At 37.5% G+C, this 72,089-nt stretch overlaps 1 protein-coding gene across 1 annotated transcript; it reads right to left on the reverse strand.

The window, feature by feature from the left end:
* Positions 1 to 21,855: 21,855 nt before the first annotated feature.
* LOC149253362 (2-oxoglutarate (2OG) and Fe(II)-dependent oxygenase superfamily protein) lies at positions 21,856 to 49,656 on the reverse strand. The gene is made up of 3 exons (XM_089459892.1): positions 49,034 to 49,656; positions 30,884 to 31,205; positions 21,856 to 22,333 (listed from the first exon to the last, which is right to left on the reverse strand). The coding sequence occupies exons 1-3, from the start codon at positions 49,531 to 49,533 to the stop codon at positions 22,085 to 22,087; spliced, it is 1,071 nt and encodes a 356-aa protein (XP_089316018.1). The 5' UTR covers positions 49,534 to 49,656; the 3' UTR covers positions 21,856 to 22,084.
* Between the last annotated feature and the right edge of the window lie 22,433 nt (positions 49,657 to 72,089).

Below are 72,089 nucleotides of genomic sequence, written 5' to 3' on the forward strand. Positions count from 1 at the left end.
GCCTACAAAATGTGTAAAAGAGCTAGAAAGGCTATCAGCCTGCATGGTGCTCATGATAGCATGAGACCTCTCTAATCAGTCAGCCTAACAGCTGACGCGGTCTCGAAAATACTCCCACTGTGTGTCTTTGCCAACACAGTGGAACATCATCAATAGTGGCATACTTTGTGACTTCTCGAGATATCGCCTCCAAGTTGCGCTCCATCTCAGCTAAGGGGTCTTCCGCTTGTTCATAGTTTGTGCCCACTATTTTTTGAACAACTTTCCATGCTATTTGTGACATGCCAGATGGCCTCTCTAGTCCCACATCTGCACATTTATCACAAGGTGCGTCTCAGTTTACACTTATAGAAAAAAATCATAAAACTTGAAAAATCCAAAAACAAGTTTTTACCTGCATCAGTCCATTGTTCTCCTGGTGGCAAAGGCAGATCTAGATCCCACCTGAAATCCATGCCAGCATAAGCACAGTTGTCTACCACAAGTAGTTGTAATTCTAGCCAAGCAAAAAAAATTGGTGGGTAATACATATGTTGACTTGTTCCTCCTCAAGGCATGAGTTGACTCCATCTCACTAGTCTTGGATCTTGGGGGCCAAGATCTGGTACCTCTACCCACTAATACCAGAATAAGGGCACTCGCTCTAAAAAGAAGGTCACCAAACCTATATTACTTCAGATGTCCATGCTTCCCCTTTGTCAGTTTTCTTTTCATATTTTTCAAAAGGCCTCCACACCAGTTAAATATGGTTGGAGTCAAACATGCAATAGCATACTGGAATTGGGATTTTGAAGCCTCATGCAAGGCTTGTGTGCTGGATACACACACCATAATGAACAAGATTGTTCTCAAAACTAGGTTATTGGTGATTGTTGTTATCTTCACCTTCCCTCCATTGGTCATTTCAGCCCCTGGACAATGCCTCTGGACTAGAGTTATCATACTTTCACCCCCTGGGAGAGATCCAAAGAGTTGGATCGCTTCCCCTCATCAGGACAATCCCGTGATGAAGTAGATATCCATGTCCTCAAGTTCCAGTTCTTAACCCTTTATTATGAAGATCTTTTGATCTACATCCCAGAGACTGATCAAATAGGGAAATAATTCCATCTCAGCCCTTAACCCTGTGGTCCTGAAGAACTTTAGCAGTCCGCAATTCCTTAGAGTGTTTATACATTCAGGATTTTGATCTGCTTGGTAGTCTTTGGCCTCATGGCCTCTTTATTTCCAGTCCAGAACCATGATCTCCTTCAAAACATCATTTAACGCCAATTAATGCTTTTTTCATGGATTACAATCATAAATTTTTGCTTGAAAAGAGGGTTTTCTTTCCAAAAAATCTGCCTCAATGCCATCGCACCTGTTCTTACAAATATAGTGATGTCATCATGCGAGCCTTTGAGCCCGAACACGATCATCGCAGGTCCGCTGACCATACCTACAATGATCGTCGACGCCCTATAAAATAAAAATCCTCCCTTATAGCATATAAATTACTGCTTAAAATGCATAAAAAGGAGATAAAATGTAAGAGTAGGAATGGGCATATTACCTGTTTCGAGCAGTTCGTGAAATGGTACTCTGGATCTCCCATAATAGCCGCTTTAAAATTGAGAGAATTAGGGAACAAATGCACTTTCAGATCTTACTATGGTAAAATAGTAAAAAATAAAATTACTTTTAGTTATTTATAAGTTTTTCAAGTCATTTTGTCAATATTTTCATAATATTTCAATATATTTTCTCGATATCAGTGATGGGTGCATTTCTCTGTGCAGTTACAGGTACCTTTGAGTGAACGGTGATCATTATTGACTGATTCTAGCGAGTTTTATTTTATCTCTTTTTCGGACTCATTAAATAAACAAAAAAGGAACCCCCTCAAAGTCATATTTGACCTCTTTTTTGACTCTCGAAAACTGAAAAGATTGTCGAGTACTTGTCGTTTTGAACTCGTTAAGGTAAATGAATCAATGTCACCTTAGTATACGTTTACCCCTTTTTCGGGCTGAGATTGACTATTTATGAAAAAGGAACACCTTAGACAAACATGGCTAGGAGGTTCTCTCGAATATTTTTTTCTACCTTTTCGGATTCGAGAAACAAATTACGAAAAGGGACATGATGGAGCTTTCTTTTTCGTTTCTTCTTCAAACTCTCTAAATATGAAAAGGACATCGAGTTATTCTTACGTCAGTTGCATTAAAATTTTCTGACGAAAGACTTGTCACCATGACAAGATTGAATTTCTCCTTCCTAGTACTCGTAAAACCTAAACCCTACTAGGATGGATTCATCTGAAGGGTGGACTTATACCACAAGCAAATAGTATCCTCTTCAAGATTGTGTAAAAATAAAGAGGTATTTGATAGAAATAGCGTGGAAAAATGAAGATGAAACATCCTTTGTATAGGCAGCGTGTCACTCTTGAACATGATACTCTTTTTCTCTCGTGTCGAGTTTGGGATATCCTTTCTCAATCACTTGTCCTTTTGGGTTTGAGTCATCCATTTTTGCCTCTCATCTGAATTTTTTGCCTCGTCATTATGACTCTTAGTCCTATGTTGAGTCTAAATGTTGCCACACTCCAAATTCATGTCGCCAGTGTTCAAGAGAAGTCCAATCTGCAGTTTTTTACATATACACTATTTGAGTCATTATTACAGCCTTGAAAATTATTCCACAGTATTCCTTGTTTTGTGTCGATGATGGGGGATTCATCGTTTCCCTCCTTTGACTGGTCACTTCATGTCGACTTCAGCTCATTATCTAGGAAGATGACTTAGAAACTCCCTTTCAGTACCTTAGAGCTTGCATGCCTTAATGGAAAGTCCTTTGCATCCGACAACAAGTCTTCATCAATAGCTTTCGATCGGGTGATTTCACGAGTGTTCGACTTCAACTTCATTATCACATTCACAGATTGTATTGTTGTACCTTGAGATCCATTTTCATTATTGATGGTTTTTCTCATACCTATTAACGGTCCACATCATTGGCCATAATTAGGTAGTTTTCTAGAATGTTCGACTTCAACACTTTCATTGGCATGTTAGAATTCATACTTTGATTGGGTCGGGATGGAGCGCAAGACCCTAGGTCTTGTCTGATATGACTCACATTATGTGGAGTTATATGTTGTTCATGATTGTACACATGTTTCTACTATATGGATGGTTGTGACCATACCGTGGGACTTTATATTTATGATGATCCTCATTATCTGGATGGTTGTGCCCATACCATGGATCTTATCATATCATCTTCATCATCTGGATGGTTGCATCCATGTCATAGATTCATGTCTTGATCTCATATATGTATATGTATATGCGTCCTTGATTTCCAGGTCTCCTGACAGTGCGTGTCCTCGTCCTTGCAAGAGCTCGTAAATCATCTCAATCATCACTCCTCGTTCTACCTTCATGCTTTAGGGGGCATCTATTACATAGTATTTTGTCATGCGTCCTACACTTCCCTATGACATACCCCAAAGTGCCCGAAACATGACCAATATAAAATATACTCATCCATTTATACATCTCAGATCCCTCCTAAGACTTTGATAAGAAAATGCCTTGAGATTTCCCTTAAGAAATTGCTCTTAAAACCCTAAAATCAGTGTCATCGCTCTTATGAGGCTTAAAGAAGTGATGGTTGCTTGTTGCATTGTGTTTGACCAGCAATGGCATCGCTTTGTTCCCTTTCATATAAAAGGTAATTTTCCTAAAGAGGATGAGAAGCATCATGATCTAGAATCTTCCAGAGCGACGAGCTAGAGGTTATTTCAGATAGATGAGGTCGAATCCGCTCAACTTGGCCTCTTTGTCTTATCCCTATGAGCTACCTCCTTGAGATGAGGGCCTAATCCTATCTTTGGAGAGGTCCTAACTCCCTTTTCCATCCTATATATTCATCCTCTCCCATTCCCAAATGGTTGGTCTATGTCTATTTGCACCCTTATGCTAAGCTTATGCCTAGAGGCTATTTATTTGACTTGGAGAAGGAGTGCTTGGAGAGTTCTTGGCTTGGACTTGGATTACCACTCAAGGACAGCCTTTCAACATCAAGGCTTTGGTTGCAATCTTCCCTTTATTTCTTAATAATATACAATTGTTGATTCATCTTCTCAAAATGAATATGTTAATGTATCATTTAGCTTGACACTCCTTGATCAGTTAAGTAAGGTGTTATTGGATTTGCTATTGGTTTTGGCATGCTTTGTTGTCTCTTGATCACTTGTGCAGGTACATTAAACTTTGAGAGGAGCAGGAACAATTCCATGACACAAGTGGTTTGAGGCCCTCAACAAAGGAAATCAAAATAGCATCAGAACGAGGTAGGCCATCTCCTTCGTTCTTCTTTTCAATTATAACCTAGGAATATGTCTAGTTGATTGTCACTTCAATTGCTAGACCCACTCATTGGGCTAGAGGGATTGTCTCTATCCGCAAAGAGGATTAATTTTGTCAACAACGAGATGTGTCCATTGGGATTCACCTTTCGCATGAGTGATGAATTTTCCCCCTTTTCCCATGTGCTTATGCCTGAAGGGTTTTGATCATTTCCCTTTGAATTTTCTCTAATCTATCTTCTTCCAGTCCACCTGGTTCTCAATCTTTTGTTTGGATTATTCCTAGCAATAACCGAATTTATGGATAGTATCCTCCAATGTTTTGAGTTCATTGAACTCAATTTAGTCTCTAAATGACTGAGGCTACCCAATTAGGTATATTTGAATTTTTTATTTTTCGTCCTTAATATAAGGTATATACCTCAGTAACTTTAAATATTTATTTGTATACTCATCTGGAGTAAGTTAACCCAACTTGTGTTCATGGAACTCTTTGACCTTAGTGTTATAACACCTCACTGACATATAATTCTCCAGGAAATATTTTTCAAATTCACCCCATGACAACTCCCTTTCTCGAATGGCTTTAATGTTGCTTAAGTATTCCCACCATATATTCACCTTTCCTTTTAAGTTTAATATTGCTACCCTGGAATTCATGTTTTTAGAGTAGTCATGTACCCTGAAATACTTCTTCATCCATAGTAACAAGGTTTTTGTCTCTTGGGATTTCTTATTCTCTCCATCAAAGGTGGGGGATTTTCTTTGCTAAATTCCTCTAATATTTAGCTCGTCAATCCTTCCATGTAGGTAATGTCTTTGATTTTCCATTCTTAATGATTGATCAGGGTTGTATGCTCTTCTCTCTGGGGTGTTTTGTGGAGTCACTCCTCCTACAATATATTTTCTAGCTTGCTTGTGCCTTTTTTATTTATTGTCTTCTACTCCATCATCTCCAATTTCATGCCTCTCTATTTCATTGGGTATTTGCCTAGATTTTTGTTTGCCCAGGTAGTTAGCACCACGCTCGTATTGTTTTTGTCTTTGTAAGTTTGATGGCCTTTGCAAAAATATTGTGTTTACCTCTACTTGTTTCTCCTTATCCCTAATGATCCTTTAGTTATCATCCTTGCAACTTCTTAATTCATCCTTCAGACTTTTTAGGGTGTCCATCAAGTCAGGAGAATCTTTCTTCCCCTATTTCCAATAGATTCCTCCTCTTGTTCACACAGGTCTCTATCTGTATTATATTGCACCATCTTATTTTTCATCTCTTGCTTCATTGATAGAATGTGTTGCTTGTTTTGTGTCGTTATACACATGTAATTGTCAGTCAAATATGACATAACCTATCCACAGGGTAACAAAGTATTCATTCAGAATAATCATGGGTGTATTTGTTATAATATATTTAAATTTTATCTATGAATCTTTATTTTCAAGGCCCATTCAATCCAAGTGTTGAACATGGGCTCTAATACCACTTTGTAACACTACTTACCATACCACTCATATTTTCATGGGTTATGGGAGGCATTACTAACATTTAACTCAATTTTCTCAATGATGATCAATATACCAAGTTATAAAAATGCCAATATATATATCTAAACCTTTACGGAAATAGTTATGAATGTATTTCCCAAAGCTAGCTCAATGAGATTTCCTCCAAAGATTTAGATACTTCATCAATCAAAAATCCAAATATAATATAGCTTTGAAGGAGGATCGATATTAATATGATTGATCTGACTAACACCAACGCACCACATGGCTCTTAGTTGTTTATATATATAACAATTCTTCAAATGTGGAAAATATATATACAAGAGTCACAACATTTAAATTTCATGGCTTAAACATAATCCACATCTGGTTGTACATACATATATTAGTGTGTCGGCGAGACCTGCCCGAACAATACATATTACTATTCAATTCAAATCAAATCAATTATATACATCAACAAATGTGAAATTTGAATCGAACTTATATATAAAAACACACAAACATATATCAATTTGAGTCACATATGACATTGTGATATTTCCAGAATGCATGAGCTGCATACATGTTAAACTTGGTCTCATATATATATATATATATATATATATATATATATATATATATATATACAGATCACTTTGATTCACATATATGACAGTGTGATATTTCTGAAGTGTGTATGGTTAAAACAACCCTCGGCCTCATGAGGTTATATGAATACACCAAGTATCCAAGAGTCATTTTTATTAACATATCAAATGTTTTGAGAAGGGCTCATGCCTCAGACTCTCGATGGACAATTGGGTGGGCAATTTTCAATTTACCTCTGACATTATATATGGGTGCTATTAGGTGGATGGAAAGTGTAACAGTGCACACACCAATGGATTAAATATGTATGTGTGAGGGCATATATTTAATACACATCACGATATAATAATATAACAATAAAACTCTAATATTATGCACACATCAACAAAATAACTCTCAAAACCCCTCCATACATATGGAAACCAGCTACAAGAAATATGCAAATGAGGATCTGATGAAAACTAATCAAATATCCAAGCAACAAGCAGCCTGCTATATCGAGTGCATATTATTAATACCAATCCAAGACACTTTTGCATCTTGGAGTTGTTTTAATTCCACGACTCATATTTACTCAAATGTATGCATCAAGTTTACCATATTTTTGGCAACCATCGTTTTCATATGTAGAGATATCATTATTCTTTAAAGCCATATCCAATTATGGAGAGAAAGGCTACTAGGGGTGTGGTGGAGATGTTGATTGTTTCTCTATGCTACATTCTATTTCCAAAAAGAAATATTTTGTTCACGTGATTATGTTATCTTCAATTTGTTTGGATCTTTATAATAGATTTTTTGTTTTTGTCTTTTGCATTGGAAATTGTGAAAATGGAACTAATATATACACAAATAGAAATACACACTAAATAGATTATAGTTGATCTATATTTATAACGAGTTACTATCAAAACCATTCACTATCAGACAAATCCATGTGTATGGAAACAAGTCACTAAAATGCTTCCAGCACGGTTTTTCTCACTAGTATTTCAACATGGTATGGGGTAGCTAGTTAACATTATGTTTTTTAATTGTTATAACATTCTTTATAAATACAAAAACTTGAAAAACATGACATGATTTTGAGCTTAACCACTTTTGGTTTTCTAGCAAGTTATGTATCCATTTCTAAGGAAAACACTTGGGGTTCTAAATCACTATACATTTATTTGATCTCCAAAATTATAGTCTCCAATTTTGTAATTGGAATTCAACAATTTCTCTTCTCAACGCTATTGGAATCACTAGAACTAACCAACCCAAACCAATGCACACCCTATCAATCCCAAACAAGTGGATGACCAAACTCTATGAATAAATCAAATCCATTTTGAACCAGTATGTGGGAGTAGTGCACAAATTGGGGGAAAGGGAATTCCAAGGAAGGCAAAGATAAAAATACATGAAAAGTAAAAGCCTTGCCTCCGCTCCCATCCCCCCACCCCCGACAAAAAAGAAAAGCCTTAAATACTTGTTATAAAATGATCCCCAACACATATCCTCCCTCCTCTCAAACCTTAATCGTTGGTATAAAATGACCTTTGATGCCCACCTTGGATCCTCCCATACCTTTATACAATGATCCCCAATGCCAACCACCCCTCCCCTCCCCCGCGCCCCACCCCCCTCCAAGAAAAAACCTCTATATGATAATCAATAGCTATTGTATATGCAACCTTCAATTGAGGCGCAACTAATTATTGAACAAAACAATTGATGTAGATCTCGTCTTGGAGGATACTCAATTCCTCCATAGAATGGGTAGTGAATACATAATAGATAAAAAATTGAGGATAGTGACTTGGGGTGAGTGGAATTAGATCTAAATTAGCACCAATCACTAACATTGGTGTCCTTGGAAGATTGAGGTGGAGGTATATATATATTATTTTTGCATTTTTTTAGTAGACTAGTTCTTAAACTTGAGTCTCTAGCGAGTTTTGTTACAACCCTCTAATGGTTCTAATTATGATCATATTAGCTTTATTGGAATCCCTTCATGAAAGCTTCACTGCATGTGAACAATGCTCTATCTTTATCAACACTACGTGCTTTGATCCTTGAGCCATGATCAAGTGTCTCACCTTGTTTTTGACACTCTTGAACTCCTCTAAAAATAAAACTTCAAATCTAATTCATTCGCAACAACACTCGATAACGCATTTCCAATGTTGGATTCATTGTTCCTTTAACAAAGCCAAAAATATTCAAATGTTATGGGCACACCAAAAAGGATGGATTGCTACTACTCACTTAATAGTATTAGATCACATTCATCAATAACAACACCTATTGTGTGTACTCATGTCATGCCATCAATACCATATCCATAACTGGATCAAATTGCTTTAGATCCAACCAAATGAGTAATTGAAACTCAAACATATAGTACCTATTTTTTTACACTCATCATTGTAATGAAAACATATGTTTTTTAGAGATTTATTGTTCAAATATGACATCAAATATGTTTTATAAAAAACAAAATTGAAATATTGAAATGCCTAATGCTAATCTAAATTCATCGTTGTAATAGTGAACCAAACTTAAATGAAAAAATAATGATTTCATTTCTTCAACCAAAACTTATGATATCTGACTCTATGAACATAATTCATAACTTCAATATAACAAGAATTTATAGCATAACTTTAATGTCAAAACATCATAACATGAATTTGTGATTCTAATATTAAGATGATTAATCATCTTAAAATTTTGACAATTGTGACTATTTCATAATGTTGCAAACAATCATTAATATTTGGCTAATATAAAAAATATTGTATAAAATAAATTTTGAATATATATTATTGTTATAGTTTTTTTATCATTTAATTTAGTTGACTCTAATGAATAAGAACATGTATTTCCTTATAAGAAATCATTGTATCATATACCTTTATCAGACTCCACAGGGCATTGATGGAATGAGACATTTACGAAGATTGGCATCGGCTAAGGAACTAGGTCTATTAGGAGACTTGGCAATTGAGTTGAGTGAATATATCGTGGACCTCTTACAGACGCATTTTGTTGACACAATGAGCAAACCAACTAGTATGGAAACCAATTAATGCATAGGGGAATGTTACAACATTTGTGGCTTATCCTTATATTACAAATAAATTATTCTCACATGACATAGATTGGTGGTTTCAGAGATTATGGAAGTGGAAGACACCTTTAAAATTAGAATATTCTGTTGGTTGCTCTTAAAGAATTGTGTCTTCACATGGTACAACTTGAAAAGGAGAGGTTTTGTGGACCTGGACTATGTTCTTTATGTAGAGATGAAAACGAATTAGTAACGCATCTTTTTTTGCAGTGTTATTTTGCCAAAGGTATTTGGGAAGGAGTTTTGGGAGACAGGAGAAAACATTTTATTTAGTCAGTGGTCTCTATTTCAGGATGCTTACATGATTGGAACCAAAGGAATAACAAGCATAATGCATTACCATTATTCATATTTGGGTGGATTTGGAAAAATAAGAATATTTTTATCTTTGAAGGGAAGGAACCTTCCATTCAAAGATGCATTATATAGATAGTTGCTTTCTATCTGGAATTGAGGCATAAGGAGAAGATCTAAACAGAGAGTTATCTAGCAACATGAATTATCGGGTAATTTTCCTAAAGCATATTTTGACGGGGCTAATGTTAACCTGAGATGTGGTAGCGGTGGAATCATATATATGACATAATCACATTTTATTTAGTTGTGCATGAATAGTGGACAGACGACTAATCAAGGGCGGAATAGATTTCTTTATGGTGTATTTATATGTTGCATATCTCCGACAGGGAAATACTTTGAGAGATTTTGGGCTCCTGAGTCATCATTAACTAGGTTATGAACGGGGCTAGACTTGAAGCCACACCCTTGTACTTTTGGAAACAGAATCAGATTGATAAAGAAGTCCTTCATCAAGATTTCAAATCATCACATCTATCAAGAATTGAACACAACTACATATATCCTCTCAAACGATCGTATTGGTAAGGTGAAAGGATTTTTATATTTTGAAGAAATCAAAGATGGGGCTCTCATAGAAGAAGGGCAGATGCCAATATTTACTTTACAATAGCAATATTAGCTTTTGCATTTTGGCCTTGTAAAAATCTGCAGATATGTCCATTTTGGTGCTAGTTAGAGGATATAATATATGGGATCAGAACTTAGTGCAAAAACACATAGATTATATTTTGAGGATATATATGTAAAGATGATATGTGAAAATAGTATGTACTATTTGGATCTGATGTAAACATTTACATACATAATGCAAAATGTTCGTTTTTTTCTTCTCTGTGAAAAAATAAAAGGAGAGAAAAGAGAAGAGGAAACAAAAAAAGAAAATGAAATATAAGATAAAGTATACACACCTCCATAAACTTTAGCAATGAAATAGAGAAAAATCCTTAATAACATAAACAAAAAAATCTCATACACCAATGTCATATCTAACTTCATTATAACTTTAAAATAAATTATTATTATTATTATTATTATAACTGAACCATCATAATAATAACATTATATTATTTTATAATACATTTTTATTTCAAGGATCCCTAATCCTATAAACAAAATATCTCACATATCAATGTAATATCTAACTTCGATATAGCTTTAAAATAAATTATAATAATAACAATAACCGACCATAATGTACCATGATGTGTGCTTTAGCGGTAAGTGTCTTGGGTGATGCCTGGGAGACCGAAGTTCAAATCTCATTGAGTACACTGACCTGCTGTGGTGGAAGCTAAAGGGGCGGATTCCCCAATCCCTTCTTGGCGGCACGTGAGTCTGCTCTTGCTAAAATCATAGGATCTTAGTATACCCGACTTGCAAGGGGTTGGATGTACTCCTGGTGTTATAGAGGCAGCGACGAGGATTGATCATGGGTCTCCCTGATGTGACCCAGCCCACACTTCCACGTAACCTTGATTGTCCACCTGTCCGGGATTAATGATGTTGGTGGATTCGGTTTGTTGTTTTGGCGGTTGATTGCAAATACGAGTATCAGATATTTTTATTGGAGTTGGTAAACATTAATGGGGCTCGTAAATGCCAACCTACCGGTACCCAGCCTTGGGCTTTGTCCTCCCGTTTGATCTTTTACACAAAATCTTTATGCTTCCCGGTCTTTGTGTGGGTTCTACTCTGTTATGGAAACTCTGCGAGGGTTCCTGTCAAAGTGTTTGGTCTCATTCCTGCGCTTATGGCAAACTCTGGCTTTGGGCGTGGTTGCAAATGAATGTTGGTCTTCTAAGCTTGTTTGTGCTATTTGTAAGGATTTTCCCTGTTGCATGAACTTGGCTCAGCTCTGGAGGTTAGTCTGCTCGAATTCTTTTACACAGTGAGTTTTTTTTTGTTTAATCTGATGTTTCTTGGACTCAATGTCTGGTCTCTCAAGCCACCAATTATTCTTTACTGTTGTTGTTGGTACTCTTTACTTCTGCTATAGTACGAAAGTCGTTTTGAGCTCCGGTTCCGATGTGCATAGGTGACGGGACAATGGTTCTCTCGGCTACAAATCAGGTAACTTGTCCCTCCGTGCTTTATATCCGCCCTCTTCTGGTATGGTAACTGACCAGCCCCTGCTCCTCTTATCTCAGGCTTCTTTTGGTTGTCTGTGGCTCTGTTCCATGAGATTCTTGGTCCAGTCGTGCCCAGGTATGCTACGCTTTCCCTTTGCTTTTGTTATGTCTCGGTTCAGGTAACATTGTGCAATGTATGCTAACTGTGACTCGTTTGGTTTGTGCAGGTCGAGGGTTCGACCTGGGGTGCGAAGACTTAACACAATTCGGTCTCCAAGCTAGACAACCCTCTGCGGTAGGCTCTGTCTTCCATAATTTGTCAACTTGCAGTTAGGGTTTCTTTTTGTTTCTGTGGTATTTGCCCCTCGCTATCCGGTTGCTGTGTACAAATTGGGTCGTTCTCATGACTTAGGCTTGAGTCTGGTTTTAGTTATGGTTCTGGTCTAGCTCTACGGTTGAGGTTGAGGGTTTCCTTGACATCAAACCCTGGACTAGGGTTTGCCCGTTCTATCAGACGTTGTGTACTTGATTTGTTTTGGACAATATAATACTTAATTTGCATGGAATAGCAGCAATGTAAATATAATTTATTTGTCTCTGTTTGTTTACGAAAAGGTGTGAAAGTTTGTCCAAAATTACCTTTGTTGCAATTCGCTTCTCCGGTGCTTTGATTATGTATTCTCCTTTCGATCGATTCGTTGTATGTCACTCTTCTGGTTATGAATTCAATTTGCTTGCCTGTTCGCTCTGGTTGTGGGATTTATATGCGTGTTACAATGTTGCTTTCTGTTAAGAGAGGAAAAAAACACAACCTACAATAATAGGCCCGTACTCTGTCTATTATCACTGAGTTCAACTAGTTAATAGATAAAACATAATGGCACAACACATAGGCAATGATACAGATGGACGATAGGAAAAATTTGCATTCTGTCTCTTTTTATTTCTCGTATCTGGAAATGTTGAACCTTTTACATGTTTTCCATTGTTACATTTATACATCTTCGTTTACAGTTAATGAAACTGTAGTTACTTTCGGTTATAGGTAGTATAGTTGTATAGCTAAGTTGACAAAACAATTTCTAATCTGTTGTTTATTAAGGTCAGACACGTAACAAACCTAACCGACCAACTAACTTTTGACTAATACAGCGATTAAGAGGAAAAACGAAATCCTACCTCCTGCTCTGATAAACTAAACATGAAAGACAATCCAAATGCTAAATCAACTTTCCAACCTGGCAGAGACATCACCCGGTCATGGCGCCCTAGCTGGATGCTCTTACATCAGGCTCCCGGGGCAAAAAGAAATCATGGCTCTGGTCCATGAGCTTCTCGATTGAAGAACATGTCTGCTCAATCTGCCTAGCATCAAGCCACGAACTGTCCTCAGTAGGACGGTTCTTCCACATGACCAGGTATTGCAGATACTCCTCCCGCCGAGTTTGTTTGGCCACCTGAGTGTCGAGAATGCTCTCGATCTCGGGAGGTTGAACATAAGGCATCTGTCTCTTCCAAGCTTCTCCTCCATCCTGGGTATTCCGTGTGGGCCGTGTAGTTCTGTCTTCGTCTCCTTCTTCTAGGTCAGGGGTGTAAGGGAACAGGTTTGCTACATTGAAGATGGGTGAAATGCCTATCCCTGGTGGCAGCAGTAACTCATAAGCATTCACTGAAAATTTCCGAAGGATTTTGCAGGGTCCTATCTTCTTGTACTTTAACTTATTGTATGTACCCTTAGGGAAGCGTTCTTTGCGCAAATGCGCGAGGACTTCGTCCCCCACGTTAAACTGTACTTCCCTTCTCTTCAAATCTGCTTGTTGTTTATACTTTAGGTTGTTGTCCTGCAATTTAATTTTTACCTATTCTTGCAAATCTCTCATCGCGTTAGCGAAATCTTCTCCATTTGCGCTTCGCCTTTCTTGCAGTCCAAGATCCCGCAACTCATGCACTCTGCGAGGATGCATGTCGTACAGGATCTGAAATGGGCTAAAGCCTGTGCTATAGTTAGGCGAGTCATTATAAGCGAACTCTGCCTGTGCAAGCACTCGATCCCACATCCGCGAATTCTCTCCAACCAAGCTTCGTAGCAGGTTTCCCAGACTCCTGTTTACAACCTCTGTTTGTCCGTCGGTTTGCGGGTGATAAGCAGAACTGTAACTCAGCTGTGTGTCCATTTTCTTCCACAGGGTAGGCCAAAAGTGTCTCGTGAACTTCACATCCCTATCCGAAAGGATAGACTTAGGAAACACATGTAACCTGACAATTTCTGTGAAAAACAAGTGGGTCACGTGAGTGGCATCACTGGTTTTTCTGCAAGGGATAAAATGTGCCATTTTCGAGAATCTGTCCACTACTACCATCACCGAGTCGCAACCGCAATGTGTCTTAGGTAGACCTAAGACAAAGTCCAAGCTAACTAAGTCCTACGGTCTGCCTAGAACAGGTAACGGTGTGTACAGTCTCGTGTTTTGACTGTGACCCTTCGCCAACTAGCACACTTTACATCTGGCCACAAATCGTTGTACATCCCTCCACATCTTTGGCCAAAAGTAGAAATGACTGAGTTGCTCGAGTGTCTTGTCCATGCCGAAATGTCCGGCCAAACCTCCACTATGCTTCTCCTGAATAATATTCTCACTCATCGAGTAGTCAGGTATGCATAGTTGTCCTCCCTTAAACAGTGGTTTCTCTTGTAGGTTGTAGTCCAACCATGGGTTGTTATCTCTCACCAAGGGATTCTCACATGCCTCATAGGCCTCCTTAAAGTCTGTATCAGTCTGGTATAAATCTTTTAAGTGCTCAAAACCCAGCACTTGCACAGTACTTTCTTGCAAAATTAAAGCTCTCCTACTTAGTGCATCCGCCACCTTATTGGCCTGCCCGCTGATATGTTTCAACACAAAGTTGAAACTCTGCAAATACTCCACCCATTTGGTGTGTTTTTGGTTCAACTTGTGATGTTGCATAACATACTGTAGTGCAGAATTATCTGAAAACAGCACAAATTTGTTTCCCAGCAGATAATGCCTCCAGTGTTTTAATGCCTATATAACAGCATAGAACTCCTTGTCATAAGACGAATATTTCTGTCTGCTTTCATTTAGCTTCTCGCTGAAGAATGCTACAGGCTTATCCTCCTAGTTGAGTACAGCTCCAATAGCCGTACTGCTAGCATCATAGCGAACCTGAAAAAGCTTCTTGAAATCTGGCAATCTCAGGATCGACCTCTCAGTGATCTTTCTCCTTAATAACTAGAAACTTCTCTCCACTGCCTCTGTCCATCGAAAAGGTTGACTGGCCTTTTTAATGGTGTCCAACATAGGTGCACAAATTTCGCTAAAATTCCTTATGAATTTTCGGTAAAAACTCGCTAGTCCATGAAAGCTACGTACCTCAAATAAATTTTTTGGAGATGGCCAATTAACTATCACCGCAACCTTCTCTGGATCCATCTTTAGTTCGTTTTCTGCTATTACAAAGCCCAAATAAATAAATTCCTTCTGCAGAAAGGTACATTTCTTCAAATTTATTAGTAGTTTATTCTGCTGTAATTTTTCCAACACTTTCCATACATGTTGAAGGTGTTCTTCCCTTGTCCTGTTGAAAATTAGTATGTCGTCCAAGTACACTATCACAAATTTCTCGATGTACTCCTTCAGCATCTCATTCATTAACCTCATAAATGTATTGGGTGCATTGCTCAGTCCAAATGGCATGACCAGCCATTCGTACAGTCCCTCATTCGTCTTAAAGGTTGTCTTCCATTCATCCCCCTCTCGTATCTGGATCTGATGATACCCCTCTTCAAGTCTATCTTAGAGAAATACGCTGCCCCGCTTAAACAATCCATCATGTCATCCATCCGTGGCAGTGGAAACCTGTACCGGATGGTGATTTTGTTTTATGGCCCTTGAGTCTGTGCACATTCGCCACTCTCCTCCCTTCTTGGGAGCGAGAACCGTTGGGACTGTGCAAGGGCTCAAACTTTCCCTTATCAATCCCTTGTCTAATAGTTCTTGCACCTGTTTCCTAATCTCTTCATTGTCCTTGGGGCTCATTCGGTATGCCGTTTTGTTCGGCAAACTGGCTCCGGGTATGAAGTCAATATGATGACTTATGCTTCTTTTGGGGGGTAGTTTTTCTGGCAAATCATCCACCACTATATCTGTAAATTCCTGCAACATTTACTGGATTCCTGTAGGTAAATCTGATACCTCTATATGCAACAACATTGTTTTTTCTTTCTTTACAACTACATAACCCATCTCACTGTCCTCAACTTGTTTCAGGCACTGTTTTCCGCTAACCAACAATGCTCTTGGTTCACTTGTCCCTACGGTCCCTTCCTCTTTGATGGGCACAAGCGTATGCTTGATTCCATCCTTGACAAATTTATAACAATTCGTCAATCCATCGTGTACCACTTTCCTATCGTACTGCCAAGGCATGCCTAGCAGTATGTGACATACATCCATCGGCATGATGTCACAAACGACTTTGTCCTTATATCTACCTATTTGAAACTCCACCTCGCATTGTTCATCCATTAACCACTAATGGCCTTTTTGTAGCCACGAGACTTTGTAAGGGGTGGGATGTTTCAAGCGCTTCAATTCCAACTTTTCTACCATTTCTGTGGACACCAAGTTATCAGTACTACCATTGTCAATAATTAACTTACAACACTTACCATGTGACTTACAAACTGTTCTAAACAAAGCCTTCCGCTGTGTCTGTTCGGTGACCTCTTTGACTAGTTTTAACAACACCTTGTGCAGCCCCAGGGCTTCCCCTGTCTCTGGAGCATTTTTTGCTTCTTGGGGAGGTGTCGCTGCTTCTTTTGGTTGTGAAACATATGCACCCCTCTGTCTAGCTTGATCTGCCTCTGGACATTCAAATGATCTGTGTCCCCATTTATGACACCTGTAACATTGATAACCAGCTCCTCTACCTCGACCATTTCCCCTGCCTTGCTAGGATGACCTACCGCCTCTGGCATTATCACCTCCGTCTGTTGATCCGGGAGCTCTGGAACTGATGCCTTCCTCATTACTACTAGCAGTGCGCCCTCTGCCATATGACTGGCCTTTTCCCCCGCCGGCTCCTCGTCCTCTCCGGGCATTCTGCCTTCTAGTAATTTTCTCTTCAGCTTTCATCGCACTCTGATACACTTCTTCAGTGTTCTTCAGAGATAAAATACTGATTTCATCTAAAATTTCTAGTCTTGAACCATTTACATACCTGGCTATCCTTTCTGCGGCATCCTCTGTGTATCCGACTCTTAAGTTCACTCGGTAGAACTCCTCCGTGTACTCCCTTACCATCATTCCCTTCTGTCTCAGATTCTGCACTTGTTTGTGTAGTGCAATTTGATAGTCTTCAGTAGAAATCTACCCTTCAACTTGGCCATCATCCTTGACCAGGTTTTAATCGGCAACTTGTTCAATCTCTTTCTCTCCGTTTGGACACTATCCCACCACAGGGTCGTGTGTCCCTTCAATTTCGTCGCAGCGAACTTAACTCTGCAATCTTCACTGACTTCCTCACACTCGAAATACTTATCCATCTCGTTGATCCAATCCAATAAAACCTCTATGGACAAGTTGCCGTCATAGGTTGGGAGTTCTGGTTTGGGTTTACTGCTTGCCACTAAAACAAACCTCAACAATCTCACTTCTAGGGTCTCGCCTTCCAGTCCATCTGTTGCTACTTCAGCTTCCTCTTCGTTGTCATCGCCTATCTCCGGGTCTCTTCTTCTCCCTGCCTCTACTGCCTCCAAACGGGCAGTAAGAATCCTGATCTCCTCTCTCAGCCCTTCCTCCGCTATCCTTCAAACACCTTGCCATGACCTCGCCTTCCTCTTTCCATTTCTTCAACCAATTTCACCTGCTCTGATACCACTATGATGTGACCCAGCCCACGCTTCCACGTAACCTTTGTTGTCCACCTGTCCGGGATTAATGATGTTGGTGGATTCAGTTTGTTGTTTTGGCGGTTGATTGCAAATATGAGTATTGGATATTTTTATTGGAGTTGGTAAATATTAATGGGGCTCGTAAATGCCAACCTACCGGTACCCAGCCTTGGGTTTTGTCCTCCCGTTTGATCTTTTACACAAAATCTTTATGTTTCCCGGTCTTTGTGTGGGTTCTACTCTGTTATGGAAACTCTGCGAGGGTTCTTGTCAAAGTGTTTGGTCTCGTTCCTGCGCTTATGGCAAACTCTGGCTTTGGGCGTGGTTGCGAATGAATGTTGGTCTTCCGAAATTGCTTGTGCTATTTGTAAGGATTTTCCCTGTTGCATGAACTTGGCTCGGCTCTGGAGGTTAGTCTGCTCGAATTCTTTTACACAGTGAGATTTTTTTTGTTTAATCTGTTGTTGCTTGGACTCGATGTCTAGTCTCTCAAGCCACCGATTGTTCTTTACTGTTGTTGTTGGTACTCTTTACTTCTGCTATAGTGCGAAAGTCGTTTTGAGTTCTGGTTCCGATGTGCACAAGTGACGGCACAATGGTTCTCTCGGCTACAAATCAGGTAACTTGTCTCTCCGTGCTTTATATTCGCCCTCTTCTGGTATGGTAACTGACCAGCGCCTGCTCCTCTTATCTCAGGCTTATTTTGGTTGTCTGTGGCTCTGTTCCGTGAGATTCTTGGTCCGGTCGTGCCCAGGTATGCTACACTTTCCCTTTGCTTTTGTTATGTCTGGGTTCAAGTAACATTGTGCAATGTATGCTAACTGTGACTCGTTTGGTTTGTACAGGTTGAGGGTTCGACTCGAGGTGCGAAGACTTAACACAATTCGGTCTCCAAGCTAGACAACCCTCTGCCAGTAGGCTCTGTCTTCCATAGTTTGTCAACTTGCAGTTAAGGTTTCTTTTTGTTTCTGTGGTATTTGCCCCTCGCTATCTGGTTGCTGTGTACAAATTGGGTCGTTTTCACGACTTAGGCTTGAGTTTGGTTTTAGTTAAGGTTCTGGTCTGGCTATTTGGTTGAGGTTGAGGGTTTCCTTGACATCAAACCCTGGACTAGGGTTTGCCTGTTCTATCAGACGTTGTGTACTTGATTTGTTTTGGACAATATAATACTTAATTTGCATGGAACAGCGGCAATATAAATATAAATTATCTGTCTCTGTTTGTTTACGAAAAAGTGTGAAAGTTTGTCCAAAATTACCTTTGTTGCAATTCTCTTCTCCGGTGCTTTGATTATGTATTCTCCTTTCGATCGATTCGCTGTATGTCACTCTTCTGGTTATGAATTCAATTTGATTGCCCGTTTGCTCTGGTTGTGGGATTTATATGCGTGTTACAATGTTGCTTTCTGTTAAGAGAGGAAAAAAACACAACCTACAGTGGTAGGCCCGTACTCTGTCTGTTATCATTGAGTTCAACTAGTTAATAGATAAAACATAATGGCACAGCACGTAGGCAATGATACAGATGGACGATAGGAAAAATTTGCGTTCTATCTCTTTTTTTTATTTTTTGTATCTGGAAATGCTGAACCTTTTACATGTTTTCCATTGTTACATTTATACATCTTCGTTTACAGTTAATGAAATTGTAGTTACTTTCGGTTATAGGCAGTATAGTTGTATAACTACTAAATTCTCGGTTCTGTTTACATGACAAGATTTACATTTAGACATTTTTGTCTTTTCTTTTTAAGTTGACAGAACAATTTCTAATCTGCTGTTTATTAAAGTCAGACACGTAACAACCCTAACCGACCAACTAACTTTTGACTAATACAGCGATTAAGAGGAAAAACGAAATCCTACCTCCTGCTCTAATAAACTAAACATAAAAGACAATCCAAATGCTAAATCAACTTTCCAACCTGGCAGAGACATCACCCGGTCATGGCGCCCTAGCTGGATGCTCCTGCATCACTCCCATAGATAGATTAGGACTGGCAGTTACCGATTCACCTTGTGGTTAAAAAAAAAAATAGCCGACCATAATAATAATAAAATCATATTATTTTATAATACATGTTTATTTCACCCCTATGGACTTCTCTGATTTGAGGAGAGTCGTAAAGCTACAACCACTTGCTCATAAACAGTCTCTACCATAAACAGCCCTCCAGCGACACAATCTTCCTGCACTCCTGCACAGGCTGTGGAGAACTCCACACACACCTTCACAGCCTTTAGGAACATTATAGCTCTGATATTATGTAAAAAAACTGAGAGGTGCACAAACAGAAGAAAGAGATCCGCGCAATTCAGTGGTTTAGTTTCGTGGAGATCTACTGAGCCCAGTAGGTTAGGTTGAATGTTCTGAACTTTATATAGAGGTCTTGGAGTTGATTTCCAAAGCTGACTGTGTCTGTCACACATGTTTCAGTTAATGTCCTTGCCAGAGTAAGCACCATAATCAACACTAATGGATTTGCACTAGATACCATCAATGTATGCAGCTAACTGCCTAAAAATATTCCCAAAGTTTTACTTGAAAAAAAAAGGACCAAAAGCTATAGTTGAAAGCCACAGTATAATAGAATATATTGATCTGTATTCATAACACACCTTCACTACGTAACAAATCTATCTCTAGCCAAACAAGTCACTATAATGCTTTCGGCGTAGTTTGATTTGACTGCTAAATCAAAGTGCTGCTGGGACTGCTGGTTGACATTATGTTTTTGTATTATTCTAGCGGTTTGTGGTCATTTTCTGTGGTGGTCCTTCAAGTTCTACTTACGGGAATAGTACTTGCTAATTTCGTGGACAGGCATTTGCATACACACCGAGTTCTAGAAGACTCGCCAGATGTTCAATGCATTGATTTGCTGGGTCAACAGACAACGGTGGGAGAGATGGTTAGTATCAATCCGGTGGGCGGTTTGGTAACTGTTAAAACAATAACACTATACGTATTCAGCAAGTACTGTATACATAATAAAAATGCTGGCCATCTTGATCATGTTAATACAATTGAAATTTTGTTCTTGTTAGACATGTTAGTATTTCATTAACATACAATTTCCTGTGTTTTTAGTGTTTAATTAACATACGATTTCTTGTGTTTAGAATCATCAAATTCTAGTAGTAAAATGCTAACAAGCAATTATCAAATGTGAAAGATTTGCTTCACCTTGAAATTGATTGAGAGCACTTTGATTTCAACACAAAATGTAAATCTATGCATCCCGTAACTTGCAGTTTCAGTCTGTTGCTGTTTGCTTTAAAATTTTGAATTTAAATTTTAAACAGTTTACTTTAAAACAGATTTTGTTAAATTCCAGGCTGATCACTTCCACTGTCCATCTTATTAGTCAGTTGTTGTGATGACATTATTCTCAGCTGTATAGTTCGTTTTGCTTTGAAATAAATAAATAAAATCCATTCACGTTACGCTTTTTTGAATTTACAGCAGGATATGCTCGCCTCTGTGAATTACGAGTGTCAACGCTGATGAAGGTCTCTATTATATGAAGTTTGGTTAAAGGACCTAACTGGCTTCAATGCACTTGAGGACTCGCTTGTTCGTCTTCTTTGAAGAGCCCAAATTCCTTCAAGCAGTCTTCCAAGTCTACGGAAGCCAAACTGTATAATTTGTTGTCTATTGACTGTCCCTAGAAACTTGGTAAAATGGGAAATAGCTAACTGTTGAATTTAATAATAAGGATTGAATCCCAAAAACATCATATAATTATTATTGTGTGTTGCTCATAAGTGCATAATGTGACAGAATATTAATATTCTTTCCTCTTAACTAGTGAGCAAGTAAACAGTGGCAACTGAACGGTTTTTAAAGGATTCAATCTTTTCTTTCAAAATTTTGTTCCAACTAAAGACAATGACGGGAATAACTTTAACGGATTCAATATGTGCTTTCAAAATTATGCTTCAACAAAAGAACGAATGTATCTAGTTAGCAATATATTCGTGTTTTATTCATACAACAATATACAAGAGTTCTAAAATGTGACATGGATTCCAACATCCAAATATTACCTTATTTTGAAAGGACAACTGATGCTTTATACAAGAGTTCTAAAATGTTTGACACGGATTCGAACATCCAAATATTACATTATTTTGAAGGAGCAGCTGATGCTTTGGAACAAAAGCTTACTAACTATCAACTGCCAATCTATCAATATTCCTTTTACCTTCCGGACCTTTGGTATACCATGCAGAGACGTAATCCCCATAAATAACCTCCCTGTATCTAGGAGGGGAATCTTTAGTAGCAAGTTCTGGAGCTGGACATATCCTCGTTTGCTTCGAAGGATCGTAGAATGTTGCAACAGAAAGCCGTGCCCTTAGAGCATTGACTATAGCTCGGTGCTCCACACTCTTGTATGCTCCGTTTGTCAAAATCTTTCAAAGCATAAATGGTTCACAAAACAATCAATAAGGGTTAAAATATTAAAAATATTCACAAGACCAAATAACTAAGTCCTATGGATAATGTCTGTGCATATGAAGACAGAATAAACTATACAAAAAGTAGAAACTAGATAATTGCAAAACAGTTCCAAAATATGAAACAACCAACGGACAATGGAAAGTTGAGGCTTCAGAATTTAATAGAAGCAGCAAAAAAATAAGCTCTCCTTTTGTTATTACCAAGCTTAATCCCATAGAACATTGTTTGACACTGGCAGGTGAAAAAGCAAAGGGGGCCATTTAGGACCATGGAGCATAATCACAGCCCAACTTTTAGTCACCATTCAAGGATAGTTGCCTTTCAAAGTCCCACAACTTTTATAATAATGATGAGTGCTGACACTTTGGGATTGTTTGACATTAATCTCAAGATAGAAAAGTAAAGTCTAATGATGGCTTTCAGATCATTTGGAACAATTGGCATTCCCACAGCAGCTGCCTTCTTAATAGAAGAGGGAGGTTGGTGAATCTTCCAGAACAGTTGGTTCTTTTTGAGAGAATTGGGAGAAAAAGAGAGGATGGAGCCTAGCTATAAGCAAAGATTGAGGCAAAAGACTAATCATGGTGGTGGTCTTGACAGTTCTATAGAACAGGGAAGCTACAAAAGCTTTTGAAATGTAGGACCTCGTATGGCTATGCCTGGACCCAAAAAGTTTTCATTCTAGCTAAAGAAATAAAGTAGGGACATCTCAAACAACCATTCTTAAAAGGAAAACCTTCAAGTTGCATCAAATGTATGGAGTGATTAGCACATCTCCAGAGCTCTATGATATCTGCATCCAACTTAACAAAGATTGCAAAATGCCGAATGTATTGACTGGTCTGATAAAAGTTGAGGAGGATTTTGAAAGTCAGAAGGCAATGTGGGAAAGCATCTAGGTGGAGGTGGACAGAATACATGATAGGACCATTGGAATCATGCAATTGATTAAAATGGACCAAGAAGAGCAGAGAACACTCTATAAAGATTACATCATTATTGTGCTCTCTATAAAGGTTGCATCATACTTTTACAGAGGATGATTTATCTAGGTAACCAACGAGACAGACTAAAGCTAGCTGTAGTGGTCCAACAGGCTATGAACCAATTACACCTATCAATGATCTTCTAGTTCATTTTTCCGATGTTGTGGTGTCTTTCTACATGCAAGATTAGCCCCACATCCTGAGTGTCTTTATGAGTAACCGCTGCTGGATTGTCGATCGGGTCTTCCCTTAGTTGTCAGATGGAGAGTATCCTCCCCACCCAAGTTCCACTCCCGTAAGTGACATGTCAAGTTCATAATGGGTATATTGTTGTAACATCTTTGAGCCCTGTTGTTGACCAAGCCTCATGCCATAAAGACTCTAAGGTTTACTTCGGGTACAGTTACTACAAAATCTAGCACCTTAGTGCAAAGCCTCACTAAGAAACCCGGATTGAGCACAATGGAAGAGTTACCACTATCACCTTAGCAACTACTCCCCTCATTTATGTAGTTGAACACAATCCACCACAAGGAAGACTTCCCTAGTAGATCTCAGGGATCAAGTAACCCAATTTGAATTGTGCTAAATGCCCCCTAAGGGTTCTACAACAAGATTTCACCCGGTAATAAATATGCAATAATTAGGGTTTCAAGTGGATAAAGCTATAATTCCAAGAGAGTGAGTTGGAGGGTTCCGATGGCTTAGTCTGGAGGCTTAGGTCAACTAATAGAGGCTCAAAAAAGTTCCAAACACATACAATCAAGAAATTACACTTGGTTGTCATAAAATAGGGCTTTAAAACATCGCAGCAAACAATAATTTATAACAGCAGTAAGAAAAATCCCCGGGATCTATGATAAAGAAGTGTTAAATTAGAGCTAATTATTACAGCAATTTTCCGTGGTGGGAAATGCATATAACATCACAATAAACCCCATATGTCAGCCATAATTTAGCAATGTTCCACGGGGATGCGTCCCCCAGGGTCGAGTGCGCGCACCCCTCGCACCCCAGCACCTGGGAGGGGGGGACGTCTAGGGAAACGTTCCCCCACGTCCCTCTTTTAGGGAGACGCATGGGGAACATTTCCCCAATGTGGGGGACACAACTCCCCAAAAGGGGGACGCCTAGGCAACCCCCCCCCCAGGGGTCTCCCCCCTAGGCATCTTCCACTCAAAATGGGCTATGCATCCGCCCTTAAATTTGCTTGTAAACTATGATTTATGACAAGGAAAACCTAGTATTTGACCATATTTCCCTACTAATGCTATGCAATGTCACTTTTACTTAAATTTTTAACATTACCATGAAATGACTCAAAATGTTTGAGAGTGGTTCCGACCTCATTGGATTTCATATGGAGAAAGTAGAATTTTAGATCTCACTCAAAATCCAACAGAGTTAACAGTTTTTCAAGAATTCAGGATTCGATGGATTGCAATGTTTCCATTGCATTTTGTCATGTACAAGGGGGTATGGAATTAGTATTTAATCAAGAGCACCAAGCCCTCTATGTATTTTAGAGTGACTTTTAGACTCATCACTCCACTGTTTTTGAGTTTTAGCTATATCATTTTACTATTCCAGAATTCAGATTTCAGTATCTATTATAGTCTATTTTTCTTAGTACTAATTAGATTCTAGAATGATGAATGATGAATGATGAATTTAATTTTAAATCAATTTAGAATCTAGAATGATGAATTTAATTTTTAAATCAATGTAGATTCTAGAATGGTGAATAATGAATAATGAATAGGGATCAGAGTATTTCATTATTGAATCTCGTGGTCTATGGATGAATCATGTATGTATTAGTAAGGATGATGAGTATAGATCAATGTATTCTATTATTTAATTCAAATATGTATATATTATTGTATTTATGCTTTCATTATAGAATATGAATTTGATATATATATATATATATATATATATATATATATATATATATAAAAAAGGAAAGAAAATATATACCCCGACGTCCCCCCCCCCCTAAATTTCCTTAAAATTTCAGGGTACTCCCACACGTCCCCTTTGTGCATCTCCCCGTCCCAGAGTCTTGGTGGAACATTGTAATTTAGGGCTAAAAAATGAATGTAAAATGATATTTTTACTTTCCAAATAGATGCATACAAGCCCTAACCGTAGGACAATAATATCCATGGCAAAATTGCAAATAATGCTGAAAATAAATGATTTGGCTTAAACTAAACCCTAATTTACCCTAGAACGAATAAAAGAAGAAAATATGTAGGGTTTTTTGAAGAATTGGCACAAGAAATAAGACTAGTGCCTTTCTCAATCTAGGGTAATGGAGTCTAGGAGTAAAAATTTTTGGAAGAAAAGAAATGGATGTGGATTCAAAGAAATAAGGGAGCCAAACCTATGTCCTTCAACTCTTTAACCCTAGTGTCCTTCTATCGTCTTTAAAGATTGAAAGAGAGGGTGCTAAACCTAAGTCACCTCAAGAGAAACTTGATGAAAAACTTGTGCAAAAATATTTTAAAGCCATAAAGTATCAACAAAATCTTGGTGAAAATTTCATTAAACCCTAATTCATCAACAAGAACAAGATGGAAGAAGATAACTTAGATTAACATAACACATATCATCAAAGAGTCACCAATAAACATCCAAGAGAGAGAACCATCCAAAAAAAATCTTCCAAGAGAAATTTACTACACTAGTGCTCCATAGTGCACGAGAGAGACTAGCCAATTTACTAGTGCAAGTTGATCTCCAAGTGTGTCAATGAATGAAATATAGGAATTCACCTCCTACTTATACTAGCCTAGGTAGGCCAATTTCCTCTAATTTGGCTTTGAGAAGCCTCAAAAAGAAGTAATTCATGACCCAAGTGACTAAGTCACTAAGCCGAACTCAAAAATAGCCAAAATTACAACATAACATGGAATTGTGCCTCAAAATAGCCCACACATGTAAACAAAATGCCCTACAAGGGTGACATCATCCTCCAAAAGGTGTCTCTCCATGAAAAATGCAATAAATGGCTCCAAGAATACATCTTATCCCAAAATCATGTGTCCTCAACAAATGGATGCCTAATCATCAAGCAAGGCCTCCTCAACCCAACATCATCCATTCGGGTGCCCATTTCATCCTTCCACGCATTAAGAAGAGGATGTTAGAAGGTCAAGGCATGATGTCACCATGGTGGATAGTGTGCCATCCCCTCCAAAGGGGTCCCATGTCATCATTATCATCAAATTTCCTCAAAAACGAGGTAACATCAATCCATTAGGTGCAAACCTAGCCTAGGGGCATCCTACCATCTCTAGGCTACTCTCAAGGTAACGTCTTTGCTTTGAAAGACATCCAAGGTCTTAGAGGTAGGGGAGAGTGTCTTTAACTGTGCCAAGTCATCCTAGGCTCAATGCTTCTCAATAAGTGTTGAACATCATCTATCAAAGTGCCCTGTGTCATCATCAAATGGGGCTAGATGTCCTCTCTAAAGTGCTAGAGAAGCATCATACAATCCCTAAAGGGGTGGCAGATGCATATGGGAGAAAATATATAATACATACTCAAAGAGTCAAGTGAGATCAACATCATGGATACGAGAACCATAAGAGTATCAGAGTGGACCATATTCAACATTAAAGGCATCAAATTACTTCACAAAAGCATCATCTTCAAATGTCTTCTCGTGATATGTACACAAGTTACCATGCTTAGGTATGGTAGAGTTATTACGTGACCCTATTAGGTACTTCCAACCCTAAGGGGAGGAACAATTCCTAGGCTAACCCTTTTAGAAGATAGGTGTGTGTGATGGGTATTGTGGATTGGGGTTTACTTCATGAATGGGGTCATGGTATTATGCTAGGCTATATCAAACTATTGTCCATGAGTGCCTTAAGAAGTGCTTAGCATTGCCTGAGTTAACTTCCTCACCTTTGTTTTTCCCAGCCCCCATATTTTTCTTTTTTCTTTTCTTAGTTAGCTTGTTTAACAAGCTTCATTGATCATCATATAATAATGAGGTAACCCATTTCAATCATGAGTAGTTTATCACTTCATTGGGGCCAGGATGTTCATAGAGAGTTCCTTTTACTTTGATAGGTGTGATATGCATGGGTACTCTCGGGAATGATTGGCTATATAAGAGGGAGTTCATGCTATAATTTAGCTTTTTTTTGCTTTATATCCCTTGTCATTCTTTTGTATTTTAACATCTGGCTTATGCTCTTTCTTTTCTTACAATTGCATCAAGCTCGAGTAACTACAACCCCTTCTTCTCATAGGACAAGGTCAATAGTGAACTAGCATAAGCAACTGACAATAACCAATCAAAAAATAAGACAATAGAGAAGGGGAATGATGAAAAATGTTAAGTATGGATAACTTGGAATGCCACCATCATCAAAGCCTCTTATTTATGCCTCTCTTAGACCAATGTGAAACAAACGAACAAGTGTACAACCAATCGCATTCTACCATCCAATTCAACTTGTGATCCATACTAAAATTCCTTTAAACATTGAATGAAAGCACTTGAATACAAAAATGGTTAATGTACCTCACAATAGATGACCCACTTCATTGGATGAGAAAGCTAGATGAATGAATGCACTAACTAGAGAGGATGTGAGGCATCTAAAGCTAGCTATTTGTAGATCATGATAGGGCTATAGGACCATAGAAGAAGAAAAAATTCTCCTAGGGTTACCTAAACATGTGGGTGGGTAATAGGTATTGTTGACCACTGGAGTGGCACCTGATGATTATATGAAAGACTCCATGCCCAAGGATGATCGAGAGGACACTTGTACCATCAGATATCATCAGTCAACAGAGTTTTTTAACTCTACTTCTATTTCTCATCATCTTTCTTGTACCCAGATTCCACACCCTACAGGGAATTGTAATAAGTGATGTTAGCAATAATGAGTTTTGAGTCTATAACAAGCCTAGGATGTTGGGACTCGATAAGCAAACGAGTACACCTTGGAGTGTTTTTTTTATTTGTTTAATTATCCCTTCTTTTTTAGAGGCGGATAATTTTCTGAATTTTTTCACTCGCTTTTTACCCCAAAGTCGGGGTGACGGTTTGAAAGTTGAGCCCCTAATACATCTTAGCGTCTAGAGTCTATGTAGATTACCATACTAGATCACACAAAAAAATTTGTGGAATTTGGTTAGGTCTAAGTAGTCATTTTTAAAAATTTTAGATTTCTTGCAGGTCAAAAATTGCAAATAAAATTGTAATAATTGTAGTCTAGAGAAGTTGTATGGTGTATGAGTAATAAAATTTACACCTCTCACCCTCAACATTCTACTATGACATACTTTGAGGGGTTAATAATGTGTTTTGGACCCTCAAAACCCACATTTCCTAAGTTTAGTAGAAATTGTGGCATTTAATTATGCTAGAATTAAATAAAATAGAGATAAATAAATTAGTCCATGTGACAAAATAATGTGGAAATGACTTGGGAATTATCCTAAGTCAAAGAGTTGAGTCAACAGACATGTGCAAGATGACTAAACACACTCCATCATAAATACACCATTATTTGGCAAAATCGAATTTCCCAGAGATAAAGTAGCAGTTGCACATGTGGAAAATAGAATTTATTAGAGGAACTCACGTACTGAAGGAATGTTGTACGGAATATTTACACTGACGTTTTCATGGGGCCTTCTATCACTGTTAGCTCGAGTTGCTTCTACACTTAACACTTAACATGGAGGATTACGAGTTTCACTTGAGGAAATCACGCAGTTCCAAGGGATCTGTGCAGAGCATCTTTGGGATCATCATCTGAAGTGGCAACACTTGGTTCAAGTTTGATTTAGTTTGACTGGAGTTATCTCATTTCTTTGGTTCACTCATGGATATGTTTACTATGCCATATAAGAGAATTCAATTTTCCTTGGGTGCCAATGAGGAATTCGATTTGCCTTGGTGTCTCTGTCATGGCACAATGGAAGCTTTTGATGGCCTACCTAAAGATCACTTCAATGGGAAGTCCGGATCTAAGGGAGGAAGGAAAGGCAAATGCCTTGTTTGTAATAAGTTCAGCCATTATGTGAAGGAGTGTCTGAATGGTAGGGACACATCACTTGATGATGATAACAATCATTCCAGGGACATCTTCAATGATCGAAGGAATGCAAGTCATCAAGGAAATAGCCGACTCTTCAAAGAAAGCAAGGAACCCCAACTATGAAGAATCAAATGTTGTCTTTAGTAAGATAAAGCAGCATTATCTTATATTGGCCCTCTCCTCCAAACTCTTTGGGAATCTGGCTTATTGATTATAGTGCTTCAAGGCACTTCATCAGATAAAAGGGTGCTCTCTCTAATTTGGTGGAGATGGAAACAATCGTGGTATTATACTTGGAGTCAATGCCACTTATCCCGGAAAGGGTGTAGGGAATGTTACCCCTCAATTGAGTGAGGGTAACTCGATTGATTTACAAGAATCTCTTTTATGTACCTGATCGCAAGAAGAACCTGGTATCCATTTCGGCAATGGAAGTCAAAGGTTACAAGGTGGCATTCATCGATGGAAAGGTACGTGTTTGAAAATGGAATTTTCAAAGATGCTTTTGAGTTTAGGGTTGGCAATTTGTATCAAGTTGCAGGATGGTCCCTAGGGGACCATGTCAGTTGACACATCTCATCTATAGCACCGAAGGTCTACTTATGGGGCCCTACCCGATGTGAGTCAGATGGTGATAGAGATGCCTGAATTCAAAAAGAGCATGAAGGTACATGTCTGAGATGTACCGAAGGAAAATCTTACAAGGGAACCATTCCCCTCATATAGCAGGTCCACAAGATTGGAACAACCCGAGGGGTTTGAGATTCTTGACATAGGTGTTTTACTATGAACCTTATATCTTATGAACACAGGATGGAGCCAGAGCATAAAAATAAAGATGACAGTGGTTTTGGAGTTAACACTGAACACCTTTAGACTAAGACGGGGACTCAATCAGAAAGTGGAATTAGAAGGAGCAGAACTGTACTGCAGTTCCTCCCAACCAAAGACTTCAGAAATGTTGCCCAACCTAAGCAAAGGTGAATGAAAAAGGAAAATACCGCATCAAATGTAGCTAGCAAAATTTGGATCCATGTCAAACGTCAAAATTTTATTATGATGTTACAAACACAATGAAATTAACTCCTAAAAGCATCTCAACCTCACAAACATTGCTTCCCTTCTGGGGTATAGTTTAGTGGTTTACCGATAGCATTACCGCCTGGTGCTGCTATTCTCTGAAATGAAAGCGATCCCATGAAAACCAAATCAATGGGAATGGTTGAAGAAATAAGGCAACATGAATTGTTCAAAGAAAAGAACACGTTTAGGAAAGGTAACTATAGATAAATTAAGAAAAATAGGGGTTTAGCAAGATTACTAATATCTAGCATTACACATCAATTTGATCTCTGGCTAGGCCATGCCCTTCAAATATTATTATTATTATTATTATTATTATCAAGTCTTCATAAGTGAATGAAATCCATAAAATTACCTGACTTTGATCACCCAAATTCACAACAATAGCATCAGGCAAAGGCTGCACAGTTATCCATTGCCCATCTTTAAGAACTTGCAGACCTCCCACTTCATCTTGTATCAGAAGTGTTATTGCACCCATGTCAGAATGTGCTTGCAAACCCAGAGTAAGCTCTGGCTGAGGGCATGGTGGATAATAGCTGATAGTAATATTCTGATAGGGTTCTCCAATTACTTCCTGGATATAGGAAGATGGAAGACCAATGCTTTCAGATATAGCAGTAAGCAGCCTTTGTGCAAGCAACTTCATCTGCTCACTATACTTCTCGACTGTTTCCCTGTATGAATAGAAAACTTATGGATTAGAGGAATAAGTTAGAATCGAGAGGAAGCATCACATATTGAAGCAATAATATGCTAAAGAATTGCATTTGACAGAAATTTTCTCATATTCTTGCTGTATTAAGTACTTCACAGATTTCTGTAGCATCTTTTCACAGTTACATGTAGAAATCTAGGATTCTCTTTATTTTCAGCATTCCTCTTGGAAAGTTCTCTAAAGCTTGAAAAGGTTCCAACTCTCGCATGTTACAAATCATGAATATCACTGAATATCTCAAGCAGGCAACTGTTGACAGCTTAATCAAATATGAAATTTTTCTGCTTATAGTTATAAAATATACTGAATCAGCAATGTACACAGACATTCGATAGCTGACCCATTTTCATGACAGAAATATTTCTGTTTCTTGATGTCCAAATGATAAAAGATTGTCTGCAGTTCTTTCTGCCATTAAGCAATTGTAGAGCTATCATTATTTATTGCAAACTCGAATGTTTGAAGAACAAAATAGAGAAAGACATAAATTGGCTTAGAGGCATGTGCTGCCAATTTCTAAGAAGTCACAACACCAGTTAAAACTGAAATGTGGCACGGCAAAGATGGTAGAGATTTATGCTGCAGTTGCATGGGAAAAAATAAAAAACAGAAAACAACTTAAACAGAAATTTGAAATTTCTGAGAAGCTATCAGAGAAGAATTTTTAAAATAGAAATCTTGAAAAAGAAAAAGAAAAACCTCCCCTGGTCAAGCTTTTGCCATATTGTCAAGGAGCAGGACCAGATATAGAAGAGGTTGTGGTGGCAGACACCATCACAGCATCAGTTTTCCTGCCCCTACACTTGACAAAATTTCCTGCATATTTTTGGCTATCTACCAATCAATCATTTTTTTGCTGGTGAAGCTCGGGGCTCAACAAAAACTCCATGCTTATCAGGCATCCATCTTCTCATTGTGACTTGGCTAATACCAGTCAAGGGAGATTACGAACAAGAAGAATGTTAGGTGGTACACTTACTTTAATTATGTTCCTGTCCCTATCCCTGCTCGTAGATAGGAAACTACAAATGACAATATTGGTCATCTTCCTGCTAGTCCAGTTTTTACTGTGGCTTACTGCTGTCTGTACAGTGTTTATATAGAACATTTTGCTGTCCTATCTCTCACTTTCAATAGTAACCATAATTATGGTCACTCTAAATTAAAATGTCTAAACAAGGAAGAAGAGAATAAAATTATGTTCTCTTAGGGCGTTAAAAGCTGCAATGCCCATTTTTAGCTGGCCTCCTTGCTTTTCTATTAGGAGCTTCTGACAAGTTTAGATGGAATCCATTTTGGTTTAAGATGATACTCATCCTTGACTGTCCACTATCTTTTCTTTCTGTTGAAATGTTTGCTTTAAACTCAAAGTGTTGGGTATGTAAACTAATTATCTTCCGAATTCAAAGGTCTTGTTTCAACCGTGGTTGGATCTCAATCCCTAATAGGGGTGTGGGGGGGGCTTGCTCCCCCCACTACCACTGCGGGAGGGTCCAGGGGGCCAGTAGCATGTTTTTATGCTGTCCCCAAAAGCAAATTTTTTGAGAAAATTGCCTAGTAAAATATTGTGATTTCATAGTCAAACTGGAGCATTCATTAGGTGGAAGAATTGATAGTAGAAGTTATGTTAATTTAGGGTTTTTTTCCCTAGAAGGAAACTCTCAGTTTATATGAGGGAATTGTATTGCAACTATGTATTATTTTGTGAGAAAAAGAGAGGAGATGTGAGAGCGAAGAGGAAGTTACAGTGGATGTGTTGTAGGTTGTATCCCTTCAATTTGCTGAATAATATAAAAGAAAGGACTGGTTGTTTCTGTGTGGACGTAGCCCAGATTGGGTGAACCACGTATCTTTGTGTCTCTCTTGTTTTATGCTTTTCTGTGTTTCCAATAATTTCATTTCATTACTCTATTATTTAATTTCTAACTGGTCCGAAGACATTACAACTCAGGCACCACAAACAGCTCACTTGAATGGGCAAGACTGCCCTTGCAGGGAGAGCGAGTGATTACAGCTAACTTGCCGCAACAAGAGGTACTATTCTTCCAAATTCAGCCAGCACTTGCACCTAGCTTCAACTGTCTATTCATCTCTCGACGAAAAATGAATATTAGTGAATGGCCTGCCACCATCTTCACCAATGAACAATGACACCATGGACAAAGATGTCCACTTTTAGGACAGATTTTGTTTATGAATATGTATTTATTTTAAATCCAAGTTGTACGTATTTTGGGGCTATCTTGTATCTTCTCATGTATATGTTCTAAAAAATCTAATGTAATATTAGAGCAATATGAGTGACTGTTAGATTGCATGAAAAAATTCAACTTGAGGGGTGGTCTGTTAAAACCAATGTTGTTAAAAGCGCGATCGGGATTAAATCGGCGCGGGGAACAAATCGGAAAAATCGGGAAAAAATCGGAAAAAAGCGGGAAAAAATCGTTTGGTACAAAAATATTCATTTTTTTCATTTTTTTTCAATTTTTTTAATATCTAAACCATCTACAACATAAAATAAATACATTGACACATAAATATGATAAAAAAAAACTAATATATAAGATGTTTAATATCATTTCTAGCGCTAAAATCACACATAACATTGAATCATGTCCTGAATAGTAAGTCCTGACTCCTGAGTCCCAACTCAGCCTCAAAATATCAACAAAAAATATGATAATGTATCTCATCATGTCATAATGTCATATACAATAAAATGAATGTCTAATCCTATTGATTTCCTCTGCCCCTCTTGCGAGAAAATGCCACAGCTTTCCCTTTCCCTCTAGATGTAGATGCTGGTGCCCGTGCAGGTGGAAATGGCAGTGGAGTCTGATGTGCTCTAGATGTTGAAGAACTAGAAGTAGGAGCTATAGGAGGTAGACCACGTCCTCTACTGGTGGCAGGGGTAGCCCGGGCAGGTGGTGTCACCTGGAAACATTACAATCTCCCAATCCTGAAATCCTGAAAAACTGATAAGTCTGCTGAATTTTAAATGAAATCTAAAATTCTACTTTCTCCATATGAAATCCAATGAGGCTGGAACCACTCTCAAACATCCTGAGTCATTTCATGGTAATGTTAAAAATTTAAGTAAAAGGATGAAAATGAAGATTAAGGAGAATGTCACTTTTACTTTAAGAATTTAACATTACCATGAATAGCATATCCATACTAGGGCCTAGACTTGATCATTAAGCTACCCCACTCAAAAATTATTTGTTTCTTTCAAAAAACATTGCATGAAAAAACCCAAAAAAAGTTATAAAACTATGCTGTCCTAAGCCCCCACGATTTTTTCGTTAAAAATCGCGCTTTTTTCGAAAAAATCGCAATTTTTTGAAAAAAACGCGATTTTTTCAGTAAAAATCGGCAAAAAAAAAGTAGGCGATTTTTTCGTATAAAAATCGCGATTTGATCGGCAAGGTGAAAAAATCGCGATTTTTTCAAAAAATCGCGATTTTAACAACACTGGTTAAAACTGGCAACTAGGGTCAAATTCCACTTTGGACAGCTCCCTTGGGGAAGATAATTGCAGCATTGAATTCCTCTCTTTGAGAGGACCAAAATCGATATAAAGATTGTCTAATTTGGTCAAGCGAAAGTGTGATTTTGGAATTTTGAATTATCTCGTACAAATTTCTATGGTCGGCCTCTACTACATGTCAGCTCATCTAGCCCAATGGACACGTCTCTTGACCCCATCGAATACTATATATAGAAGTGCTCCATCACATTACGTCACATAACTTATCTCTCTGAAATAGCCGCAGATTGAAGGTCATCTCCAGTGAAGAAGGATGGGACGGCTTATCATTTTGTTTGAGCTACTTTATGTGCTGAATTCTCTAAAAGCTGGAGGCCATATCTCCTAAGGAACGTTTGGCTTGTGAGATTTCTGTTATGGGCTCCCGTTACCCTCCACTTCAGAACCGAGTTATTCTGATAGAATCCGCAGCCATTAGGAAGGGTTTTGTGATATGAAAACCCTTCTTTTGTAAGCCGAAATCCTTTAGTATCTACCTCATGCCAGCCGCAGGTCTTATCATGCTTCACCGATGGTCATTAGAGAGGGTTCCAATCTCTGGTTATCTGCAGACTTCTCTTCATATCAGTTGTTTGGTTTTCAGGATTGTTTATGGGTTAGTTTGAGCATTAGGAGGAGAACAGACTATCTACAAGAAAAGCTGCAGCAGTTGGATGTTATGGATGTGTTTACAAGGGCTGTATAACACAAGCCCTAACCTGGTGCATCTAGGGCTTATTCGGGGATGGTATATCCTTCTCATCTCTACCTCTATATCTCTACTATGATTAGATCATCTATTGACCTATGGGATGTACCTCTGGATGTTCTATTGATAAGGCAATCTTGACTTTCTATTGTACTCTCTCTCTGTTGAACACTTGATTATAATAATAAGAAGAATTGATCAAGTGTTTTCCCCATTATGGGGTTTTTCTCTGGCTTGAGCCATATCATGTGTGCTCATCTTGGCTTGTCTTCTGCAGTTACTTTTAATGTTCTTTCATTCAGTTACTATAATTATTAATATGGAGATGGTTAAAGTGATTGCTTATGGTTAAACGAAATTGATAATGAGCTTATGAAGTAACTAACCTATGCGAAGAACATGTTAACATAAATTTAACATGGTATCAGAGCTAGGAGAAGTCAAGCCCAAGCAAGAATTTGACTGATCAATCATACAATTTTGGACAACAAAATCCCTGAGGCTCGTATGGTACAATTTTAAGGCAATTAATCCAACACATATCATGTGAGAGACTCAACTCTGCAATTGTTTTCGGCCCCTATGGAGGAAAAAAAAAATCAGATCTTAAGAAAAGTACGATTCTGGATTTGATCTCTGAGGAACAACGAAAATTCTATGGGTTATGGATTAGAGTTAGTGAGTAGAGTTTGGGTTTGTTTATGTTAAATTTGGCAACTAGGGCCAAACATCACTTTGGACAACTCTTATGAGGCAGCTGATATTTTTCTTGGATTCCTCTTTCTGAGAGGTGTAGGATTGATCTAAAGATCAACCCATTTTGACATGTACAAATGAAGTTCTGAATTTATTTTGATTATGGACAAATTGTCAAGGTCGGCCAGCCATCAAATTAGCCTCCTCCAGCCTTCAACGTTGCTTATAAATACAAGGTGCCTCCTCATTTTGGCATCTCCTCTCAATCATCTTTCTCTCTCTCATCTTGATTGGGTACAGATTTCTGGGCCTCTCTCTCTCCACGCATGCAAAAGGAAGACTGTCTTTTCTAGCTGCTACGTTGACCAGACTTGGCCAAAATTTCAGGAGGTTGACTTTGACTAGCGTTGACCATGTTTGACTTTGGTTTTGTGAGGGAGACTTTTGTTTGGGCAGGCCGCTGTTCTAGGCACAAAAACCGAGGCAGTTTGACCCCTGCGTTGACCAGCGTTGACTGCCCTAATTTAGGTTGTTGCATTGACTTTGTTGACCAAATTTGACTGGTCATTTTCAGACTGTTTTGGGCTACATTATCTTGTTGTTGGAGGTTGAGTTCACCAAGGTTGACCAAGTTGTTTCGGAGGTCAATTTTAGCCCTATTGACCAGCGTTGACTTTTTGGTTGGGGCTTTCTGTTTCTGCTGTTTTGACTTATCAGTTCGAGCAAGTGAATATTGCAAATTGTACTCTCTCTCTATCGAACTTTTGAAGAATTATAAGAAGAATTGATCAAGGGTTTCCCCACATTGGGGTTTGTCCCTGGCTAGTGCCATATCTTGTGTCCTCTTGTGTTGGGTTGTCTTCTACTATTATTGTTTATGTTCTATCTGCATTTTACTATCATGTTGATATGATTGTTGTACTAGATATGATATTGGGATAATAGAGAAAATTGAAGTAAAATTGCTCTAAGCATAGAACATACCATTGTTAGCCTAAAATTAACAGTTTACATTTGGATTGACTTTCCGGTTAGGGCTTTCTGTTTCTGTTGTTTTGACTTATCAGTTTGGGCAAGTGAATATTGTGAATTGTACTCTCTCTGTTGAACTTTTGAAGAATTATAAGAAGAATTGATCAAGGGTTTCCCCACATTGGGGCTTGTCCCTGGCTAGTGTGTTAAAATTGGCAACTAGGGCCAAACTCCATGTGGGTCATCTTATTTATGGCAACTGATATTTTTCTTGGATCCCTCTCATTGAGAGGCGTAGGATTGATCTAAAGATCATTCGATTCCAATAAGTATTTATGAATATATGAATTTATTTTGATTATGGACAAATTGTCAGGTCGGCCAACAACTTATGTAGGCTCTGAAGCCCAACACTCATGTCTATTCAACCTCTATGTTTTTAGTATAAATAGAAGAGGACTTGAAGTCATTTGAAACACATACTCTTCATGTGATCTCCTCCTCTCCACGTCTTTGGGTTCTGGTGAAAGAGAGACACTAAGAGTATACGTTGGCCTAAAGATGATGCCCTAGCCGCAGTAAGTCGCAGGCTTATGAGGAGATCTACACGCAGAAAAGAGGAGACTTATGTGCAGCATAAATAAGCCCCTATACGCTGTCTCAAAATGCTCAATCCGCAGATGAGAGGAGGGCTAATATAGGCCCTAAATGAAGGCCTAAAGCCATTGTCTATTGACCCTATATGCAGCAAGAAAGATACTCGTTATCTGTAGTCAGAAAGAGGATCTATACACAGTCCTATAGGAGACGTGTTTACGCAGTAAGGATATATATATGGAACTTTCCATCCGCTGTCTAAGGAAGCTCTAAAAGAGCCCTTTCCACAGGTTTGAAAGTCACCTAATCTATACGTTGTCTGGTCACAATCCAAGAGGTTTGTATGCAACAAGAAAAGGCACTCACACGCAGCAGAGGGGAGGCTTCTATACATAGCAATTGAGGGTACCTTAAGATACTGTAAGGAAAGATAGCTAAAAGTAATCATATCACAGCTTAGAGGATATGTCCTTATGCCACATTGTTGTAGGTGACAGCGTGACTCATTTGAGATCTGTTTTGGGCATGTTGACATTGTTCTTGAGGGGCAGAACTACAATGAAGAAACACCCTAACCAGTCACCACGTTATGCATCAAGTGACTGTGTCTAGTGCAGCCTCAAAGAGAAGGTAAATCAAGTCTGTCTAAGAAGATCTCTCAAGAGAAGATTGGAAGACATTGCTGTTCAAGGATAAAGATAGTTGGGTACTGTGTAGACCTTTGCTGGTGGGCTAGGCCACAGGCCATAGCCAGCAGCATAGATTGTGTTACGTGTTTCACAAATTAGTCTTGCAAGTATGGCAGTACTGAAACCTCAACTTGGATCATGACTGTATCAAGGATGAGAACTGAATTTTGATGCACCAGCTCATATAGCAGTGACAGCTGGTACTGCAAGAAAAGGACAGCATTCTAGAAGATGCAGCATGGTTGGATGCAGTATGGTGATGGGATCACCTTGAAGAAATATGTCGTCACCTAAGTTTAGATCTGCAGTCCTTGTCATCAGATCTGCAACCTCATCATGTCATCTTCATGGTGAAGATCTTTTCTCTTATCTTGTCAAGTCAAAGTGTTGACTTCTGATGTATATGAACTATCTCTCTCTCTGCTGAACTATTGAAGAACATAGAAGAAGAATCTATCAAGGGTTTCCCCACATTGGGGTTTGTCCCTGGCTAGTGCCATATCTTGTGTCCTCTTGTCTTGGCTTGTCTTCTGTGATTTATGTTTATGTTCTATATGCAGTTTACTTTAATGTTGATGTGATTGCTAATCTGGAAAAGATATGGAGCTAATTGTAAAAATTGAAATAAATTGCTATAAGCATAGAACATACCTAAAATTAATATGGTATCAGAGCTGAGGTGAAGACAATGCCCAAGCAAGAGTGAAAGAGCAATCACCAAAGACAGTTGGGAAAGGACAAAAGGATCAGTGGATTCCTCATCCCTTTTCAAAATTCACCAAGGGTGAAGTCGAAGCAGAGAATATTATCAGAATGGCACAGCGAAAGTTTTTGATGGGCTACCTAAAGATCACTTAATTGGGAAGTCCGGATCTAAGGGTGGAAGGAAAGGCAAATGCCTTGATTGCAATAAGTTCGGCCATTATGCAAAGGAGTGTCCGAGTGGCAGAGACACATCTCTCAATGAAGATAACAATCATTCCAGGGACATCTTCAATGATCAAAGGAATGACAGGTAATGCAAGTCATCAAGGAAGTGGCCGACTCTTCAAAGAAAGCAAGGAAGCCCAGGTATGAAGAATCAAATGTTGTTTTGATAAGATAATGAACTGTTATCTTGTATTGGCCCTCTCCTTCAGATTCTTAGGGAATCTGGCTTATTGATTGTAGTGCTTCAAGGCACTTCATCGGATAGTAGGGTGCTCTCTCTACTTTGGTAGAGATGGAAACAATCGTGGGATTATACTTGGAGCGAATGCCACCTATCCCGGAAAGGGTGTAGGGAATGTTACCCCTCAATTGAATGAGGGTAACTCGATTCATTTATAGAATCTCCTTTATGTACCTGATCGCAAGAAGAACCTGGTGTCCATTTCAGCAATGGAAGTCAAAGGTTACAGGTTGGCACTCATCGATGGAAAGGTACGTGTTTGAAAATAGAATTTTCAAAGATGTTTTTGAGTTCAAGGTTGTATCAAATTGCAGAAAGTCCACTGGGGACCATGTCCATTGACACATAGCACCGGAGGTTTGTGAGTCAGATAGTGACAAGGATGCCTAAATTCAAAAAGAGCATGAAAGTACATGTCTGAGATATACCAAAGGAAAATCTTACAAGGGAACCATTCCCCTCATATAGCAGGTCCACGGGTTTGGAACAACCTGAGGGGTTTGAGATTGATGATCAGGAATCTCACATATGCAGGTGGAAGAAAGCCTTCTATGGCTTGAAGCAAAACTCCCCAGGCATAGTATGAGAGGTTTGAGATTGATGATCAGGAATCTCACATATGCAGGTGGAAGAAAGCCTTCTATGGCTTGAAGCAAAACTCCCCGGGCATAGTATGAGAGGATTGATAGCTATCAAATGAAGCTAAGATTCACTAAGAGTGAAGCTAATCCAAACCATTGTTTGAAGGTTGTGGAAGATAGACCTCTCATACCAACACCTTATGAAGACGACCTATTTCTAACAGGTGCAGTCCCTCTCATTTGCAAAAGTAAGAGGGAGTTGGATTTCGGATGTGGAATGATAAACTGCAAGCCTGCGACTACCTCGAGGATCTTAACCTTCAGAAGTTATATGGTAGTGATGTCGGACCAGGCTTGGGAAATGCCTCTAATTTTCATAAACTCATTCGCGTTGATGTTCTTTGTGAACTTCCGTCCGAACATATGTCTTGCAGTTAGCATGGTGAACTCATATTTGGTTGAGCCTCACTAGATTGATGCCAAGAATCTTCTGAGATATCTTCGGGGCAAAATCTCTCATGGATTGAGATACACTGCCAGAAATATGAAACTGCATGATTATTCGAATGCTGACTAGGCAAGTAGTGTGGAGGATCACTAGTGCACTTCTCAGTGCTGGTTCTCCTTGGATTCTACTTCGATATCATGGATAAGCAAGAAGCAGAAGTTGGTTGCTATAAGCACCGCCAAGACCAAATACATAGCTACGAGTATGATCTCGTGTGAAGCTGCATTGCAGAAGCTCTTAAGTGAGCTGTTTGTACACATGATGAATACCACTGTGATTCTCTATGACAACCAGAGGTGGGATTCGATTATTGAGGAATCTTGTATTCGATGATTGCTCCAGCAGATAGACATCAGATACTGCCTTATTTGGGATATGGTAAGTCGATGAGCGGGGAGGCTCCATCACATTGAGACTGAAGTATAGGCCACGGACATTTTGTCAAAGCCCCGGGGAAAGGTCAAATCTATGACTTTCCCAAACAACTTGCAGTCGTTGAGAGCCCTTTGCAAAAAGATCCTGCATGTTGCATACATTGAGCTCTGGGAGCTCTAGGCGGCTTGGGGAACTTACTGGAGCAACATACGACCACAAGGCAACTCACCCTCCCCTGGTGGTGCGCTATGAACAGGATGATTAGTTCTCCTGTTGGCCAGGATGATTCATTCTCCGTGGCGACTGTGAAACAGGATGATTCGTTCTCTTGTGGGCCACGATGATTTTGTTCTCCGTGGCCACTGTGAAACAGGATGATTCGTTCTCCTATGGGCTAGGATGATTCGTTCTCCGTGGCGACTGTGGAACAGGATGATTCGTTCTCCTATGAGCCAGGATGATTAGTTCTCCATGGCATCCACTGGACGGGATGATTCGTTCTCCTGTGGACAAGATGATTAGTTCTCCTGTCGAGGCATCCTACCCATACAGTCTAGGACTCATGGGAAGTACCTCTCATCTAATCAATGAGAAAGGAAATGAGGATAGGGGCCATAGTAGTCCTATCGATGGACGCATCGTTGTATCTATCGTACTCCCTATGCTAGGATGACCTCCATTGATCTAGGACCAATGATACTGGTCTGGGACCAGTGAAAGTGGTACACCCTCTGAAACTGACTTCGGGTCAGTAAAGGACTGGTCTGGGACCAATGAAAGTGGTACGCACTCCAGACTGACTTTGGGTCAGTGGAGGATGGTATGATACATCCTCAATCACTTCTTCTTCATAGTTCGAGCAGAGCAGAACAGAGCAGAGCTAAGCAGAGCTGAGCAAAGTAGAGCAGAGTTGAGCTAAGCAGAGCTAAGCAAACCAGAGCAGAGAAGTGCAGGGCACTAATAGCAGAGATAGTATAGTCGGACATATGGATCAACGGATGGAGTTCTCCCTAGTTGAGAGGGAGTGTTAAAATTGGCAACTAGGGCCAAACTCCATGTGGGTCATCTTATTTATGGCAGCTGATATTTTTCTTGGATCCCTCTCATTGAGAGGCGTAGGATTGATCTAAAGATCATCCGATTCCGATAAGTATTTATGAAGATATGAATTTATTTTGATTATGGACGGATTGTCAAGTCGGCCAGCAACTTATGTAGGCTCAGAAGCCCAACACTCATGTCTATTCAGCCTCTACGTTTTTAGTATAAATAGAAGAGGACTTGAAGTCATTTGACACACATAATCTTCATGTGATCTCGTCCTCTCCACATCTTTGGGTTTTGGTGAAGGAGAGACACTAAGAGTATACACTGGCCTAAAGATGATGCCCTAGCCGCAGTAAGCCGCAGGCTTATGAGGAGATCTACACACGGAAAAGAGGAGACTTATGTGCAGCATAAATAAGCCCATATACGCTGTCTCAAAAGGCTCAATCCGCAGATGAGAGGAGGGCTAATATAGGCCCTAAATGAAGTCCTGAAGTCGCTGTCTATTGACCCTATACGCAGCAAGAAAGAGACTCGTTATCCGCAGTCAGAAAGAGGATCTATACACAGTCCTAGAGGAGACTTGTTTACGAAGCAAGGAGATATATATGGAACCTTCCATCCGTTGTCTAAGGAAGCTCTAAAAGAGCCCTTGCCACAGGTCTGAAAGTCACCTAATCTATACGTTGTCTGGTCACAATCTAAGAGGTTTTTATGCAGCAAGAAAAGGCACTCACACGCAGCAAAGGGGAGGCTTCTATACATAGCAATTGAGGATACTTTAAGATGTTGTAAGGAAAGACAGTTAAAAGTAATCATATCATAGCTTAGAGGATATGTCCTTATGCCACATTGTTGTAGGTGACAGCATGACTCATTTGAGATCTGTTCTGGGCATGTTGACATTGTTCTTGAGGGGCAAAACTATAATGAAGAAATACCCTAACCAGTGACCACGTTATGCATCAAGTGACTGTGTCTGGTGCATCCTCAAAAGGTAAATCAAGTCTGTCTAAGAAGATCTCTTAGGCGAAGATTGGAAGACATTGTTGTTCAAGGATAAAGATAGTTGGGTACTATGTGTAGACCTTACTTGCTGCTGGGCTAGGCCACAGGCCATAGCCAACAGCATGGATTGTGCTAAGGGTTGCACAAATCAGTCTTGCAAGTATGGCAGTACTGAAACCTCAACTTGGATCATGACTGTATCAAGGATGAGCACTGAAGTTTGATGCACCAGCTCATATAGCAATGATAGCTAGTACTGCAGGAAAAGGACATCGTTCTGGAAGATGCAGCATGATTGGATGCAGCATGGTTGGATGCAGTATGGTGATGGGATCACCTTGAAGAAATATGCCATCACCTAAGTTTAGATCTGCAGTCCTTGTCATCAGATCTGCAACCTCATTATGTCATCTTCATGGTGAAGATCTCTGCTCTTATCTTGTCAAGTCAAAGTGTTGACTTCTGATGTATATGTACTATCTCTCTCTGTGCTGAACTATTGAAGAACATAGAAGAAGAATTTATCAAGGGTTTCCCCACATTGGGGTTTGTCCCTAGCTAGCACCATATCTTGTGTCCTCTTGTCTTGGCTTGTCTTCTGCGATTTATGTTTATGTTCTATCTACAGTTTACTTTAATGCTTATGTGATTGCTAATCTGGAAAAGATATGGAGCTAACTGTAAAAATTGAAATAAATTGCTCTAAGCATAGAACATACCTAAAATTAACATGGTGCCATATCTTGTGTCCTCGTGTTGGCTTGTCTTCTACTGTTATTGTTTATGTTCTATCTGCATTTTACTATCATGTTGATGTGATTGCTATATTGTATATGATATTGGGCTAATAAAGAAAATTGAAGTAAAATTGCTCTAAGCATAGAACATACCATTTCTATCCTAAAATTAACATGGTATCAGAGTTGAGGTGAAGACAACACCCAAGCAAGAGTGAAGAGCAATCATTGATCAAGAACAAGTCTCAATGGCCTCCACATCCTACTTTAAGTTTGATTATAAGCTTCATGATAAGTTTGATTATCATGCATGGAAGATGTCTCTGGATTTGACTTTAGAAGAGCAAGATGCCATGGATTATGTGCAGGGAAAGATTTCAGAACCTCCTTCAAATGCACTAGCTGCTACTAAGACAAAGTACAAGAAGGGTGAAGTCAAAGCCAAGAAGATCATCAGGGATTCTATTTATAAGCACTTAGTGTTGATTTGGGGTAGCATCGGATGTGCTCTAGCCACGAAAATTGGTGGAGAGGCTAACGCACATGAGATCTCCAATACCCAGAAAGGGTTTGGGCAGATTCTAAACAGTTTGGGAGATATTAAAATAATTAATATTTTTAATGGAGTCCCTAAGTCTAAACTTAGGGAAAATAAAATATTAATGTGTATTAATATAAAACTATGTTAGAATGGTCCCAAAGTCATGGATCAAGCCAGATCTAATCTTAGCCGTTGATTAGGGACTTAATCTCGGACGTTGATTTGTCAACGACAAAAGTATAAGAGGAGGCTTGAGGGTCTTTTGGAGAATGAACTAAGGGAGACCATTCAGTTCAATTTCTGGAGCGGGGTTAGCTGAGAAATTGAACCAAACTGATTTACTTAGAGCAGTCAGGAGGCAGCAAGTACAGAACAGAGAGACGGTAGATCAGCACAGAGGCAGAAAAGGCAGACGCAGGGCTAGAGGGAGCCACGCAAAGGCAACAGAGATTGCGCAGAGGCAACAGGGCCCGCGTCATCCACGCAGAGGCTACAGGAGTGACGCAGAAGGCCAGAGAGGCTGCGCAAAGTCTCAACAGGCTGACGCAAAGGGTCTCAATTCACGCAAAGGTCAAAAGTGCTAACGCTAGGTTCAAAAGAAGTGCTGGGAAATTTGTCTATCTGTGGGTAACCCAGTTTGGCACCCTGTTGTACTAGAAAATTGTTGAATAATAAAATCCTCCCTTGCTACACCGGTTTTCCCACATAGGGTTTTTCCGGGGACATTAGTCCAAAATAACTGTGTCAATGTGTTGATTCTTGTGCATATGTTTGTTTCTGCATTACGGTGTAATATCTACAGCAGTATTTATTTTAATGTTTATTGAAGTAATTTCATGAATAACTTATGGTGAAATAAGTAGGAAAAGTAAATCAATTGCTATAGTGATAGAATTTTCACATGGTACTAGAGCAAGTAATCAGAGACAGAAAGGGAAAATCAATTATGGGTCGAGACCACGATGCAAAGGCATCCACCTCAGGGGACTCACACAGATTTTCAGAAGATTGCACAAGAGAAAGAGATTTCAATTTCTCTATGTTGGCTTCTAGGCTAGAAGAAGAAGTGGCGTGCATGACTAGTGTTGCATCGTCAAAAGTATGGTATATAGACCGTGGAGCCTCGTGGCATGCGGTGGGAATTAGGGAGTGTTTCTCAGAATATCGAGAAGAGAAGATGAACTTTCAGATCACCATGGGGAACAAGGCAAAGTGTACTCCAGTAGGGAAGGGTACCATAGTTTTTCAGACAGAATTGGGAGAGCAATTCCATGCCACAAATGTGTTGCATGTACCCGAATTGGGGATGAAATTACTTCCGTGTCACATCTACAAGGCAAGGGCTATGACATCTACTTCATCAAGGAAAAGGTATACGTCAAACACCCGAGCTGGAAAAAGAAAGTGTAGATCGGGATCAAAAGTAATCGGTTGTATAGATTACAACTAGAATCACCAATGGAACTAATAGGTAGTCATGGGGACAAGGACTTGAATGAACTATGGCACAGAAGGATGGGTCACTTGCACCATGGAGCTCTGAGAATTCTCAAATGCACTGTAATAAGAGTTTTGGATCTGAATACGGAACGAGATGATGTATGCAGGGGATGCGTTCTAGGAAAGTATGCCAAGGCGGCATTTCCTAGGAGCAAACACAGGGCCAAGAGCGTACTAGGATTGATACACTCGGATATCTGCAGACCTATGTCCGTCAAAGCTCTCAGTGGTGTCGAGTATTTCCTTACCTTCATTGATGACCACACTTGGATTTATTTTCTGAAAACCAAGGATGAGGTTTTCTATCGATTCAAAGAGTTCAAGGCTCTGGTGGAGAATCTGACTGGGAAGAAAATCAAAGTTTTGCGCTCAGATAATGGTGGAGAGTATGTCGATAAGGACTTCACTGATTATTGCGCTAAGGAGGGCATCAAAAGAGAGTGGACAACTCCCTACAATCTGGAGCAGAATGGGGTGGAAGAAAGGAAAAACAGGACTATTGTAAAAGCAGCTAGGGCCATGTTGTATGATCAAGATATGCGAAAATTCCTATGGGCGGAAGCATGCAACACAGCGATCTACGTTCAGAACAAGACTCCTCATCGGGCATTGGGCAAGATTACTCCAGAGAAAGTCTTCACAGGGAAGACGCCTGAAGTCAATCATTTCAGGATATTTGGGAGTCTAGCATATTGCCACATACACGAAGAAAAGAGGAAGAAGCTAGATCAGACTGCAGAAAAGGGCTATCTAGTGGGGATATAGCGAGAACACTAAGGCATACAGAATCTATCTTCCAGGGAGCAGGAAGGTAGTAGTACGACGAGATGTAAAGTTCATGGAGGACAGAGCTTTCAGAACATCTCGCAAAATGCCTCCCGAGGAGCAGTCGAAAGAGGATCCGTTGGTCATGCCTCTTCAACGAACAGAAGTGAAGAATTCTTCCTCAGATCAGGAAGATTCTCAGGATGAGGAGGAAGATTCTCAACAAAGAAGAGCAGAGAAAAGCATAGCAGAGCAGAGCAAAGCAAAGGATAGCAGAGCAGAGCAGAACATAACAGGGTAGATGGTTCATAACAGGATAATCTATGATGATGGATGGATTGGCAGGTGGAATTCTCCCTAGTTGAGAGGGAGTGTTAAAATTGGCGACTAGGGCCAAATTCCACTTTGGATAGCTCCTATGAGAAGATAATTGCAGCATTGAATTCCTCTCTTTGAGAGGACCAAAATCGATATAAAGATTGTCTAATTTGGTCAAGCAAACTGTGATTTTGGATTTTTAAATTATCTCATACAAATTTCTATAGTCGGCCTCTCCTACATGTCGGCTCATCTAGCCCTCTCTTATCCCCATCGAATACTATATATAGAAGTGCTCCATCACATTATGTCACATAACTTATCTCTCTGAAATAGCCGCAGATTGAAGGTCATCTCCGGTGAAGAAGGATGGGACGGCTTAACATTTTGTTTGAGCTACTTTATGGGCTGGTTTGAGCATTAGGAGGAGAACAGAGTGTCTACAAGAAAAGCTGCAGTAGTTGGATGTTATGGATGTGTTTACAAGGGATGTATGACACAAGCCCTAACCTGGTGCATCTAGGGCTTATTCAGGGATGGTATATCCTTCTCATCTCTACCTCTATATCTCTACTATGATTGGATCATCTATTGACCTATGGGATGTACCTCTGGATGTTCTATTGATAATGCAGTCTGGACTTTCTATTGTACTCTCTCTCTGCTGAACACTTGATTATAATAATAAGAAGAATTGATTAGGGGTTTTCTTCATTATGGGGTTTTTCCCTAGCTTAAGCCATATCATGTGTTCTCTTGTCTTGGCTTTTCTTCTGTGGTTACTTCTAATGTTCTTTCATTCAATTACTGTCATATGGAAATGGTTAAAGTCATTGCTTATGGTTAAATGAAATTGATAAATTTAACATGGTCACAAACAAAAAGGAGAGCACCGAACCGAAAAGCAATACAGCTTGAATAAAGGAGAAAAGAGTAGCAAAAATAGAGCAGAATATTTAGGAAACAACATAAAAAGCTAGGGGAATAAGCTCTTTAGATGGACAAAGGCTTGCATTCCTTGTCGGCACAAGCACAACTTTCATACAAAATGTTCAGTACAGTGGACCTTGAATAGGCAAAAAGAGGGTGGACGCAACAAATATGAAGGATGTTGAAAGAAAGGATAAATTACGCAAATAAAATTTTATAGTAACTTTGGATGATAATTTTAATATTCTGAAATTTTTTTTAAAGGTAGCAAAACTTAACATAACTCAATTGTCAATTGGCAGTGAGGACTGTCATTACTAGTTGCTATCTGTGAATGCAGACTGATTGATCACCATTATTCAAGGAAAACACCACATAAAATGGCCATTAGTGATCTCAGGACTGCCATTACTAATTGTTATCTATGAATGTAGGCTGACTGATCACCATTATTCAAGGAAAACACCACATAATGACTTACTAGTGATCCATATGAAAGCAGACTTTCACTCCTCTCAGATGCCTCTGGGTCTTTAACTTATTTCCTAATGTCTAAGGAAGGCAAGCTTTTCGCCAATCAAAAGTCATTTTAACTCTTATTCCAGATCAAAGCTAATTTCAGCGAAGCTAGTATCTACAAGTAAGTCAGTGTCCCATGCTAGTCATTGTTGAGACTCCAACAGAAAGGCAAGTAAGTCAGTGTCCCATGCTAGTCATTGTTGAGACTCCAACAGAAAGGTCATGTATTGATAGGTAACATCTATCTTTAATACCATACATGAGACCAGATACTAACCTCAGTTGCAAGTTAACCTCATGCCCAGAAACATTTCAATATTCTTAATAAGAAACACATGCTTATGGCACAATTTTAATGTTCAAAATAAATAAATAAATTGAGGTTATTGGTGAAGTACCATAAAATGACGTAATTGAGTCAATGCATTAAATTGAGGTTATTGGTCTTATTGGGTTCAATGCGTAGATTTAATTGATTGGATGTGTGAAGCAAAAACACACAAGAATAATGCCAAAAATACATAAATTCGTCCAAAGGACCTTACATATTTATGGATAACAAAACCATCATTAATAAATTTCCATTTCTGCTAACCTGTATGAAGGTGGATGGTGAGGCCATCTGCTGGGATTCCTCCTGGTAAGTGGCAGAGTGTGGTGATCAAAATAATCCCTCCAGTCCAAGATCTGGTCCTCCTTAACGAGCATCCTGCTACCATAACCTTCTGAGGCAGCTGACCCAGATTTACAGGCATACTGCAACTTTTCCTCAAGTGGGCACTCAAAGAATTTCAGCCCAACATCTTTCATCTCTTCGAGAAGTCTTGTGGGCACTCCATGATTAATTACCTGAAAAACACCCCACTCCCTGCACGCCTGCCCTACTTCATATCTGATTCGTTCCAGACTGTTTGTATGGAATTCAGATAAATCAATCACCGGTGCCTGGTTGGATAAAGAAGAGTTGTGAATTGTGATGGTGGGTCTCAGGCTTGGAGGTTGAATGTATTCGTCGGGCACCTGTTTTAGTCCATTTTGTATCAGTGCCTGCACTCTGTCAATACACTCACCATGTTTGCTGCTTAGCAGATCCATATAGCAAATGCACGCTAATTATTAGCGTGGGTAATGCTGGCTCGAACGAGGGTCTTCTGATCATAGAATTTGTAACTCCGAGGCAAATATTATTTGGAAGCAATGTATTGTATCAAATATATGAGGTAGGTTGAGGTGCAATGGAGGCTTCATTATGGAATTTACTTAATAACATGTAAATGGAAAAATAATTAAGGGTTATAATTTTTAGAAAAAACTCAAAATAAATGAATAAGAAAAAAATAGGAAAAAAGAAGAATAAAAAATGAAAAATGTTATTGGTTGATTCAGAGAAAATTAGGAATAATGGATATCTTAATTAAATAAAATTATTAAAGAATAAATATGGGAATAAATCTATAGGCAAGAGTCCTATAAATGTCAAAATTAAATGAAGGGAAATAAATTATTAATAAATATAAAATTATTAAACATCATACATCATTTGAAATAGTTATTGAAAAATATTATTAATAAAATAAATAAATTTAATATATCATATATAACACCATATAGGAAAGGAGAAGGAAAAATAAAGAGTTAATTAAAATAGGGACTATCTTTTATTTATATGTATCAAATAAAAAGGTATAAAATAGAAAGAAAATAAAAATAATAATTATCATCATCACAGAGAGGGCAAGAATCTAATTCTTACTTAATCTCCAATCATTATCTCTGTTGAGATTTTTCGCTTGTTTTTCAATTTCAAAGGTCTCTCTCAACTTCTCATGGTGGAAATGATCAATCATCACGATGACCTTTGACTCTTCAATGCATACATGGTGCTTAGTTTTCTCTGCATGTTCAACAATAGCCGAGGAGTGGGAACGATTTTTCTTAAATGTTGCATGCTCTTGAATTCTTAAATTAATGGAGTGATCGATTTCTCCAATGTATGGAATCCCACAGGAGCAGGGGATTGAGTAAACCCTTTTCACGTCCTTAGGGTTAACAAGGTCCTTAACGGACCTAAGGGAGCTTCTAATAGTATTAAGGGTTTGAAGGTAGCATAAACATTGTTCTTTTTAAGAATATGGGCAATTTTATCACTAGTCCCATGGATGAATGAAAGTTGAACATTTGAAACTTGTATGTCACGAGACTTTTTAATTGTCGGACCTTTACGGGCTTTTTGAAAATGCAATAATACCTTGATGTTTACTATAGCCATTATTTTCAAAAACTTTCAATAGATGGGATTTCTCATCTTCAAGGTGATCAATATGAGAGATCCTTGAAGCACGGGTAGCAAGAGTGTTAAGAACTCCTAAGTTTTGCATTGGAAAATGGTGAGAAATGGCATGAAAATATTGTTCCATGTGAGTTTTTTTGTGAAACACATGGTATGACAAGAAACCATTTTCCATTCAAGAAAGGAGAAAATCAAGGAACGAAAGACTACCATCTACCTCAATCTCCATTGTGAACTTGATGGAGTTAGATTAAGAATTAAGATGTGAAAGGAACAAATCTAACTTCTCACGATCATGGGGCCACACAACACAAAGTATCATCAACAAAAATTTTCCAGAGATTGGGTTTAAATTGAGCAGAGGTCAAGGCTTTAGTCTCAAAATCTTCCATGAAAAAGTTAGCAATGACAGGGGAAAGCGGAGAACCCATGGCTACTCCATGTGTCTGCTCATAAAATTCACCCTGGAAGCTGGAAAAGGTAGATGTTAAGTGAAGACCAATTAATTTAGCAGTGTCATCATTGGTAATCTAATTTATGACATCAATGGCTTCTTTAATAAGGATTTTAGCGTAAACATAAACAATGCCAAAGCTTACCAACAAATCCCCATGGTCTAGCCTAATATCTTTTAACTCCTTGACAAAGGAAATAGAGTCCTTAACGAAAGAGTCTGTGTGACCCACTAGAGGCTTGAGCTTCTAAACTAAGAATTTAGCAAGAAGATAAGTAGGCTCAATTATTGTGCTGACAATAGGCTTTAAGGGGGGCCATCTTTATGAATCTTTGGAGGACCATAAATTATGGGGGTGAGAGGGTTTCTCTCAATAAACTTCTTTCTAAGGGGGTTAAGATCATTATTAGATTTTACATCAAGAATGATTTCTTTAGAAACTTTTTTAATAGGACCCTTAATGAGTTTCTTGTAACTACTACTATTATGAAAGTGGTTTAACATTTTGCTAACATAGTCAGTTTTATCCAAAATTTCAAAAGCCCCACCTTTGTCGGCCTTAAAAACAACAATGTTAGAGTTATGTTTCAAGGATTTAAGGGTAAGAAACTCATTTCTGCTAATGTTGCTTTTAGGAGGCTTAGCTTTCTTAAGAACAACAATACAGTCTTGCCTAATAACTTCCTTAATATTATCAGGAAAGTCCCTAATTCCATATTCAATGTTGCAAATAATATCCTTAATGAGAATTTTTTTGGAATAAGACAAAATTTAACCCTTTTGCCTAAAGGAAAAAAATATAAAAATCTAAATTAACATTAAAAAAATTAACAACACTATTAAAAAAAATGAAATATTATTACTATTATAAATATTTTTTATATTATTATTCTTATGAAAAAGAGTAAAATGATCATCTTCTTCTAGTATTATTTATTATTAACCATCTTTTATAAATAATATTAATTTTTTTATTATTATCCATAACATTATTATTATAACAATTATCTTATAAATAATATTATTTTTATTAATATTTTTGTTATCATTATCCATATCATTATTAGAGTAATAAGATTTGCCATCGGATTCAAAAACAAGAATGGAGAGGAATGGAATGTATAGGAGAGTAGGGATTTGATATGATAGCGGAGGATGGGAGAGGTTTATTCGGGAAAGGAGAAATAATTTTCAGTGTGATGAGTCATCATTCTGGTTGATGACTCATCAAGCATTGACCGTGCCAGCAAGGATGAATAGTGGGTGAGAATGAATCAACGGCGAGACCAGCGCGATCAATGCTTGACGTGTCATCAACAAGAGTAATGACTCATCACTCTGGAAATCATTTCTCTCCTCCTCGCCCGAATAAACCTCTGCCATCCTCCGTTATCATATCAAATTCGTCCTCCCTTCTATGCATTCCATCCCTCTCCGTTCTTGTTTTGAATCCGATGGCAGTCTTCATTACTCTAATAATGATATGGATAACGATAACAAAAATATTGATACAAATAATATTATTTATAAGAAAAATTGTTATAATAATAATATTAATGAAAATTTGTTATAATAATAATATTGATGTTTTTAATAATAATAACAATAATGGTGGTGGTGTTATCAATAATAATTATTTATTTTTTCATCTTTTTTAATAATATTGTTAATTTGATTTTTATGTTTTTAGTCTTTTGTCAAAAGGGTTAAATTCTACTTTGCCTCTAAAAAAATTCTCATTAAGGATATTATTTGCAACATTGAATATGGAATTAGGGACCTTTTTGATAATATTAAGGAAGTTATTAGGCAAGACTGCATTGTTGTTCTTAAGAAAGCTAAGCCTCCTAAAAGCAACATTAGCATAAATGAGTTTCTTGCCCTTAAATCCTTGAAACATAACCCTAACATTGTTGTTCTTAAGGTCGACAAAGGTGGGGCTATTGAAGTCTTGGATAAGGCTGACTATGTTAGCAAAATGTTAAACCACTTTCATAATAGTAATAGTTACAAGAAACTCATTAAGAGTCATATTAAAAAAGCTTTTAAATAAATCATTCTTGTCGTAAAATCTAATAATGATCTTAACCCTTAGCAAGAAGTTTATTGAGAGCAACCCTCTCACCCCCATAATTTATGGTCTTCCAGAGATTCATAAAAATGGGCCCCCTTAAAACCTAATATCAACACAATAGGTGGGCTTACTTATCTTCTTGCTAAATTCTTAGCTCAGAAGCTCAAGCCTCTAGTGGGTCACACAAACTCCTTCGTCAAGGACTATGTTTCCTTTGTCAAGGAGTTAAAAGATATTAGGCTAGACCCTGGGGATTTGTTGGTAAGCTTTGGCGTTGTTTCTATTTACATTAAAATCTTTATTAATGAAGCCATTGATGTCATAAATCGGATTACCGATGATGACACTGCTAAATTAATTGGTCTTTGATTAACATCTACCTTTTTCAGCTTCTAGGGTGAATTTTATGAGCAGACACATGGAGTAGCCATGGGTTCTCCGCTTTTCCTTGTCAGTGCTAACTTTTTCATGGAAGATTTTGAGACTAAAGCCTTGACCTCTACTTAATTTAAACCCAATCCCTGGAAAAGTTTTGTTGATGATACTTGTGTTGTGTGGCCCCATGATCGTGAGAAGTTAGATTTGTTCCTTTCACATCTTAATTCTCAATCTAACTCCATCAAATTCATATGGAGATTGAGGTAGATCGTATTCTTTCATTCCTTGATGTTCTCCTTTCTCGAATGGAAAATGGTTCCTTGTCACACAAGGTGTTTCACAAAAAAACTCACATGGAACAATATCTTCATGCCACTTCTCACCATTTTCCAACGCAAAAATTAGGAGTTCTTAACACTCTTGCTACTTATGCTCCAAGAATCTCTAATATTGATCACCTTGAAGATGAGCAATCTCATGTTCTAAAAGTTTTTGAAGATAATGGATATAGTAAACGTCAAGTTATTATTGCTTTTCAAAAAGCTAGTAAAGGTCCGACAATTAAAAAATCTCTTGATGAACAAGTTTCAAATGTTCAACTTTTGTTCATCCATGGGACCAGTAATAAGATTGCCCATATTCTTAAAAAGAACAATATTTAAAAACTACCTTCAAGCCCCCTAATACTATTAGAAACTCCCTTAGGTTTGTTAAGGACATTTTTAACCCTAAGGACATGAAATGTGTCTACTCAATCCCCTGCTCCTGTGGGATTCCCTACATTGGCGAAACTGGTCGCTCCATTAATCTAATAATTCAAGAGCATGCAACAGATAGTAAACAAAAGCATTCCCACCCCTCAGCAATTGTTGAACATGCGGAGAAAACTAAGCACCATCTCTGCATTGAAGACTCAAAGGTCACTGGGATGATTGATCATTTCCACCATGGAAAGTTGAGAGAGGCCATTGAAATTGGAAAACAAGCGAAAAAACTCAACAGAGATGATGGTTGGAAATTAAGTAAGAATTGGATTCTCGCCCTCTCTTTGTGATGATAATGATGATTATTATTGTTTATTTTCTTTTTATTTTATACTTTATTATTATGATTATTATTATTATATATAAGATAGTCCTTATTCTAATTGAACCTTTATTTTTCCTTTCCTATATATATATATATATATATATATATATATATATATATATATAACAAGATCGGTTAGATGATATATTACCAAAAAAGGGTGTAGAGCAAGCTCCTATTACATTCAGTTGTATTGCGATAGTAGACTAAGCAACGAGATGAGAGCGCAGTCTTTTCTCTTGTGCTTAATTTCCAAACTTCATAGATTCTTTTAACTATTCTAGGATACTGTCGGACGTATTGACCTACTAAGAAAACAAATTTACATAACATAAATTCTCATTGGGTTTATGGCTTGTTGACTAAGTATTCTTGGGTTGTTTCAGTCATGTTGTTGTTGTTGACTGAGTTTTCTCCTTCACTGCTCATAGTGTTGCTCTTGTGGTATTCTACTGCTTCCTATAGATGCTTGCACTTGGTTTTCAGATCCTTTATCTCACATTGTTGCGCTACCATATTTTGCTTCTGAAAGTTATACTCCATTCTCATTTCACTTCTTAGATCTTTGAGAGATTGTTGCAGCCAATGTATCATGATCTTGTTTCCTTTGCACACTGGGCATGAGTCGTTCCTGGGTGCCTTCTCAATGGGGTTAAACTCCATCTGACTGTTGTTTCCCCTTGCTTTGTTGTAGCTGCTTGCGCTCCCTTGATCCTTCGTTGCTCTGATTTGATGGCCTATGTTCTGAACTTTTTGTGCAGCTGTGGATATTGCCGCTGAGGTAGATAATATGATAGAGGGCCTACAATTATGGAGAGGGGAAGGTAATATGCTGTGGATTTTGAAACTCTATAATGAGAGCTGGATGAGGGAAGGCAATGACTGCTCAAAGAGAAGCAAGGAGCGGATGAGCCATGAAATTATGGGTAGAGGCTTGTCAAACAAAAACAGAGGGTGGGGAGATAAAAAGATTGCCAACTGATATGTGATTGCAGGAGGACAAGGTACAGAGGGTGGAGTTAAGTAGGTTAGATGGAGGAATGGTAGCTGAGCGTGCCTTATAGACTACGTGGAAGCCTGCATGAGGAAGGGGATATGAATTGCGCTGAGAGCAGCTGCTCTTGCTGACCAGAGAACTAGGCTTCGAGAGTGTTGGGCTGGAAGTGCTATGAAGAGTCGTTGGCCAGTCACGGGCCTCAGGAAAATAATAACTTCACAACAAATCACAATTCGCTCTCCTATCAGCTCTTTTTTAGAACTATGATGCTTTTGCGTTGCACGCTTGCCTTCGAACTTATAGTTGAAACGACCCCCCCATGCGTTGGACTTGAGAGTTGTCACTTGCGTGCTTTTTCCTTCTCTGACTCGATTTTCTTTTAAGTTGTGCTTTGCTTGCTCATGAACCTTGTGACTTAGATTGCTTTTTTTGATAGTGATTATTTGCATATCCTTTTTTCCTTGCTTTTTCCTCTACCTATCCATGATTTTCTAAGATTTCTTTGGGCTATGTGTTTTTTGATTTTCTGTGTCTTTTGTTTTTTTTTTTTTCCATGACTTATCTTTCTTTGTCCCTTTTTTTTCCTAATACTTTAATATTTTCAAATTCATTTTGATCTTATGGCACAGAGTGATGGTATTCTTCATTGTTCTCCCGGAATCTTCCTTCACTCATCTCCACTGCTTGATTTGTATAGAGATCCGCCCACTAATTTTGAAGCCTCAATATATGTTTGAAAGTTACACTACCAGAGTCTTCTAAATTCCTTCTTATTCTTTTGATAATTCTACTCATAAACCCGTTGCTTGGACTTTTGGTTCGCATCATTGCCTCAATTATGATGACTGAATCTCCTAAGATTACTAGATTTTGGATTCCTCTTTTTTTAATTATTTTTGTCTCCATGAACAAGCTGTAAGCTTCGACCTTATTATTTGAAATTTGTCCCAATCCCCATTCATATGTGACAATTTTTTTCCCACTTGGATAAAAAATTATCCCACCTGCTCCTGCCTTTCTAGGATTATTCTTGGAGGCTCCATCAAATTGCAAACAATATCTATTTTGTAGTCTTTTCCAACTTTCTTCTTCAGTCATTCTCAGTTTCCAATTTTTCCCTGAGCTTTCTTTTCTCTGTCCCTTTTTACCATTATTGTCTATTGTGGCTTTGCTGAGCCATTCTCTTTCTTCTTGTTGAAAGATACTATAATCCGTTGGAGCAGTTCCTTTTTCATTAAATATTTCTAAAATATAATATATTTACTTTATTAATAATATTTTTCGATAACTATTTCAAATGATCTATAATCTTTAGTGATTTTATATTTATTATAATTTATTCTCCTTCATTTATTTTTGTCATTTATAGGTCTCTTGTTTATGCATTTATTCTCTTGGTTATTCCTTAATAGTTTTATTTAATTAAGATATCCATTATTTCTAATTAAGATATCCATTATTCCTAATTTTTTCTTTTTTATTCTTCTTCCTTTTGTATTTTTTTTTTTCTATTTATTTATTTAGTTTTAACTGGTATCCAAAATTTTTAATATTTTATTGTTATAAGATAATAATTTTTGCTAATTATTATTATTATTTTATATGTAATAAAATTTTATATTATTAATGTGGTCAACATGTATTTTTTTTTTCAGAGGAAAAAATCAGAATTGGATTATATTAATGATATAAAAAGCAGCATTACAGATGTCTCGGAGGAGACATTTTCCAGATAGAGCGGATATTGGTTAACATGATGAATCCTCCTGATCATAACCCTGTTGAGGCGGCAGGGTCATCATAGATCTATTCAGAGATATAACGCCAGATATAAAACCATATATATAATCAGATGTACATAATAGAAAATATCTGATATGGGCCGTGGAGGCCGCAAAATACAGGAAGAGAGGATGCCTTCGGGAGAAAACTGCCAGAAGAAAACGAACTAATCCGATGTGGGCATGGAGTCTGAAATAGACATCAAAATGGAGTGCAGGGGCTCGCAAGAATTCTGGAAGACACGGTTGTTTCTCCATTTCCAGATGAACCAGCAAGTGAGGATAAAAAGAGCACGCCAGGAGGGACGCTGTGAGCTCCACCAGAAGAAGCCATCCAGAACAGAAGGAAAGAACCGGTGAGAGAAACCATAAGTGAGAGAGAGCTCGCACCTATCTGGGTGGTCAACATGTATTTTCCTATAAAATTTCTCAATTTTTGGTTTCTCTAATTTTGACAATTAATATTTTTAATATTTTCTTATATATTCACCATTATATTTTGAATAATTCCTTAAACTTTTTGTTTGATTAATTATTTTATTTATTTATTTATTTTTAACTTTAAAACATGATGTTTGTGTGATATTTATCAAATATGGGTAACGTGATTAATCTGAAAGTTTATTGAAAAATTAAGATGGATCCCAAAAGTCTCAAAACAAATAAGATTAGTAATATTAATAAAAACTTTAAAAAGTTAATATTACTACTTAAACTTAACAACATAACTTTAATATTACCCGTCTAGATCTAAGTTGGATTACAAAAGTCTCAAAACAAATAAGATTAGTAACATTAATAAAAACTTTAAAAAGTTAATATTACTACTTAAACTTAATAACATAATCTTAATATTAGAAGTGTAGATCTATCTTAACTCCAGATCTACCAAGCTCCAGGAGGTATCAAATCTTTAGAGGTGCAAACCTCTTTTAGAATGAAAAAAAAATTGATCTCTCTCAGTCTTTAATAGATATAGAGTTAAAATAAATCTAGACTAATCAAATTCAAATATATAATCTGATAAATCTTAATAATAGAAAAACCAAACAACTCATTTCAAAAATTAAGCCAAAAATTTATGCTAAATTAAAATTTCAACATAATTTTCAGCGCCCAAAAATAAACAAAATTATTTTAATAACTCAACAGTGCATGTTTCAATCTACGTGATTTAAATATAAGTAGAGGACAAAACTAGCGCCTAACGATATCATATATAACAAGTACCTCAATCAATTAACTCAAATTATCTTATCATAAGAAAAAAGCAATAATCAAAATTCCAGTGAATGTCATTAACTACGGACCGTTTCAATTGAAAGTTGATTCATAATTTGTTTTCAACCAATGTAATTGTTAAAAATGAACCAATGTAGTTGTTAAAAATAAACATTCAGGTTAGGAGGAGATATAAATTTTTATGTGAAGATTTGATTTTTACTTTGTTGCTTGCTTTCGGAGACTGAAAAAGTTAAAAGTTATTTCTGGGTGGCTTTACATTTTGAATTTTGTAACTTATCCTTTACACTATTAAATGGCACTAATGCTGGCTTTGATAAAAAGTTAACCTTTTTAAGGCTTTATATATATAAATTCGGATCGTGGAACTTTGTACAAATCAATGATTATTAATTTTAATTATTATTGTAAAAGGTGTGGATAGATTACTGTGAGTTACATTGCTTTCGGAGACTGAAAAGTTAAAAAGTTATTTCTAGGTGGCTTTACATTTTATATTTTGTAACTTATCTTTTACACTATTAAATGGCACTAATCCTGGCTTTGATAAAAAGTTAACCTTTTTAAGGCTTTATATATATAAATTCGGATCGTGGAACTTTGTATAAATTAATGATTATTAATTTTAATTATTATTGGAAAAGTTGTGGATAGATTACTGTGAGTTACATAAAATTTTAGTTGTATTCTAAAGTACAAATTGTTAATATTTCAACTAACCATTTAATTAACTTTCTATCTCGGAATTTTTTTATAGCCTAAATTTTCAACCCATTATAATCACTAATTTAAGAGAAAAAATCGGCCAACCAAATGAATAAAAGCGATCTACATGCTTTGTAGGATGGAGGTGAATAGAGGAGAGGAAGACCTTGACCTTGAAAAACCATAGTTGTGGATATTGTCACTTGGAAAATAAATCAGATGAAAGAGTTGTGGGTAATGTCATTTAGAATTTACCATTGGCTACTTCACAAGAGTCTAAAATGAGTTACTTTTGGTTATTGAGAATTGACAATGAGACAAAGGCCAAGAATTGCTTAAAATCAGAGCCAACATTATAATTGTTTTTTTATGGAACAAAACTCAAATAACATAAAAAAAATTGTGTGACTTTTGGTTATTGAAAATTGATAGTCGACAAAGGTCAAGAATTATCTAAAATTAGAGCCAACATTATAATTGTTTCAAACCTGCGGTACCTGAACAACTTATTAAAGTGGAAATTAAAGGATTTTATTTATGATCAACATTTGTTTGTTTGTTTGTTTTTGTTTTTTTTTTTTTTTGTAAGTACTATTTTATTATTTTTAAATGTAATATTACATGACATAATTGTATAAAGCTTCCGGACGAAATAATATCTTTCATAATAACATTAAAAAATATTAAAAATATATATTAAAACTAATCAAACTAATTAAATACCCGGATGTGGGTGTTTCAAGGCCTTAATTAATGAGGATTCAAGTGTCGCTGGCATCTGGACATGCAGTTGGCAAGCTCGCACAACCTCCAACATTCTCAAGCGAATGACGCCGGTTATTAAATGGTACCTATAGATCATCAAGCATTCGGAATTGAATGTGCCTCCTATTCGAGACTCTTCGCATGGTTATTTAATTATGTCTCAGTTGGTTGTTTATCCTGTCATCCCCATTGGGTCTTCCTTCATCTGCCTGTCGCTGTCCCTGCATCCCTGCTCTACCCTGATAGATTGGTTGCATTTCTGGCCCTCTTCATCTCCTTCAGGTGTCTTCGCTCCTTCGACAATGGTGCGTCGCCGTGGAGGCAGCAGTGGTAACCGGGGGCGTTTGGAGTCTGCTCCCCAGAATATAATGCCTCTGGCCTCTGCTTCCCCTCCTCAAACAATAGCAAGCCGTTCCCCCACAACTCGTTCCAGACCACCTGCTTCAAATTCTACAGTCGTCTCAACAGACCGATTCTCTCGGCTAGTATCACAGTAATTTTGGCGAAGGAAGAAGCTCAGCCTCATGTTTTTGCGCACACCTCTACTTCGCAATCTTAGGATGATAGCGAGCTCCAGGGTGAAGAGGTGTGAATTGTGTTCAATTCTGGTGTGTTGCAGGCTGAGGGGAATTTCCTTGAGGTCCTTAAGCCTCCAGAAGACAACACACTGGATGTCTCGGCCTCTGTCAACCCGGAGAACTCCTCTGATGGCACTCAACGCTTGGCAACTCCTCCAGGTGGCGGCGGTACAGGTGTTGAGGGCAATGTTGATGACTCGTGGATGGAGTAGGATGCTCAGGACCCCCAGACAGATGCCTGATGCCTCCGAGGCCTCGTTTGTTGTCACAATTTTTTTCTGGCTCTTTTGTCCAATGTGCTACGTTATTTTGGCTTTTGTCAATATGTTTTGTATCAGATATTGGGTCAGCAAGTTTATCAGATCTTCCGTCAATATGCTTCATAGCAGGTCTTCGCCTGGCAAGTTTATCTGGTCCTTGGTTTTTCAGTTTTGCATATGGTTATCCAGGTAGCACAGAAAGTTCAGCTATAACTCTCTTTTGTCCTGTAATGCAGTTTTCCAATATGGCCAGTTTCTTTGTATGTATGGCTTTTGGGTCTTTTGTATCTGGTTATCCCAACTCTGGAATAGTCTGTCAGTTCTGTTGGACAACTTCGGCTTCCTCTGAGGTCTTGACCTCCATGTAACCTTATTTTCTTTTTACTAATAGAATTAGTCTTTACGTAGAAAAAAAATAAAAATCAAACTAATTAAATATTATTATAAACATATTCATATTATTGAATTATTATTTTTATATAATAGTAAGAATATTAAAATTAGTTAAATTAAATAAGTAAAAAAAAATATTTAGGGTAGCATAATTGACAATCATCCTGTTATGAAGTATTATGTAGATTGTGAGATTCAATATTAACAAAAATTATCTCGAAAACTATAAGATTCAAGGTTAACCAAGATTATCATGGGTAATTAGAAGTAAGAATTAAATTTGATGATTATTTACTAGTATTTTCCTTATTTAACTATCAAATATTAATCATTTTAAAATGTACACATTTAATATAAATAGCTAACCAATTTTAATTTTTCAAATCATTAATATCTAACTCATTTTAATTTTTCAAACCATAATTTTGATAAACAAGTTAAAATTTTACTAGTATTCATATATATATATATATATTCACTTAATTTTAAATTGATAAATAACTTTAAAATTTAACCGTATCCTTATAGTTATATATTCATAGCATCCATCGAACTTTAAGCATAAAATTCAAAATTCAGCAACCGCACAAATTGGATGAGGTTAAACCAATTTAATGAACCTATTAATTGACTAGTCATACAATATTGAGTGGTGAAATGGTTTAATTAGATTGCTTTTTTGACATGAAAAATATTGGTAATATTTTAATAATTCCGATAAAGATTTTTGTAAATTCAGATTAAAATTATTAAATTTCAAGATTTTGGGTATTTCAAAATTTTTTAATGATATTGAATCCATTACTACTTTCAAAAACATGATTTAAACACTCTTTTTACAAAATTTATTATTTTTTTTTGCACAAATTCCAATAAAAAATAACCTTCCAATCAATTCCTTCGCTTTTATAAACTTGTCCTTAATAATCATCTCTTATAGTTATGCAATAGTTGACTTCAAAAATGTTTACATTGTGACTGCTTTGATTTTGAAACTATGAAATATATCATCGAAATGATTTCCACCTACATGCTAGCTCTTGCGTATGGATGGGTCATGGATCAGGCTATTGAGTGAGGTAGGAAAGTTTGTGAGGTGGACAAGGTTTGCGGCCCTTTAGGAGAACTTGTAGGCGACTCCTATTTCCAACCCCATAGAAAAATTATTGTGCCCTAACATGCACGTGGTGATGACTAGAGAAAAAAAAAACATCATGTTATATGGGGCTATCTCTGGCGCATATCAGGTGCAATAACTTTTCTATGAGGTTGGAAATAAGAATCGCCGAACTTGTATGAGGATGTTTATTGTAGCCAATGTAATCCAGTGCATTTTGTGAGAGACGGCTGGGGAACTAAGAAAAACCAAAAAAGGATGCATAGGGATCAAGCCGAATGAATCGTTAAACAATGATCTTAGAGGGAAATCTTATAGTCTACCATAAATTTGAACGTAGTGTGATATAATTATATAATAATAATAAAATTAGTCTAAGATTTACTTTTGTTATTATTATTTTTTTGGTATAAAGTCATGTTATTATATTTGTGTTTTTAAATAAAAAATGGTATATAATTAATTAATTAATTAATTAATTATTTAATAGGTGAATTATATAATTTAATAATATTTTTATAAATTAAATAATTAAAGATATTATTTTTTATGTACAAGTGTGTACATGTATATATATACATCAATTTAATGGTATAATATTTATTAGAGATTTTTAATATAACGAAATTTTATTGAAATTTATCATTGGAACATGAACATATATATAATGACTTTGTGTGTACAAGTGTAGTTTATATAAATATGATGATTTTGTGTGTATAAGTGTAGTCTAACTAATAAGCGAAATGACTCTTTTCAAGGCATTTTTCCTAATGAAGTTTAAGCAAAATCTAATAGAGATTTTTAAAAACTTGAATTTAAGTTGTTCAATCTGTATTATTAGGGAAGTTTTAGTATTTCGTATATAAGTTAGGTTGCGTATATGTGTGTGTGTGTGAGAGAGAGAAAAACAAAAGAAGTTAGTGATTATATTGGTTGAGACTCCAAGATAAGTATTACACTATGCAACACAAACAATACTATGACTTCAAGATTGTTGGAATTAATGGAGAAAGCTAAACTTAGATTATTGTTTAGGTGTTTGTTTCTTTAGATAGGATTGAGATCTTATTATCTAGCGAGTGGTTGAAACCACCCTGATTGAGAGAATGCCTATATGAACTACGTTGTTTTCCTTATTGTAGAATTGCATATTGTGTGTAGTGCTTGGATACTCTCCAGGTATCTCACCTGGAGAGCTATTTAGCTAATACAATATCAAGTTTTATCATTGTATCAGAGCTATAGGTCAGAGGCCTGTGTGTTGTGTGGCTGCTTCTACTGTGAAGAGATCGTGGAGCCAAGCTTTGTCGTTGTATGAATGACCGGATGGAGACATGTTGAAGCTGTAAGGTATGAGCCAAGAATATCATGTTTGATTGAGCGGGGAACTCTGGAGCGAACTAGATTTTTCGAGATACTTGGATCTGTGTAGCTGAGAGCGTGGAGTCCGCGATGAACAAAAATCTGTCATTAGCGAAAGCACCTGTGATAATTAAGGTTTAATTATTTTTTTTGACAGCAAAATTCCTTAAGGCGGTAGTCTGAAGCAGTGACTCCCTTGAAAGAGGATTTCTTGACCTTACTGGAGGTAGCAAGGGCCTTTGAGGCCGTTTTTTTTAACAGCGTGGTCATTTGAAGTTGTTCTGGCAGCATTGCAGTGAGTGTGGAGGCGTATTGCTGCTCAATGGAGAAGAAGATTGTGTTGTTCTAGCAACAGTTTGAGGAGATAATGAGGTCCGAAATCTCCTCAAGTTAGATTCCCTTTGTAAAGCCTCATTTTCCATGTTTTGTTGTCAGCGGAGCCACTAGAGTGCAAAGGAGACGGTGGACGGAGAGAGCCATTTAACTAATAGATTATGGCATAACCCATAAAAACTGTCATAGCTTGGTTCCAAACTCATCGCAGCTTGGTGCCTTCGCGTGGGAGACTGGTGGCTATTGTGGAAATCCCAATTCGGTTTGGGATTATCTGCGTAGAGGATCGTTGGTGGCGCTCACCATCATGGAGAGCTCGTTGCAGATCGGAGGAGGCAGTTAGAATGGTGCTTGAAACTGGTGAGCTAATGCTCCATGATTGTTTTATTTTTTTCGAGTGATCCAAAATTTGTGACAAGAGGGAGGACGAGTGTTGTGAGCATTGGTGCGGTGAACGAGGGTTGATCGAAGCCTCGATTCATGTTGCTACATCTAGCGTGGCTGCTACACTGGTGGTATCCAACCTTGAGGTTGAGATTGCCGCACAGGAGGTGAATTAAAATCCTACACCTGAGGAGGGGCAGTCATCCTTGCAAGACCACCTATCATGGAAGAGGTGTGAATAGATCCCTGAATCAAACCATTCATTGACAAATTTATTATTATTATTATTATTTTTCTGATCACAGTGTGAGATTGAACGGCTACTATTGACAGTTGTTGCACTGTTAAACATTTTCCCTCCCGATTTTAGCTTGGTAATACACGGAACATTTTGTTCATGTGCCATTGTGGAATAGTTTGTTGAGACGTCTTTGATATGGATCTGTTCGATGATGTTTTTCTTATGTGGCCATTTGGAGGTATTTTTGGATTGGGTAGTATGTTCGAGTCAGAAGAAATTTCAGAAAAATGCGGTTCTTTTGATGACCACAAGAATCAAGAGGTAGATTCTGTTGTGCAAGATTCACTAATTGATCTTCAAGAAGGGTGTGAAGAGGAACAAAGTGTTGAAGATCAATTGGATGAGCACCATGAAGCTGATTGCAAAGACTTGGAAGAAGAAGACAAAGTTGGAAAGAATTCAAATTATCATGATCTCATGAATGTTGAAGATAACATGACTGACATTCAGTTGTTGGACATTGGAAGTAGTGAGAGGAAAAATTATACTACCAAGCTTGTACATTCTAAAGTACTATCAATTACAAGCCTAAAATCAAGATCAAGGAGGATAAGAGTTCAAGCATTCCGTCTCTGGGGAAGAAATGAGGTGAAGAGATATCACTACCTCATGGCGAGGAAAGCAAAGATGAAGCCTCGACTGAAGATAAACAAGTATGGGCTCTGCTGCAAGAAGGATAAAATGAAAACTCTGTTACCAATTCGTTTCATGTTTTAATTGTAAGCCTTGCTGAGATTGAGACCAGCAGGCGTATGTTATTGTTCAGTACCCTTTCTCCATTAAGCGGGAGTGTTGGAATTAATGGAGAAAGCTAAACTTAGATTATTGTTTAGGTGTTTGTTTCTTTAGATAGGATTGAGATCCTATTATCTAGGGAGTGGTTGAAACCACCCTGATTGAGAGAAAGCCTATATGAACTAGGTTGTTCTCCTGATTGTAGAATTGTATATTGTGTGCAGTGCTTGGGCACTCTCTAGGTATTTCACCTGGAGAGCTATTTAGCCAATATAATATTAGTTTTTATCAAAGATAAGCATTACACCATGTGATCTTACATTGTACACACTTAAGCATAAAGCATGAACATTGAAGCTTGAAGCTTAAAGGTTGAGACTTACACAACATATGCACACCCTAGGCCATAGATATTCTATATAAAACACCAACTCACTTTTTTTGTCTATGTAGGTGAAATAGTTGGATTTTGTCTGATTTTGAGAGTTTTATGTAGTTTTTTTTAGCGTTTCCACATTGGTAATATATCTAAGTTTTTATAAAATTAGTCTATTTATTAGTTTGATTAGAAAACAAATTTATTTTGTGGTTGGATATGAAAATCTCAAATGTGTGGTTATCAAGGCTATGATGTTTTCAATATATTCACACTTGAATCTAAACACAACTAGGTTTGTGTCTTTTAGTGTTAGCTTGTCTGTTGAAAAGCTCCATTCTTCTTCCCTATCATAAAATTATGAATTTCTTCAAAAACCATACCTACATTTTATTATTGCTTAAAATGTTAGAATCCCACCAAATTCTTATTTAAAGTGGCTTCAAACTTGTTTTATTATTTATAAAGACCTCATTAAGTCTAACTCATCAAATTGAAAGCTAGCATCAATTGTTCCTCTTCAAAGTACATTATAGTTAATGGGTTTGACCAAGATATTTGAGAGCTTTTCAAGAATGGATTAGCATAATTTGTAAAATATTCGAAATTGTGTAAATAGTGAATATACATAATTGCATCACATCATTGACTAGTTTCTAATTAGGAATGGACATGGTTGAATATGTTTGATCTTTTTAAAGTAATATAAAACATATACATCTACTATATTACTTGGTTGAAGTTTAGTTTATGGCCAACTCAAAATTTTAATTTAATAACACAAAACTTATATTAACAAAAAAATGTTTTTACATTTATAACAAAAAATTAATAAAAACATATAATACATGATATGCAAATGGTGGGTAAAAAAATCAAGCGTCATGTGAAGATTTTAAATAGAACCCTGTCATAAAAAAATTACTTAACAAATACCTTGGTTAGGAGGAAGGAATACAATCCTCCCCACCCAAGTTCATTTCCTACAAGTGACGTGACATATGTTGACAATATTGACAATAAATGTATATTCCTCATCTAGAATATACAATGTTGTACTTGTGAAAAAGTAAATATAAAAAGGATATTATTAATTAAATAATAGCACATACATATAAATTAAATCATTGATAAACTTTGATAGCCATCAAAATATTTGTGTGTCATTTGTAACTCTGAGAAGTTGTGATGCCAAAACAATAGTAGAGGTAGGAAATGGAAAATTGGATTGAAAACCCTTGATTTTATTTGTTGGATCGTGTATTCGATTAATAAAATTCTCACATTATTAAATCTAGACCATCCATAGTTTTTTATTTTTTAAAAAATGAAAATTCTGGAAGCATCAATCCAATATAGACCACTCTTATCGGTGTAATTATTTTACTTTTAGTAATACATAGGTTAATTTTTACTATTATTAATATATGTTGAAAAAATGCAGCAGGAAAGCTCAATTTGACTTTTACCTTAGTCAAAATTCATAAATCGAATTTCCACATAAGCAGGACAACTTGGGGGCAGTTAGACATAACTTTGACATAATTATTTTCAGAACTGTGAGGTGAAAATGGAAAACAGAGCTAGGGTTTCTCTGTTCAACAATGGGGTTTGGGGCGTCACCGCAATATTCTTTCCCTTGGACAACTCATTGGGCAACAGTGGCGCTGATGCTCAGGGATGATGGTGGCTCCAGTCTCCTGGATGGGGTTTATCTGAGGAACCATTTCGGTGGGAACAAACAAGGCTGCCTTACCGCACATGGTTTCGTTATCTCCCTAAGCCCATAGATTTCGGATCGTTCAGGATGGTTTGGCTCCCACAACTGTGTTGGATGGTTTTATGGTCAATGAAGGCTATATATTCTTCCGGGCATAAAGCAATTGATTGTCGCCGAATTGGTGAAACACTCTCCTATTGTAGCTTGTCTATGGCTGAGGGATTTACAAGGGGGGATGGATCAACCGGGGGTGCAATTCGATGGATGGATCACTGGGATCACGACGCCAAGGTGGAGGCGAGATCTGGTTAGTTTTACTTTGCGATCGTCAACTACCAAGACTGCTCACGATATCATTGATTCAAGATCAAGCATACTCCTATGCCTTGGTCAACTCTGCTTTATGGACCATATGTGGGGGCACAAATAATTCTCCGCACCATCACGCAAACACCATGGTCTTTTGTGCTGTTCAGGATACCTGTTTTTTGGGTGGCATATTGATCACAAAAAGGAGACCGACCACTGGAAACAGGGCATCAGAATCGTAAAGGAGTTCACAGAGACCTCAATGCAAGGTGGTGCACCTGATGTTGCTTGACATAGCCACCTTTAGATGGAAACAAAACCCCCACCTCTAGTAAATTCTCTTCGATTTCAATTTTTTATTAAAACCCCTTATGGGATGTCACTTTTGGTTTGGGTTCATGCAATAGACTATGAGTGGCACTTGAAGAATCTCATCTCCCATCATATTTGATATCCTGTCGGATTACAACATTTGATTTTTGGGGGCAGAGCACTCCAGGACCCCAAGCGTCTCACGGACTACAATATTGTACCTGTGTCTACTATAATACTCAATCTGAGATTGAGAGGTGGCGCAGTAGACTACAGTAAAACAAATCATACAGGAGGATGCATTGGGAGCAGTTCAACAAAAAATACAGAAACACATCAGAAGCACAAAAATGGAGGACTTTCTTTCAAGAACATCCTCCAAGGAAAAAATACACCTTCAGTGACACCAAAGCAAGATAGAACCAAACCCAGTCCATATATTGTGGAGCAACTGAATTATACCCTAGAATTAAACATAGATATACCAGAAACAGATGAACATTGTAATGCATTTGAAAAACAAGCTATTATCTGTCGATTCAATTGTTTGTGGCCAAAACCTGTTGAGATCTTTCATTGGATTTTCATAAACTGGACTACTCACTGTGAAATTCACCTATGTTCCAAGGGTTTCTTCATTGTGAATTTCCCATCAACAGAGGCTAGAGACTATTTGGAAAATTTAGTGTCCTAAATTGCTCTACATAAATTATCAATCCGGGTATCGTAAACTGATGAAGTGTAGTGCACTATTTGTGCTAGATAACCCTTCTTACTTTGTTGTTTCTATGTTTTATTTTGTTTTGGGGGGTTTTTGGTCTTTTAATCCCTAATGATTTACAATGTAATTATCAAAAATTTAAATCTAACTATTGTAAAGACTACTCAAAATCTAAAAAAATGAAAACAAAGCTTTTAAGAAAGAAATGAAAACAGAGCTGAGAAAGACTTGGAAGCAAAGCTTAAGCAAGAAATGAAAACAAATTTTCTATTCCTGTTTCACTATTATTTCCAAATCATAAATAAAACTGAAAGCGAAATCTGCAATTGATGTCTAACTAATTACAAAAGTAAAACTAAATGAAATACTTAGTTACTCTGCCTCTCAATTTTGGGAGAAAGTCTCCTTGGGATGACATTTGAGGAATTTTGTACTTCATTATTCTAAGAGAAAGCAAATACACAGATGCATCATAGACTCATTGCATAAATGAAATCTTCAACCACTTAGTTTAGGATGAATTATCAACTTGAAGGGTTTTTCATAAACATTCATTAACACCATGAATCATTAAACTAAAAATAAAATGACAAAGGCAATAAATGGCACTGATTAATCTAATTGAGAATTTAAAGACCAGTAAAACAGTGAATGAAGTAAACTAGATTACATTACCGAGTTTCATCTTCTAACTACTGATAAAAACTAGAAACAGATCAAGCAAATGGAAGCTACTTTAAATTATGAACACTGTTAATAAGAAAATGATGGAAATTGCATTATAGACATTGTTAGTAAGAAAATGATTATAAACACTATGAAAGAAAATGATAAATTTACAATTAATAGGAAGAAGAAAATAAAATGAAATGAAACCTTCTTCAGTGCAGGGGCCCTTTGCAACTGATTAGGCTACACTTTCTCAATCAACTTCAACGAAACTCCTTCAGATTTCCATAAATCATGCGTCTTCATATTAAAAACAGGGACACAAAATGCCTAGAAATTACAGAAGTTTAGAACTTTGATTTCACAATAAAACTATCACTATCACTACTAACTTCTACAGTGCTTTACACAGGTATTTATAAGAAAAACCATGTAACTGTTTGTGGAGAAAAATATGCTACAGTCGAACACGTAGAAGACAGATATGTAGAATTTCTTCCTCGGCTATTGGAGACATAAATCCAAGACATGGTGGTTGTTGGATTCGGTTGTACAAGTGGCTGCTGGAGTTCGTAGGTACGGGTAGTTGTTTCGGATAACGCTTCCCATCACTGTGAAACATGTTAATTACCACGAAACAAAGTCCTGTTACCTTCAGTCTCTGAGTTTGACTTTGTTGGGTCCCTATAATACTAGTGATTACCCCATTACTATTGTAGTTATACCCCTTATTAATATTGTTGTGCCCCTATTGTCCCCATATTGTTATTACTGTGAACCATAGAATTCCTCTATTGTTATTTTTGTGGCTTTATATTATTATTGTTAGGTCGGCTAGGTTATATTGTGACTCCTTAGACTCCTATATATAGAAAGGATGTTTTGTCATTTGAATAATCGAAGAATTGTACATTTATGTAATGTAAAGGAGGTTGCCCCCTCGAAGAGGTTGAATTCTAAGGCGTGGATTTATCTTTTCTATCTTTTCTTGAATTGGTTCCATAACGTTTGGAATCAGAGCTTTGGATTCTAGGGTTTCGCTGCTCCAAACAGGTCATCGTGTCATTTTCGCTATAACTTTTTTTCTGCCACGTTTCAGAAGTTGAAAAAAAACCCATTTGAGAAGACATTGCGCTAAATCTTGATCCGAATTTCAGAGCTTTTTATGCTATATTTGCGGAGATATGATCTGAGGAAGTTGGTCTTTTTGCAGAATCCTGAATTACATTCCAAACAGGTGACCTGGGGAAAATCGTCATAACTTTGTCTCTGAGCATTGGATTGAAATTTTGTAAGAATGTGCAGAAAGAAGACAGACTGTAGTTTCTTCTATATATTTTTCAGAGCTAAAGGTCAAAACAGTGACTCGTGGCACGTCGTACAAGTTCGCTCTACTGAACTAGTATATAATCAGGTCATTGTGGGAGATTTCGCATAACTCTTCCTTGGAGAATCCAATTTGGATCAGACTGGTGGCATTGGAAAGAGGACATAGAGGGCTACCAGATGTCGTAATTTCAGAACTGGATGTTCTGAAAATACAGAGATACATCAGAGGCAATATCGAGCTCCTACAAAGTAAAAAAAAAAGGTGTGTAGATTCTTTTATATTTTTGCTTAAGATTGGTTTTAAAATTATTTTGAAGGAATTATTATCGGTAACTGATGCCCCGAGGAAAGAAAATGCAAACACCTAGTAAGGAACCTGAAAGCTCTAGCATGACTCATGAAGAAGAGGAAGAAATGCTACATGATATATCAAAATTACAAGAACAAGTGCAACAAATGTCATGCTCACAAAAGCTAACAAAAGCTAAGATAAATGGCATGGAATCTAAGATAAAGGGCGTGGAAGCTAAGATGGATGATTGGAAGACAGATTTGAAGACAGACATGGAAGAATTGAAGATAGATTTGAACACAAACTTGAAGATAGGCATGACAGATATGAAGACAGATTTGACAAATTTTCTACAAGAAATACTTACTAATAGTGAAAAGGTAGTAAAGGAAACTCATGATGCGAACAAAAGAAATGTTAATCATGATATCATAGACTCTAATGTTGGATCGAAGATGCTCCATATTCCAAAAATCGATATGAGGAAGTTTGATGGCAAGGATCCCGCAACATGGATATTACAGATGGAGCAATTTTTTGATCTCAATAATGTGCAAAACACACAAAAGGTACGTATTGCAACTTTATATTTGGAACAAAATCAGTTTCTATGGTATCAATGGCTTTGCTCTCGTAAACAATTTATCACTTGGGCAATTTTTACGAAAGAATTGATAGCACA

The sequence above is a fragment of the Pinus tabuliformis genome, chromosome 7 (genome assembly GCF_031772625.1).
Source record: "Pinus tabuliformis cultivar Carrire ecotype Pingquan chromosome 7, CPIR1, whole genome shotgun sequence".
Lineage (NCBI taxonomy): Eukaryota > Viridiplantae > Streptophyta > Pinopsida > Pinales > Pinaceae > Pinus > Pinus tabuliformis.

What these genes read in the sequence shown, in the direction of transcription:
- LOC149253362 (XM_089459892.1), bottom strand. Translation starts at nt 49,533, where the DNA reads ATGGATCTGCTAAGCAGCAAACATGGTGAGTGTATTGACAGAGTGCAG. An exon ending in CACCATCCACCTTCATACAG is followed by an intron (nt 31,206 to 49,033) that starts GTTAGCAGAAAT and finishes CTATTCATACAG; the next exon opens with GGAAACAGTCGAGAAGTATA. An exon ending in ATTTGGGTGATCAAAGTCAG is followed by an intron (nt 22,334 to 30,883) that starts GTAATTTTATGG and finishes ATGCTTTGAAAG; the next exon opens with ATTTTGACAAACGGAGCATA.